General features: G+C 40.5%; 1 protein-coding gene and 1 non-coding gene across 2 annotated transcripts; both read left to right on the top strand.

Moving 5' to 3' along the window:
* Nucleotides 1-26,884: 26,884 nt before the first annotated feature.
* On the top strand, nt 26,885-26,991 carry LOC122044743. The gene has a single exon (XR_006129755.1). It is a non-coding gene; the product is annotated as a small nucleolar RNA R71 (small nucleolar RNA).
* Nucleotides 26,992-36,976: 9,985 nt separating this feature from the next.
* On the top strand, nt 36,977-42,520 carry LOC122043855. The gene is made up of 3 exons (XM_042604425.1): nt 36,977-37,024; nt 37,081-37,263; nt 41,696-42,520. The coding sequence occupies exons 1-3, from the start codon at nt 36,977-36,979 to the stop codon at nt 42,518-42,520; spliced, it is 1,056 nt and encodes a 351-aa protein (XP_042460359.1).
* The last annotated feature ends 29,569 nt before the right edge of the window (nt 42,521-72,089 follow it).

Below are 72,089 nucleotides of genomic sequence, written 5' to 3'. Positions count from 1 at the left end.
CTTCCCAGAATATCAGATCAAGATCCAAGGGCCCCTAGACCAGACTTAGGCTGATGCCAGGGCTAAGGCGAATGCAATTCTGCCCAGGGAACTTGCTGATAGCTTTAGTCAGAAATCCACCGGGGTAACCTTTTTCTCCAATTCTTTATTCATTTTTCCTAGCCAACCGTAAGTTACTTCTTTAACTTGTTATTATGGGTGGAGAGCCTAGATATGTATCAGAGGTTGTCCTTGCTTGAATATGAAAATATTTGGGAGTCAACCAGGGAGTCGAGCGCCTCCAGGCCATGGTCGATCGTCTCACTGCTAAGGTAGCACAGTTGAAAAAAGATTTGGATGTATCCGCCGAGCAGCTCCTAGGGTCCGAGCGGGTGCTGATGGTTGAGAAGAACAAAAATCATGATTAGGCCCTCCAGCTCAACCGACTAACCAAGCAAGCTCATACCTTTGACGCCAAACTCAACTCTATGAATGCTAGGAAGCTTCGGACCATCAATAACTTAGATATTAAGAACAAAGAAGCTCAGGTCTTGACCAAGAAACTTGAGGAGTGGAGGCAGCTCTAGCTATAGAGCAAGTTAGCCAAACGACTGAACAGATGGCCAGCAAGCTCCAAAATTGAGGAGCACCAACAAGCCATCACTAGAAAGGACACCGAGCTGCAATCACTAAAGGCCAAGCTGGAGGCATCAAAGGCCCAACTCACCAAGTTCCAAGAAGATGAGCCCGCCCGGATGGAAACATTCAGAGTTGAGTATCTCCATTCTGAGGGCTTCAATCAAATTCTTACCGATCGATCCTTCCGACTGTTCAACTATAACATTGATGGGACCCTTTAGTAGCTGAAGGAGGGCAACTATCTTTCCCACGAGGTCTCAAACAAGATTATCCAGAGAGAGAAGATTATAGATTCTCTCCCAGATGATGTAACCGCCGATCTGGCCTAGCTTGATCTTGTATTTATCAACAACCTTTTGTGGCAACTCAGTAGCTTCTGTAAAAATTTTCTAAGTCTAATTCGATATGCATCCGTTTGGATTTTTAGAGTTCTCATTCTCTCTAACATTTATGTTTCGTTCTCAAAACTTACTTAATGTGAGCGTAACGTAGAGCGTGAGAGCTAAACTCACCTAGAATTTGGCCGAGTGGCATGATACTCTAGGAAACTTAGGTGCGAGGGCTTCGCTCGCTTATAACTTGCCAGAATTGGTCGAGAGTTTTTGGCACTTAGCACGAGGGCTTTGTGTTAGGACACTTGGCGGCCGGCTAGAGGGGGGCGTGAATAACCCCTGCACAAAAACAAACAAAAGTACCTTCCTCGGCTTATAACTTAAACAAGCACTTGCATAAGAAAAAATAAAAGATAAACTAGAAAGATGAGGCTCATAGATTTACTTGGTTACAACCTGGACGGTTGTTAATCCAAGACAATTGAATCGCATTAAGAATCTTCTTTAGGCGGAGAAGCCTCTTACAACAATGGACTCACAGAAAAAGAAAGCTAAACAAAATAGAAAGCGTCTACAAGTGTTGTTGCACTATTTCTTGTTGTTTTTTAGTTTTGGGACCAAGGTTGCTTATATAGCCTTGCTCGGGGGACCTCAAAGGGTTCCAAGCGCCTGGAGGGGGATAAAATTTTATCCCCCTCACAACAGATCACGATCAAACGTGATCCGGATAAACTTCGATTTTGTACTCTTGGAAGGGTTCTGGGCGCCCAGACCTGGAAAGTTAACTATGTTGACTTTTTCAGTCTAGGCCTTCCGCTCCAGTTTCGCTCGCCTCTGTCTGGGTCTTCCGCTCTGGTTCCTCTTGCTTAGGTAATCTCGGTCATTCGGAATAGGGCTCACCCGACCTCAACTTCTAGTCTTCTCCTTGAGCAAGCTTCCGCTCTGGCTTCTCATCCCTCGGAATCGCCGTGTTCTTCCTTCTCGTCCACCAGCGTACTCTTTTGCAGCTTTTTGTCCCTCGGACGCACCGAGCCCGTTGGCTCTCTCTCGTGCTGACCTTCTCGCTAGCTGTGTCTTTTGCTCCTTAAGCAATTTTCCGCTCCTGGCTTCTCATCCCTCAAAAACACCGCACACTCCCTTCTCGTTTACCGGTGTACTCTTTCGCAACACCTCGTCCCTCAGACGCACCGAGCCTATCAGCTCTCTCCCGTGTCGTCCTTCTCGCTAGCTATATCTTTTGCTCGACTTCCTATGCTCCTAAGTTCCTACACACTTAAACACAGGGTTAAACATAACAGGACCTAACTTAACTTATTTGATCATATCAAAACAACTTTGGGGTACCAACACTTTGCTCTCTTATAACTTGGTCGAATGACTCAAAAGTCTAAAGGCATGAAAGCTTAGCTTACTTATAACTCGCTTGAATAGGTCGAGAGTCTTTGACACTTAGCGCGAGGGCTTTGCTCACTTATAACTTGACCGAACGACTCAAAAGTCTAAAGGTGTGAGAGCTTAGCTCACTTATAACTCACCCGAACGACGCGAGAGTCTTTGACACTTAGCACAAGAACTTTTCTCACTTATAACTTGATTGAATGACACAAGAGTTTGGAGGTGTGAGAGCTTAGCTCACTTATAACTCATCTGAACGGCATGAGAGTCTTTGACACTTAGCACGAGGGCTTTGCTCACTTATAACTTGACCGAATGACATAAGATTCTAGAGGCATGAGAGCTTAGATCACTTATAACTCATCCGAACGGTGCTAGAGTCTTTGACAGTTAGTGTGAGGGGTTTGCTTACTTATAACTTGGCTGAACAACACAAGAGTCTAAAGGCGTGAGAGTTTGGCTCACTTATAACTAACCCAAACAGGTCAAGAGTCTTTAACACTTAGCGTGAAGGCTTTGCTCGTTTATAATTTGGTCGAACAATACAAGTGTCTGAAACACTTGATAACTTTTCATTCAAATTTGCATGCATTCATAGAATAAATATTTTTACAATTTACATGAATTCAATCACAAACTTACTATCCAACCCGATAGGGCTGTAGATGGTTTGTACTCCAGGGTCATTCCAGATTCCTCTCATTTTCATCTTTTAAATGATAAGATCTCAAACTGAGCTTCTGGATCACTTTATATGGTCCTCCCTAAGGAGCTTCTAGCTTACTGACGTCGCTGACTGACTTGACACTTTTCCAGACTAAGTCGTCGACATGAAAAAATTTGTGAATCACCCTTCTATTGTAGTTCTGCTTCATCCTCTGCTGGTATGCCATTAGCCGAATGACCACTTTTTTTCCTAATTTCGTCTATCAAATCTAATTCCATAAGGCGCCACTCAGAACTTTCTTCGTCGTAGAGTTGCATCCGATTAGACTCAATGCCTATCTCGATTGGCACCACTGCTCCCCCTCCCCCATATATCAAGTGGAACGGGGTTATGTCGATGGCTTCTCTAGGCATGGTACGATAGGCCCACAACACTCTTGGCAGCTCATCAACCCAACTTCCTCCAACGTGATTGAGTTAAGCTCTAAATCCTCTGAGGATTTCTCTGTTAGTGACTTCTACCTAAGATTGCTTTAGGGGTAAGATACTGAAGTGAAGGCTTGCATAATATCATAGTATAACACACCACTCTCTCAGCCTTCGTCTTTGAAATTACCCTCCATTGTTACAGACGAGCTTGTGAGGGATGCCGAACCAGCATACAATATTTTTTATAAAAAGTTGATAACCATATGCTCGGTTATTTTGGTAAGCGGTTCTACCTCCACACATTTAGAGAAGTAGTCGACAGCTATGAGAAGAAACTTCCTTTGACCGGTCACCATTGGGTAAGGTCCGACGATATCCATGCGCCACTGGTTGAACGGACATGACATGATGGATGTCTTTAGCTCTTCCATAGGTCGGTGGAGTATGTTCTAGTATCTATGATAAGATAGGCAAGTTGTCACTATCTGGGCGGCATTTGCTTGCAAAGTAGGCTAAAAATATCTAGCCAATAAGATTTTTTGAGCCAGTGACCGGCTGCCTAGATGACTGTCATGAGAGCCTTAGTGAACTTCTTGCAGAATGTATTGAATATTTTCTGATCCAATGCACTTGAGCAATTGCCTCAAGAAAGCCCTTTTGTATAAGTGGTCTCTAAATAATGTGAACCACCTGGCCCTCTTTTTTATCAACCGAGTCTTCTCCTGGTAGGTCGGCACGCTTCCCGATCGAAGGAACTTAGTAAAAGATGTCCTCCAATCGCTTGAGGCTCTCATTTCAATTGATCTCTCGATGTGAGCTACCAACATCACCTGCTCGATCAGCTTATCCAACACTATAAGGCTTAAGGAACTTGCTAACTTGGCCAGCTCGTCCGCATATTGGTTGTTTGCTAAGGAAATCTTTTGCAGACCACCTTTTGGAATCCCGCCTTCAACTCTACAAAAGCCGCAGCATATAATTTCAACATGACGTTATTTATTTTGAAAGTACCTGAGAGCGGCTGGGCTTCCAATTGGGAATCTGAGTGGATAAGGACCCGAGTGGTTCCCACATGCCTGGCTGCTTGTAGACTGACGATCAGTGCTTCATATTCTACCTCATTGTTTTTAGCTTGGTAGTCTAGTCAAACGAATATCTGCATTCAATCTTCGCGTGGTGATATCAAAAGTATGTCTACTCCGTTACCCTGCCGAGTGGATGATCCATCTACATATATTCTCCATGTTGCCTCTGGCTTGGCGTTTTGTATTTTAGTCACAAAATTGGCTAAGACTTGGCCTTGATTGCCGATCTATGCTGGTATTGTATATCGAACTCGCTCAACTCAGTGGTTCATTTGATTAGCTGCCCAGACGCCTCTGGGTTGAGGAGGACTCTCCCTAGTGTGTTGTTAGTTAACACAATTATGAGATGCAAGAGGAAATAAGGGCATAACCTCCAAGCAACGAGGACCAACCCATGTACCAACTTCTTAAGACAGGTGTAGCGACATTCAACATCTTTCAATAAATGACTTAAGAAGTACACCAGCTATTGTTCATTGTTGTTATATTGTACCAACACTGATTCAACCGCTCGCTCTATAGAAGACAATTATATCCAAGACAGCTTGCTGATGATGCGCTTTGCAAGTATATGTAAGGAAGACAAATAACTCTTGAGCTCCTCCAACGCTTTGTCGCACTTAGTGCCCCACTGAAATTTGGTAGCTTGGTGTAGAATTTTGAAGAATGGCTGGCTCCAATTGATGTGCATAAATATTATGATCATTTATGCATGTTTTAATGCACATTCACTTACTTTATACATATATATTCCTTGCATGATCGCCTCTTTTCTCATGTATTCATTATATATACTCTTTTGTTCGGATATATGCTCTTTGTTTAGTTTTGTGTTGACAGAGATAACTTTTGGAGTGAAAACGATGATTGTCGACGCACCGGAACAAAACAGAGAGCACGGCCATGTAACCTTGCACGGCCATGCAACCTTGCACGGCCGTATGGCCAATCCAGAGAGGGATCAGAGCACGTCCATGCAACCTTGCACGACCGTGCCTCACAACCAACAACCAAGCAAGGAACGACCGTGCAACCCTGCACGGTCATGCCCTCCCATGACCGCGACCATGCAGTACATGGTCGTTCAACCCTGCACGACCGTGTCCCAGGAGCCGAGCCCGGAGTTTTCACGGCCGTGCTAATTGACATGACCGTGCAGCGCAGCCAGAGATAAAGAAGGGCACGGTCATGCCATCCTTGAACGGTCGTGCCTCCACAGCCACGCCCTAGCCTATAAAAGGGTTTTAACCCTTTTCCTCAAAAGGGGGGAGCCGGGGGGAAGCGAGTCGTCAATAGGAGAATCACTTCGGTGTTGTTCCACGCCGTCCAGGATATCGGTCCAGCGATCTTTCATCACCACATCAACTCCAGAAGCAAATGATTGGATCCGAAGACCACTCGTCATCGTTGGATAAGCATACTTATTCTTTCTCTCTTCGCATTTGAGAATTATATGTTTAAATACACCATGTCTTTAGGTTTTTCTCCGACGTCTATGGAGTAGAGTCCTTGTTCTAGGATGAGGGAGTAATTGTGGATTGTTTTTGATGTAAGACTCGTATTATGCTTATATTCATTGGATGATTTCATTTGCTTTGTTTCAACTACTTGATCTCTATATCGTGTTGATTGATTGTGTAGGAGTTGCTAACCTCGTACGGGGAATATCTTAGATTGTACACCCAAGGGGCCCTAGTGATAGGGGTAACCCGTTCACGGACATCTAGGGTACTACTTTGAAAGGAGAGGTGATTCATCCACAAGGAAGTAAGAGACCAAACTAAGCTCCTTAATCCTGTCCTTGATAACATCAATTAGAGTTGTGTCCTTGTGATCTACCGAGGCATCCTAATGACAGGGGTTAACCGTGATAGGATTTCATAGGGATCGTCTTTGTTTGGTGCTTAAGGATATTTGCTTTAGCTTCCGGTGAATTCTTGCCGACGGACAATGAGTATAGGATAGTATGTGATACATCAATACCACCACAATGAAATCGAACTTCTAGAGCTCTTCATAAACCAAGTTGACCACTTCTCGTTGCTAGTTCTCGTTTCCGCTTCCCAATCTCTATTCTTAGATTACTTACAACCATCGATAGTGTAGCTAATCCTAAGTGTGCCATTACTAGTGCTTATAACCAGTCCTCGTGAGATCGATAATCTTTATTACTGACGATGAATCCATGCACTTGCGGAATCGTAACAAGTTTTTGATGCAATTGCTGGGGACTGTGTCTATAACATTAGTGATAATCATATTAGATTAGACTAAACTTTGCTTTCTTTTCCTTTATCTTTCCTTCTTCTAATATTTTGCATTTAAAGATATAAATTTTATTCTTGTTTTTCTTTACCTTCTGCATATTTATTAAAACGTCAAAAATAATATTATTTCATCTCTTCTTCTTTACTATATTTTATATTTTATTTTTTACATGCGAAGAGATAATCTTTCACGACGACTTCTACCGTTTGATCCAGAGATCAATAGACCTTCTTGAGAAGAAGAAACCTTCAAAAACCATTTCAAGCAGTACAAAAATCTTCAGAGATGACTGATAAATTGTTGAAGTATTACGCAGCACCTTATGCACAAGGGGTTCGATCTAGCATCACTCGACCACCAATCGAAGCTAACAATTTTGAAATCAAGTCTGCAGTAATTCACATGGTTCAGTAGAATCAATTTGGAGGAGGACCGCACGATGATCCAAACCACCACTTAGAGCTTTTCTACAAGATCTATGGTACCATGAAAGTGAATGGAGTCCCTCTAGAATCAGTAAGGTTATTGCTCTTCGGATTCTCCCTGAAAGGCAGAGCCAAGCAGTGGCTAAATTTCCTTCCAGCTAACAGCATTACATCCTGCGAGCAGTGTGAGCAGAAATTCCTGGACAAATTCTATCCACCAAGTAAAACTTCTCATATAAGAAATTTGATTGCAAGATTCAAACAGATAGACTCAGAATCATTATTTGAAGCCTGGGACAGGCTCAAAAGTATGTTGAGACAGTGCCCCTATCATGGCCTTGAAAAATGGTTGGTTCTACACACCTTTTACAATGGAATCAACAATCACACGAAGGTATCCCTCGATTCTGCAGCAGGAGGAGCACTAATGAACAAGAGCCTTGATGAAGCTAAAGAGATCATAGAGAATATGACACAGAATCACCATCAATGGCCATCAGAAAGATCTGGTGGTTCTTTCTCAAGGAATCCAATAATAGTGTCAGGAAAATTCGACGTAGATGTAGTCACTCTCATGTCTGCAAAGCTAGACGCTCTGACCAAGAAGTTTGAGGCCATGGGAAACAACAACAACACGGCCAATGTGATAGTTTGTGTTTGCGAAACTTGCGGAAGTATGTATCATGCTCAAGATACTTTCCCCCTAGGGCCAATACAAGCACAGATAAACCAACTTACGCAGTGTGATGCGATAGTCAGCTACAATTAAAGGAAAAATAATCCGTACTCCAACACATACAATCCAGGTTGGAGGAATCACCCAAACTTCTCATACCGGAACAATCAAGACCAAGGGCTAGCAAAAAAAAGCTATCAACCTAGACAATAGAGCTACTCACCTGGGCAGTAGGGCTACTCATCTGGACAACAGACTTTTCAACAACAACCTTCACAATTGTCTAGAGTTGAAAAGATGCTTGAAGAAGCTCTCTCAGAGCAAAAAGAAATGAAGAATGAGATCAAGCTGTTAACTCAAAGACTGGAAAATTCTGAGAAACATTAAAAGATGCAAGACATCCAAATAGTCCAGTCTATCTCAAGAGCACAGGAAACATTTATAGGGAAGCCAGATATAAACCCAGTGGAACACTACAACCGCATCGAGCTGAGGAGCGGACGAACTATGGGAGACCCCTAAATCATTACTCAGAAGGGACCCAACTCAGAGGAAGAGCCCTCTCCCCTAATGCCCAATCAGACCCAGAACAGGGATGGAGAGGAGATTACTAAGAAAGATGAAGGAACTCTTCAAATTCCCCCACAAAGTCAGACGATTCCTTTCCCTCAGAAACTGATAACATCCCAGAAGAATGAAGAGTTCAACTGATTTCTGAAGAAGATTAAGAAAATTTACGTAGAAGTACCACTGATAGATGCACTGCACCAAATGTCGAAGTTCGCAAAGTTCTTAAAGAGTATTTTATCTAACAGGAGGTAGAAGGGCGACTTTGAGACCCTAGCATTAACAGAGAATTGCAGCACTCTACTTATAGCAAATATTCCACCAAAACTTCAAGATCCAGGAAGTTTTTCCATACCGTGTAAAATTGGTTCTGAACTCATACAAAGAGCTTTCTGCGACTTGGGGGCCAGCGTTAGCCTACTTCCTACACTTTATGTAAGAAGCTGGGACTCCAGAATATTAAACTGACTACTATGGCACTGCAATTAGCTGACCATTCATGTAGATACCCAATGGGAATAGTGGAAGACATGCCAATAGAAGTGAGTGGATGTATCGTTCCCACATATTTCATCATCTTGGATATAGAGGAGGATCCCAAGATACTGATCATCCTTGGAAGACCATTCCTTGCCACAGCTAGAGCCATCATTGATGTGAAAAGTCACAAGTTATCCTTGGAGATCAGAAAAGAAAAGATTGAATTTGATTTATCTGATTCCTCCATCTGCAACCCCTCTTCTCAGGGAAATTCTAGCAAGATCAACTTACACAAAGTCGAGGAGTGCAACTTCCATGAGAGTTCCCCTCCAGCGAGCAGTAAGAAATACATTTGTCCTGCACTAGCAAAACTAAAGCTGCAGACTAGAGCACTAACCCTAGGAGGAGAGCCGTGCTTCCATGGGTTTAGTCCACATTAGTTGAAACGGGGTCGAGCTAAAGACCTAAAACAAGCGCTTCTTAGGAGGCAACCCAAGGGTTTTCTTTCATTTTAGTTCATCGTTCCTTTTGTCGTTTTATTTTTCTAGTAAGTTTAAGTTGAATACTTTTATTATTTCTTTTGGGCTTTCATTTTTAGGATGTACAGAGCCTCCACGAGCTGGTCGTGAGCATTTCATGGGCATGGGGGCGTCAGAGGAACTAAAATGGCGAAAGGCGAGTCATCGTGAGTCTAAAGGAGTCGGCCGTGTGACCCCACATGGCCATGCGAAGCCAACAGAGGGATAAAGGCCACGAGCTATACAACCTTGCACAGCCGTGTGGCCTATGCAGAGAAAAGAAAAACATGGGCCGTGCTAATCGGCACGGCCGTGCGAGATCGCCAGAGATGGAGACGACCTAGGCCGTGCCAATTGGCATGGCCGTGCGACATATGCAGAGAAGAAGGAGGAATGGGTCGTGCCAATTGGCACGGCCGTGCGACCTTGGTCAAGGGGAAAAAAGAGGAGGTCGTGCCAATCGACACGGCCGTGCAGAATCCCACCTAACCCGACCGTGTCTATAAGATACAGTCGTGCCCCTACCCGTGTGCGCCGCCTACTCCTCTAAAAGCCCTAATTTCCATCTTCTTCTCTTCCAAAAAGCCTTCTCCTCCCCACTGCACCTCATCAAACCCTAATTCCCACCTCTAGAGCTCATTTTTTCTTAGATCTACATCTAGATCTAACACTTCTTCAAGCCACAAATCTGAAAAGAGAGAAGAAACTTCCCTATTTTTTCTTCCTTCTCCTCCACTTCCATCCTCAAGACCTATCTCCACAAGAAATTCCTCCAAACCTTGCACGCTATGTCGCAGATCTTGAAGAGACTTCGTCGAGGAAGCGGTGGATCTGGCGAAGGAGATGCACCGGGAGGCGACAAAGGCAAAGGGAAGGCATCTTCTTCAAAAGACAAAGGAAAAAGGGTGGCACACGACGAAGGTAACGAAAATAAGTTCAATATTATTTTTAGAAATCATGAACAAAAAGCTAGATATGATATCTTTGTCGCTAGAAAAATTACATGCACTAAATATATAGATCCCATTACTATGGATATGCTAGGAATTAGGGATGTTATAGATTGAATGATTAGTTCTTTAGATTGGAATGATATTATGTACGCTCATATGCCGACTTACCCCCGCCTAGTCCTTGAATTTTTGAGCTCGATTAATGTTAAATTTTATTTTGAGGATGACTACGTAGGAGTCATAACCTTTAGGATGATGAATAAAGAAGTTCGGTAGACTTTTAGTGATTTCAATAATTATTTTGGTTTACCCATTGGTGGTGCCCATGGATTTGATGATGAAATAAGATGGAATGAATTTTGGACATCAATAATCGGATCAAAAGACCCTTATGAACCCTTTAGAGCCAAGATATCCCGTATGCAAAACCCGACCTTTAGATACCTTCACCGAGTGATGAGCAAAACGATCTTTGGTCGAGGAGAGAGTGATGAGGTGGTTAGAAAGATAGAACTCTATTCTCTTTGGGCGATGTTGAATAAAGTCAATTTTGATTCCGGATTTCACTTCTTGCAAACTTTGTTGAGGGCAGCTAAGGCATCTTCGGGGATGATAGTGTTTGGTGGATTGATCACCTAGATAGCATTCAATCTGAGTTGTGAGCTTGATGGATTAGAGGTGATTCATGGTAATGACAAGATCGATATCAATTCTTGTCTTGCTATGAAGATGATTTGTCGGGATGAGAATGGGTTTGCCTTCCCTAGGAACAATGGTTTTCCATTACCCCTTCCTTGTCCCGAGCGCACTTCAGTTCGCGACCTTGCAAACTGGGTGATTACTGATTTACACCCCGAGACTATACCCTCCATTATAGAAGAAATCGAGTACCACCAAGAGCCCTCATCATCAGGATTCCCGCAGCCTTCCGGACATCTGGAACCTCCTAGGCACTCTTTTGCATATGGCACGAGACCCTCTAGGTTTGATTTTTCTGACTTTCATACCTCTTTAGATTCCCTTCATGAGAAGCAAAATACCTAACAGCAATTATTGGAGGGTCACTTCAAGTTATCTGACGACCAATTTAGGGAGGTACAGGATCATTTTCAGTTTACTAGGGACTTCCATAGTCAGGTGACAGGGTTCGTTCAGGATTATGAGGTTGAACAGGAAAGAATGAGAAATTTTATAGATGATATGGATATCATGAGACAACAAGTAGATGCCCTTTATCAATATCATCAACACCTTGGACATCTTCTTAGTATGCCTAGATTTTCCCCTGGCATACATCGGAGACCCCCTTCTTGGTATGCCTAGATTTTCCCCTGGCATACATCGGGACGATGAAAAGTCTAAGTCTGGGGGGTGCTGTGTCTGTCTGCATAACCTGAGTCGAGTTGAGTTTTCTTTTCTTTTTGCATTTTATTTTGTTTTTCATATTTTGTTAGTCCGTTTTGTTTATTCGCATTTTCTAGCTTCATATTTTTATTTGCATCTCATTTTCACTTTGCTTTGTTTATTCGCATTTTATGAGATTCATATTTCTAGTGTTGAGGTATATTTGAGAACATCAAACCTTATACTTTTTCTACTACTTGTCCGATAGAAAAATGACTAGAATTTTCTTAGTTTATGTGTTGTCAAGATAGTGTTAGTATGTTTGGTGTATCTCCTCTCTCTATCTCTAGTAGCATGAAATAAGCTAAGTATTGTACGGAGTTTGGTATAAGTTTTGGCCTAACCTTAAGGACCTTATTTACACTACACTTAAGTATTTAAGCTTGAATAGTAGAAATATTTTGGAATAGTTGTGATTCATCCAAATTGTTTAGTACTTTTGTTCCCATGGTGATTTTTTATTTACATTTTGGTTACTAGATGACCTCAGATCATGGAAGCTTATTTGGAAAAATCTAAATCCCAACATATACATCCCGCATGTGTGATTATTGCTACACTATAGCACCAAAAATTTTTTTAAAAAAAAATGAATGAATAAGGGATAAAAAACAGTTGTCGTGAGTGGAAACTAACAATTTACCCCTTGAGACCGAGTTAGGTTACTGGAGAAATGAATGTTATGTTTCTCTTGATTCCGAGAAGTATCCTTTGAGACCTTGTGTAAATTAAGAAAAATGAACCAAGTGTGTGGTAGGTAAGTGCCTATCACCGGGAACATTAGGAACTCAATTGTATGATGACTTAACTACGACAAAGAATTGAAACTTGAAAAGTTTGAGCTACTTATTGCACCGAGTACAAAGGACTTATGCTTAGGTCATACTTAGGTAACTCCACAATCGTGCTTATTAATGAAACTAGTTGATAGAGTTAGGCGAATGCACTGGGATTATGAAACACTGCCAAGCGCTCATGAACATAGTTTGTAGTGTTTTGCTTGAGGACAAGCAAAAGTTCACGTCTGGGGGTGTGATGTGCGTAAATATTATGATCGTTTATGCATATTTTAACGCGCATTCACTTGCTTTATACGTATATATTCCTTGCATGATCGCCTCTTTTCTCATGTATTCATCATATATGCTCTTTTGTTCAGATATCTGCTCTTTGTTTGATTTTGTGTTGACAGGGACAACTTTTGGAGCGAAAACGATGATTATCGACGCACCAAAACAACGCAGAGAGCACGATCGTGCAACCTTGCACGACCGTGTGGCCAATCCAGAGAGGAATCAAAGAAAGACCATGCAACCTTGCACGGACGTGCCTCACAACCAACAACCAAGCAAGGAACGGCCGTGCAACCCTGCACGGTCATGCCCTCCCATGACCGCGACCATGCAGCACAGGTCGTGCAACCCTGCACGGCCGTGTCCCAGGAGTCGAGCCCGGAGTTCACACGGTCGTGCCAATTGGCATGGCCGTGCAGCGCAGCCAGAGACAAAGAAGGGCACGACCATCCTTGCATGATCGTGCCACCACAGCTGCGCCCTAGCCTATAAAAGGGTTTTAACCCTTTTCCTCAAAAGGAGGGAGCCGGGGGGAAGTGAGTCGTCAATAGGAGAATCACTTCGGTGTTGTTCCACTCCATCCAGGACATCGGTCCAGCGATTTTTCATCACCACATCAACTCTAGAAGCAAAGGATTGGATCCGAAGACCACTCGTCGTCGTTGGATAAGCATACTTCTTCTTTCTCTCTTCGCGTTTGAGAATTATATGTTTAAATACACCATGTCTTCAAGTTTTTCTTCGACGTCTATGGAGTAGAGTCCTTGTTCTAGGATGAGGGAGTAATTGTGGATTGGTTTTGATGTAAGACTCGTATTATGCTTATATTCATTGGATGATTTTTTTTGCTTTGTTTCAACTACTTGATCTCTATATCGTGTTGATTGATTGTGTAGGAGTTGCCAACCTCATAGGGGGAATATCTTAGATTGTACACCCGAGGGGCCCTAGTAACAGGGGTAACCCATTCACAGATATCTAGGGTACTACCTTGAAAGGAGAGGCGATTCATCCACAAGGAAGTAAGAGATCAAACTAAGTTCCTTAATCCTGTCCTTGATAACATCAATTAGAGTTGTGTCCTTGTGATCTACCGAGGTGCCATAGTGACAGGGGTTAACTGTGACAGAATTTCATAGGGATCGTCTTTGTTTGGTGCTTAAGGATAGTTGCTTTAGCTTCCGGTGAATGCATGCCGACGGACAATGAGTATAGGATAGTATGTGATACATCAATACTACCACAATGAAACCGAACTCCTAGAGCTCTTCATGAACCATGTTGATCACTTCTCATTGCTAGTTCTCATTTCCGCTTCCCAATCTCTGTTCTTAGATTACTTACAACCATCGATAGTGTAGCTAATCCTAAGTGTGCCATCACTAGTGCTTATAACCAATCCTCGTGGGATCGATAATCTTTATTACTGACGATGAATCCATGCACTTATGGAATCGTAACACCAATCAGACGACTTGAAGATGAATCTTGACAATGTTGTGATCCATTCAGTCAGTCGCTGGCCTTCCTTTAAATTGCATGGAGGGGGCATGTCCTGTAGTACCTTCACTTTGCTCGGAATAGCTTTGATTCCCTGCTCGATCATTTTATAACCGAGGAAGCATCCACTTCTCGCTCCAAATAGACACTTGTTGGAGTTGAGCTTAATTATGTACTTCCTCAAGGTCCGGCAGGTCTCTTCTATATTTGCAAATAGGTCAGTCACTCAGAGGGATTTAATTAATATGTCGTCAATTTATACATCCATATTTTGGCCGATTTGGCATCGGAACACCTTGTTCATCAACTTTGGTAAGTGGCTCCAGCATTCTTCAGTCGAACGACATGACGTTGTAGAAGAAGGTGTTGGACCCCGTGGTAGTTTTGATGTGATCAACCAAGTTGGTTAGGTCTTGCTGTGTTTGATCCATGTGTCTGAGTGTGCAGGAGCTTAGGAGCACAGGAAGTCGAGCGGAAGACGCAGCTAGCAAGAAGGACGGCACGGGAAGGGAGCCGACGGGCTCGGTGCGTCCGAAGGACGAGAGAGCTGCGAAGAGTACTCCGGTGGGCGTGAAGAGCGTGCGCGGCGTTCGAGGGACGTTAAGCCGTACGGAAGGCTGCTCGAGGAGAAGGCCGGGAATTGGGTTCGGGTGAGCCCTATTCCGGTTGGCCGCAATCACCCAAAAAGAACAGAGCGTCGGAAGCTGGAAAAACCAAGCTGGAAATTGTGCTGCCAGCTTGGAGGCGCCTCCAGTAGGCTTGGAGGCGCCTCCATCATGAAGGCGCCTTCAACCCTGTTGAAGGTGCCTTCAACAGGTCAAATTTGACCGTTTATGCTACGAATAAAGTTTTATCCGCTGACCGAGCTGGAGGCGCCTTGAACCTTGTTGGAGGCGCCTTGGACCCTCGGGATAGACTTTCCAGGAGCTATAAAGGCCCCTGGAGCTAAGAATTCAAGTACAACTCAAGCAATCAATCTGTAAGCAATTCCTAAGCAACTAGTGAGCTTCAAAAGTGTAAAAGGCTTCTCCGCCTTCAGAAAAGGAGATTTTTCTTACTGTGCTTTTTTCTACTGTCCTGGATTAACAACCTCCTTACTTGTAACCAGGTTAAATCCCTGAGTCTTTTCTGTTCCTATTTCTTTTTCTGTTTTATTAATTTAGTTGCTGTTATTTTATTGCTGATTTAAATTCTAAGTTGAAATCCGAGGAGGGTATAGTTTGTTTTTGTTTTCAGCAATTCACCCCCCTCTTGCCGGTCTCCGCTGCACTAACAAGTGGTATCAGATCCTGATCGCCTCAGAAGGACTAACTGCCAACTGAAGCACTACGATCAAGACGATGGCCGGAGCGAACATCCATCCCCCGAAGTTCGACGGAGACTTCGCCACATGGAAGCGAAAAATGGAGGTATTCTTTAAAACTGAGTTCGATATATTACTAACAATGAAATACGGTTTTACAGCTCCTAAAGACAAAGAAGAGTTCCAATGGACGAAGAAGGAGCAGGCAGATTTCGTGGCAAATGGAAAAGCTGAGTTTCACTTGCTCAGCATTCTTCCGCCCCAAGAGGTAAGTCGGATCAGAAGCTACGACTCCGCAAAAGATCTCTGGGAGAAATTCCTAGAGCTCCACGAAGGCACCTCGGAAGCAAAGCTAGCGAGGCGCGACATTCTTCGAACACAACTAACGAATCTCCGAATGAACACCGGTGAGAAGGTAGCGCAACTCCAAGCACGGATCAAGGAGCTGATAACGCAACTGACGAATCTCGGCGAAACGGTAATGAACCGAGACTCTATCCGATACGCGCTCAACGCCTTCCCGAGGACTCCGGAATGGGCGTCCTTAGTAGATGCTTACTACATCTCTAAGGACCTTGAGGTAAGTACCTTAGAAAGTTTGTTTTCTACCTTTGAACTTCACGAGTCTCGAATTGCAGAGCCTAAAGAAGTAGTGAAGTCAAATCTCGATGTCGCCCTACAAGCAAGGAGGGACGATCCCAATTCCGAAGCTTCGATCGACGAATCCGAAGCAGCACTACTGGTAAGACGGTTTAATAAATTTTTAAATTCTAACAAATTTAGATTGAAGTCGAAAAAGCTCCAGAGAAAGAAAAGGGTGGTTCGTTGCTACAATTATAACGAAGAAGGACATATCTGTTGGTGCAATATCCCACAGGTCAGGTTTGACCTGGTTAACCAAGCTTGAGTCTTGGTTTGGGTTTCAATGTTTGACAATACAAGACTTCGATGATATAGACAACTGCAGGTGCAGTTGTCATTCGGGGAGATTGTTTGGAGCAATTCCCCTCTGATCAGGATCTGATCAAGTTGATTGAAGAAGAGTCAAGTAGGTCAAGGTTGACTGGATACTTGACTGGGAAAGTCCTAACTGGGATGTTAGGCAGAAGGAAAATCCTGGTGAGTGAAGCCAGGTGAAAGACCTAGTGAGTGAAGCTAGGCAAAAGGAAAATCCTAGTGAGTGAAGCTAGGTGAAAGCCTGGTGAGTGAAGCCAGGCAGAAGAGAAGTCCTAGTGAGTGAAGCTAGGCAGAATGGAAGTCCTGGTGAGAGAAGCCAGGCATGGGAGAAATCCAAATGGGTCAAGGTTGACCAGACATCTGGTGAAAGTCCAAGTAGGTCAAGGGAGTGACCAGATACTTCCATGATGAAGAAAAGTCCAAGGAGGTCAAGGGAGTGACCGGATACTTGGCATGATGAAGAGAAGTCCAAGTAGGTCAAGGGTGTGACCGGATACTTGGCATGATGAAGAGAAGTCCAAGTGGGTCAAAGGGATTGACCGGACACTTGGTGAGGGAGTCCTAGCAGGTCAAGGGTGACCAGATGCTAGGCATAATGAACCAACAGGTCATGGATTGACCGGATGTTGGTTTGGGGGCTTTGGGACTTGGTTTTGGGCAAAAACCAGTAGCCGGATCGATCAGCCAAACGATTGGCTGGAGCCAAATCGATCGACCGATCGATTGGGGTGTCCCTGCGAGAAGCCTTTGTCCCAATCGATCAGTGGATCGATTGGGAGGAAGTCACGAACGCACAGAAGCCTGCTGGATCGATCAGTGGATCGATCTAGAGGTCCTAATCGATCAGTGGATCGATTGGGAGCTGCGATTTCGCGCGATAAGCCCTAGATCGATCAGCCGATCGATCCAGGCTATTCCAGAGAGCACAGAGGTGCTCTGGATCGATCCATTGATCGATCCAAAGCCTCCCCGATTCCAATCGATCGGGAGCATTCCAATCGATCGGGATCCGACCGTTGGCGTCGTATTTAGCTGTAGGCGCTCGATTCCTTCGGTAGAGATCATGAGAGCTTACCAGACTTGATAGCATTCATCTCAGATCCTCCACAGCCTCTCCACAGAGCTCTCTACGCCAGATCTTGAAGATTCTTGGAAGCTTGTCCAAGTCAAGAGGCGAAGAAGAGAAGTTAGGGTTAGGGCTTTTTACTGCACTTCATTGTAAGCTTTACTTATATTTTGTTACCTTTCCTTTCTTCTTATTTTGAGAGTCTTGTAGGGTTTCTCCGCCTTCGGTAGTTACCGAAAAGGAGTGTTTACATAGTGGAGGTGTGTGTGTGTGCATGGATCCTTGGATTAATCACCTCTTGTGAGGTGGATACCAAGTAAATCTACTTTGTTAGCATTGTTATAGTTTGTTTCTTGTAATTTCCGCTGCATCTCAGAAGAAACAAGCAACGCCAAGCACACGAGCATGCGACGAGCTATTCACCCCCCCCCCCCCTCTAGCTACTTTTCGGTCCCAACAAGTGGTATCAGAGCGAGGTCGCTCTTCACCGGAATCATCGCCGGAAGGGGCAAACAAAACAAGCAAAGCTAGAGGGTGAAGAAGTTGGAGCAAATTCATCAAAATCAAAGAATTCAAGAAGCTCAACTTCAAGATGCAATTCCAAGATGGACTTGGATTTGACACGAGGGTGGCTCCACCATTCACTTCAAAAAATTTCGATTCTTGGAAATTAAGAATCGAAAATTTTCTTATGATGGAGATAGAGCAATGGTTTGCTCTAATGGAAGGATTTCAAGCTCCAAAGAACTCCAAGGGCAAAGCTCTCAAGAAAAGCAAATGGAGCTCGGAGAAAATTCAAAGGAGCGAGGCAAATGATAAAGTGACCAAGCTTTTGGTCAATTTATTGCCAAGCAACATTTTGGCTCAAATTGGAGAGTTTGAAGATGCCAAGGAGCTTTGGAGCAAATTGGCAAGAATTCATGAGATCCCCTCCACTGTACCAAATCAAGAAGAATCCAAAGAGGGCGACTCAATGGATCAAGACCAAGAAGAGGAGGACTCCGAGGTTGAGAGACGCTCAACCTCCGAAGAGGAGGTCCAAAAGGCTTCATCCTCAAAGGAGAGCAATCAAAAGAACAAGGAAGGAGTATATTCCTTGTTTCATGTACAAGAGGATGAAGATGAAGAAGTAGGTGAAGCCTCCACCTCTAGGATTGAGGGGGAGCAATCTTCATTGACACCGGAACAAGAGCAAGAAGAATCCTCCACATCCGGGTCAAGAGAAGAAGAGGATGATGTAGCTTCCACCTCCATAAGTCAAGCAAAATCAAATGGAGGAGTATCATCTTCGGATCAAGAGGAAGTCTCCACATCCACATCACGTGGAGAAGATGCCACCCCTACAAGCAAAGGTATAAATATTTCAATAAATAATAAAAATCATATCATATGTTTTGAATATAGGGAACATGGGCATTACAAAAGTAAATGCCCTAAATTGGCCAAGAAAAAGGGTTAAGTGGCACAAAAGGGCAAAGTGAAGCCCAAGGAGACCGTCCCCGGAACAAAGAAGAGCAAGAGCACATTGTGTGTTTCTTGTGCCAACAAAAAGGACATTACCGGAGCCAATGTCCTAAGGGGAAGAAAGCGATCAAGACTTTTGGAGGAAGCACAAATCAAGGGGGAGCCTCCAAGGTAAAAAGAAAAGTATCATTTATTGAGCTTATCCCCGTAAATAATGGTAAAAAGCATGTTAGCTCCAATTTATACCATTTTAATGCTATTTACCAGGAAAAAAGGAGGCATGATAAAGTTAAGAAAAATCATGTAGCTTATCATGCTAAAACCTCCCAACCTAGGTTTAGAAATGTAGATAAGAATTTAGGCAAGAACGCTAAGGATTCTAGGTATTTGTCTAAGAAAAAGAAAAGTCATGATTTTAGTGAAAAATTTATGGTTGAGGGATTATGGAAGGAAAATCAAGTCTTGAGGTCAAGACTTGATAAATTAGAGAAGACCCTTAGAAAAATCAAAAATGAAACACAAGGGTCTAAGGGTAAAAATCTAGGGCTAGGAGTATCAAAGCCATCCAATGGCCATAGAGGTTTGGGATACAAACCAAAGGCTAAAAAGGATGTAGTCTCTTACCATAAGGTTCCATATAGCTATGGAACCAACCCTAGGCTTAGTGGGCAAGCCAAAAATACTAGGGAGGTCATCCCTAAGAGTATTTTTGCAACAAATGTGACTAAGACTTATAAGAAGTCTAATAAAGTCACTAAGGAGGTCACAAGGAAAGAAATCTCTAGGGTTGACCTAAAAAAGGTGACAAAGGCTTCTAAGAAGTCAAACAAGGTCACTAGGAAGGTATCTAGGGAAGTTATTCCTAGTGAGTACCTAGAGCATCCAAGGAGTACCAATAGGTTTTGGGTTCCTAGGAGCATTTTCTCTACCCCATAGATGGGTTAGAGAGTGTCAACTCTAAGAAGAAGGGTAGTGTTACGCTCCGCAAGTGTACGGAAATGTCGCAAGTAATATAAAAGATTATCGTATCCACAGGGACTGGAATAAGCACTAGAAATGTCTCAATGCGAATTAGCTAAACAACAATCCAATCGTTTCAAAAGCAAAGTAAAGGTAAACAAATCTAATCTTAAAGATCAACAAACAAGAGTCTAGTGTTTTGGGTTATGATAAAGGGAGATTCTAGGAGTTTCGGTTTCTTTGTAAGATTTCTTGAATGTAAATGGTTCACCAATTCTTATCCCTCAATTGCCAAATATGTAGAAAGTTGTCGGTTCTCTCTTGCAATAGACAACCGGCTAAGGACTGAGAAATGTATCTAAATAGGATTAATTAGACATGAACCTACGTTGTCCTTACACAGAAGAGCACCTATTACTATGCCTTCCTCGAATATCAACATAGAAGCCCACAACCTATTAATCTATTAAGATACAAGAAACTAATCACAAGATCCATCCTACTCTCTTGAAAATTCCCATTTCCTCTTCAAGATTATCTCTCAAACGTCCTTACACGGGCTTGCACCTGTCACGTGGATCCCTCGGATGATCGAGTGAGAGTTTATCTTTACAAAGTCCACAAGAAATTCAAACAATCAATCAAGAATGAGAATTAAGCACAAATCACCATTAATCATTCAAGATCTAATTGATACAAGCAAGACAATGTCATTGAAACAAGAAAATGGCAAATCCATAAGAGATTACATCAATCCACCATACAAATACTCCCTTAATCCTAGAATACAAGATCTACTCCATGAATCGAGGAAGAAAACCCGAAGAAATAGAGATTACAAGCATTTCTTAAATCCCCAATCCAAGAAATCAAGAAGAGGGGGAAAGAGAAAACTTATCTACGAAGAAGCCTCGTCTTCGGATCCAATCCTCGCTCCGGAGTCGAAATCGTCGAGATCTCCCTTAGAATCGCCCAGAAATCCTCCCAAGAATGGGAGGAAACCACCAAATCTTGCCTTCTCCCAAAGGGGGAGAGATCCCCTTTCAATTCATGAAGAAGGGTTTAAATAGAGGAGGGAATCGGGCGCCACACGGCCCCGTGACACGGCCGTGTGAGATTCACACGGCCATGTCCAGTTCCCTCTCTGCCAAAGCTGCACGGCCGTGTGACTCCACACGGCCAGAACCCTTCTGCTCTCTGGAAATGCTACACGGCCGTGTGGTGCACACGGCCACAGCCTGCTTAGTCTCTGGAAATGCTACACGGTCGTGTGGTGCACACGACCGCAGCCTGCTTGGTCTCTGGAAATCTCACACGGCCGTGTAGGCCATGTAAGGCTTCTGCTCTGGTTGGCTTCAAATCTTGACACGGCCGTGCGAGGTTCACACGGCCATGTCATCTTCCTCTTCTGTTGGTGCCAAACTCCACACGGCCCGAGCTCCATACCAGTGCAGGGCCGTGTGAGGTACACGGCCCGGTGCTTTCTCCCTTTGTTTCCTCCAATGCATGCCCAAAGATGTAGATTCTTCACCAAATCGACCCCTGCGTACAGAAAATGCACAAAAAGCATATCTCCGAACCAAAAGAGTAAATATGCTAAAAGGAAAGCTGGAAGTATAAAGATGCATAGATCAAGCATGCTCAAAATATGTAAATGTGCGTAAAAACATGCATAAAAGAGTATATAATCTACGCACATCACACCCCCAGACTTAAACCTTTGCTTGTCCTCAAGCAAAATGCTGCAGTCTAAATTCATATGTTCTACAACACATTCATAAAACCCAGTGCACTTTCCTAACTCTATCAAAAAGTTTCATTAACAAGCATGATCATGAAAACAAGTAAAGTATGGTTCAAGCATAAGAATCTTGTGCGCAGTGTAAAAGTAACTCAACACCCTTCAAGTTTCAATCCATGTCCTAGTCAAGTCGTCATCAAATTTGAATTCCTAGTGTTCCCAGTGAAAGACAAGTAACCAGTGATAGGCACTTACTCACCATTCACTTGGTTCATATTTCTCAACTAACCCAAGGTCTCAAAGGTGTGCTCAATCTCAAGAGAAGCTAAACAGTCATTTCCCTAGTAACCTAACTCGGTCTCAAAGGGGTGACTTGCTAGATTCCACTCATGACAACTGTTTTTTATATCCCTTATTATTCTTTTATTTATTTTTTTCTTTTTTTTTTTTATAAGTGTTTGCATTGTGCAAAACTTATTCGCAAATGTACTTTTAGCACACATGTTGGGATATTTTGATTTTTCCAAATGAGCTTTAATGATTTGAGCCTCATCCAGTAACCAGAATGAAAGTTGAGAAATTACCATGGAAACCAAGTACTAAGCAAACAAGATGAATCATGACTATTTCAATGACATCAACTATTCAAGCATCAAGCACAAGTGTAGTGAAGATAAAATCCTTAAGGTTGAACCAAAACTAAAACTCATCACCATAAGATTCTTAGCTTATTAATGCTTCCCAAGATAAAAAAAGAACTACACAAAGTTTACTACTAGCATCATTCGAACATCATGAATCAAGACAATAATCGTGCTAACATTTCACTTGAATCCAAGAAAGCATATAAGTGAAGATTTGATGTTCTCAAAAATTTTTTTGCCATGATTATTTCAAAAACAAGCACAAGCAAAATAAAGCAACAAGCAATGAAAATAAGAACCAACATGAAAAACTAAAAAAAACTAAAAACTGAAAACCAAACTAAACAATACATGACACCCCCCCCCCAGACTTAAACTTTTCATCGTCCCGATGAAATCAGTACGGTGGAGGAGGTGGAGGTGGACGAGGGAAAGGAGGTCTACGACGTGGTTGGCCAATAGGAAAACTAGGAAAACCTGGAATCTCACCCAAGGATCTATGATACTCATATAAAGCATCTACTTGTTGGCTAGTAAGCGTCATACTCTGCATAAAATCTCTCATCCAAGCCTGATCAGTATCATAATCCTGCACAAACTCAGCCACTTGACCTTGAAAATTCCTCGTAAACTGAAAATGATTTTGTACCTCCCTAAACTGATCATCAGATAAAGAGAAGCGCCCCTCCAACATTTTTCGTTGGGAATCTTGCTTCTCATGAAGTGATTCTAGAGACGTACGAAAATCTGAAAAATCAAATCTAGAAGATCCCGTGCCATATGCAAAAGAATGCCTAGCGGGCTCCATAAAGATAGAAGGCTGCGTGTGTCCAGATGACGAGGGCTCATGATGTGGCTCAGTATCTCCAGATATAGAAGGGTTATCCTCAAAATCTAACTCAGAAATCACCCCATTAGCCGGGTTACGAATAGTAGTTCGTTCAGGAAAAGGAAGGGGTAAAGGAGAACCACTCCTCCTAGGAAACGCGAAACCATTCTCATCCTGAACGATCATTTTCATAGCAAGACATGTATCAATGTCAATCATGTCATTACCATGAATTATTTCCAACCCATCAACATCAAGATTTAAATTATAAGCTATTCGGGTAATCAAACCACCAAAAACAATCGATCCCGATGATGCCCTAGCCGATCTCAATAAGGTTTGAACAAAATAAAAACCAGAGTCAAATTCAACCTTATAAAGCATAGCCCATAAAGCATAAAGCTCTATCTTTTTAACCACCCCATCACTCTCTCCCCTACCAAAAATAGTTTTACTCATGACTCTATGTAGATACCTAAAGATGGGGTTTTGCATATGGGAGGCCTTAGCTCTTGAAGGCTCATAAGGTTGATCTAACCCAGTTATTGCATTCCAAAAATGATTCCAATTAAACCTTGGATCAAACCTACGAGGGCTACCGGTGGTTATTCCGAAACAAGAATTAAAGTCACTAAATGCCCATAGAAATTCTTGATTCATTAATCTAAAAGAGATTTTTCCAGAATAATCATCTTCATTAGTAAAATGGACATCCAATGAACTTAAAAATTCCAAAACAAGACGAGGATATGTAGGCAAATGTGTGTACATAATATCACTCCAATCCAAAAACTCAATCATCAAATCTACATCTTCCCTAATTCCAAGCATATCAAGAACAGTTGGGTCCATATATCTAGTACACACTATCTTTCTATTGACAAGAATTGCAAATCTAGTTACTTGATCATCATTTCTAAACACAATATTGAATTCATTGTCATTACCTTCGTTGCGTGAAGTCCTTTTGCCTTTGCCCTTCACTGGTTGTTTTCCTTTGTCCCTTGACGGCTCCTTCTCTTTGTCTCCACTAGATCCACCACCTCCTTTGCGAAGTCTCTTCAAAATATTGGACATCTTGATGAGTTTAGATAGAGGAAGAATTATCTAGAGTTGTGGAACTCAAAGAACAAAACTTCAAAGAACAAAAGATCTTAGGTTAAGAGAACAAAAAGTCTAAGTCTTAGAGAGGAGGAGAATCGGATCTAAGAGATCTTGAGAGATTAGGGAGGGGTTTTTAAGAAATTGGGAGAGAAAGATATGTTTTGGAGAGTCGGGGGTGTGCGGAACACGGCCAAGATCTGGCCGTGTGAGGTAGGAAGAAGACTTTAATAGTTCTCCTACACGGGCCGTGTAGATCTACACGGCCTCCCCATCTTTCCTCTCGGGATTCCTTGCACGGCCGTGTCTGGGACACGGCTTCTCCATCCTTCCTCTCGGGATTCTTTACACGGCCGTGTTTTAGACACGGCCTAGATCCTTTTCTCCTCGGAAGATGCTACACGGCCGTGTCTGGATGACACGGCCTGAGCACTTCCCTTCTCTGCAACTTTTGCCTGGCCGTGTATAGCACACGGCCAAGCTCCGTTTTGCACCTAACCTGAAAACAAAAATCAAAAGAATGCATCAAACTAAAAGAGATTTAGATGCGGATCAAAACTAACTAAAAGAACCCTTGGGTTGCCTCCCAAGAAGCGCTTGTTTAAGGTCTTTAGCTCGACCAAACTTTATCATTCGCTTCTTTTCCTCGCCCTTGGAGGACAGATATACTTTTCGTTTTTGTTGGGAGATCTTCTCCCAACATCTTCCATCACATTATCTCCTTCATTTGGTGGCCTTCCATGAGGATGGAAATTCCATTCCTCAAGTTTATAAATGCTTGACCTGCTACAAGCATTTAAAAGAGACGAGACATGGTTAGAGATATTAGATAAATCATATTCCAACTTTTCCTTACCAATTACCAAAGAAAGCTTATGATTTTTGACATCAATTATAGCTCCAGCTGTAGCAAGGAAAGGTCTTCCTAATATGATAGGAATCCTAGGGTCCTCTTCCATGTCCAACAAGACAAAATCTGTGGGAATAACATTCCCATCCACCTCTACTGGCACATCTTCTATAATACCCAAAGGGTACCTGCAGGAATGATCGGCAAGTTGAAGTGCCATAGTAGTAAGTTTAATGTTTTTGAGACCTAATTTATTACAAATTGAATAAGGAATGAGGCTAACACTCGCCCCCAAATCACAGAAAGCTTTTTCAAAAAATTCTTTTCCTATGTTGCAAGGGATATAAAAGCTCCCTGGGTCCTTCAGTTTTGGAGAAGTGTTCTTCTCAAAAATAGCACTACATTCCTCACTAAGCACAATGGTCTCGACCTCTCCTCTTCTTCTCTTGTTTGACATGAGATCCTTCAAGAATTTGGCAAATCTAGGCATTTGCATAATAGCATCGATAAGAGGTACCTCTACACAAACTTCCTTAACTTTTTCTAGAAACTTGCCAAATTCTTCATCTTTCTTGAGCATTGCAAGTCTTTGAGGAAAAGGGACAGCTTTGCTCTGATGGTTCAGTGGAAGAGTTTTTTCAACCTCAATGGTACTCTCCTCATTAGCTTGAATCTGATTTGATATAGGAGGAGAGAGCTCTTCTTCTTTTTGTATCCCTTTTGAAGCAGTCACTTGGGAGTCTCCCAAGGTCCGTCCGCTCCTAAGCTCAATCCTATTGCAATGCTCCATAGGATTCACATCAGGTTTTCCTGGAAGTTGTCCTGGTGCTCTGGATGATGAGGAAGCTAGTTGGGCAATTTGACTATCCTGGATCTTTTGATGCTTTTCAGAATTATCCATTCTCTGGATGAGCTTTGCTATATCTTGCTTCATTTCATTCTGACTTGAGATAATTTCTTCAAGCATCTTTTCAACATTTGACTTTGGTAAGCCTTGAGAAGATAGATGTTGAAAATTTTGTTGCCCAGTTTGAAAATTTGGTCTTGCCCCCATAGATGGTCCTTGATCTTGATTGTTTCTATAAGAAAAATTTGGATGACTCTTCCATCCCGGGTTATAAGTATTTGAGTATGGGTTGTTCTGCCTTTGATTGTAACTCATGATTGCATCACATTATTTAAGTTGATTGATTTGTGCAGTGATAGCTCCCAATGGACATGAGTCATTTGAATGCTCTGAACTCCCACATACTTCACAAGATGTACTAATAGCATTGACCATATTAGCACTAGTCCCCATATTCTCAAATTTCTTTGTAAGAGCATCTAATTTTGCAGACAAAAGAGTGACTGCATCTACATCAAACTTCCCTGATGCTTTAATTGTTGGGTTTACAGAGGAATAGCCTCCACTTCTTTCATTTGCCCATTGATGATGATTTTGTGCTACACTTTCAATGATTTCTTCGGCTTCATCTAAGCTTTTGTTCATAAGTGCCCCTCCAGTAGCTGAATCAAGGGACACTTTGGTATGATAATTGATACCATTATAAAAAGTATGCAACACTAACCATCTTTCCAATCCATGATGTGGGCATTGTCTGAGCATACTATTATATCTATCCCATGTTTCAAAAAGAGATTCTGAGTCAGTTTGCTTGAAGCTTGCAATTAAATTCCTCATATGAGCTGTTTTGCTTGGTGGATAGAACTTATCAAGAAACTGTTGCTCACATTGCTCCCAAGTGGTGATGCTATTAGGGGCCAAAGAATTCAGCCATTGCTTTGCCCTATCTCTTAGAGAAAACCCAAATAACAATAATCTAACTACATCTGAAGGAACTCCATTCATTTTCATGGTACCACATATTTCATAAAAGACCTCTAAGTGTTGATTAGGGTCCTCATGAGGTCCTCCACCGAATTGGTTCTGCTGCACCATAGATATGATTGCGAGTTTGATCTCAAAGTTATTAGCTTCCACTGAAGGTCTTGAAATACTAGATCGAAAACCTCTCGCATAGGGTGTTGCATAATCCTTAAGTGGTCTATTCGCCATGTTCAAATGTTCCTGTTCTTCAATTTGCCTTTGCAGAATTCTTCTTTTATGGAAAGTTCTATCAATCTCAGGGTCAAAAGGAAAGAATTCCCCTGCAAAGTTAGATCTTCGCATACACAAGAACAGGATAGCAGATGGCAATTCGACACAAAAAGAAAAATAGAAGGATCAAAAATGCAGAATTAAATTTGTACAAAAAGAATTAACAAGAAGTGAAAGTTATACAAGAAAGTAAAAACAGAAATCTACTGATTAGTTACAACTATGCAATATGAAAGGAAAACAAATGTTATGTTTAGTCTAACTCAATTGATAATTCCTAATGTTATAGCGCAGTCCCCGGCAACGGCGCCAAAAACTTGTTACGCTCCGCAAGTGTACGGAAATGTCGCAAGTAATATAAAAGATTATCGTATCCACAGGGACTGGAATAAGCACTAGAAATGTCTCAATGCGAATTAGCTAAACAACAATCCAATCGTTTCAAAAGCAAAGTAAAGGTAAACAAATCTAATCTTAAATATCAACAAACAAGAGTCTAGTGTTTTGGGTTATGATAAAGGGAGATTCTAGGAGTTTCGGTTTCTTTGTAAGATTTCTTGAATGTAAATGGTTCACCAATTCTTATCCCTCAATTGCCAAACATGTAGAAAGTTGCCGGTTCTCTCTTGCAATAGACAACCGGCTAAGGACTGAGAAATGTATCTAAATAGGATTAATTAGACATGAACCTACGTTGTCCTTACACAGAAGCGCACCTATTACTATGCCTTCCTCGGATATCAACATAGAAGCCCACAACCTATTAATCTATTAAAATACAAGAAACTAATCACAAGATCCATCCTACTCTCTTGAATATTCCCATTTCCTCTTCAAGATTATCTCTCAAACGTCCTTACACGGGCTTGCACCTGTCACGTGGATCCCTCGGATGATCGAGTGAGAGTTTATCTTTACAAAGTCCACAAGAAATCCAAACAATCAATCAAGAATGAGAATTAAGCACAAATCACCATTAATCATTCAAGATCTAATTGATACAAGCAAGACAATGTCATTGAAACAAGAAAATGGCAAATCCATAAGAGATTACATCAATCCACCATACAAATACTCCCTTAATCCTAGAATACAAGATCTACTCCATGAATCGAGGAAGAAACCCCGAAGAAATAGAGATTAAAAGCATTTCTTAAATCCCCAATCCAAGAAATCAAGAAGAGGGGGAAAGAGAAAACTTATCTACTAAGAAGCCTCGTCTTCGGATCCAATCCTCGCTCCGGAGTCGAAATCGTCGAGATCTCCCTTAGAATCACCCAGAAATCCTCCCAAGAATGGGAGGAAACCACCAAATCTTGCCTTCTCCCAAAGGGGGAGAGATCCCCTTTCAATTCATGAAGAAGGGTTTAAATAGAGGAGGGAATCGGGCGCCACACGGCCCCGTGACACGGCCGTGTGAGATTCACACGGCCATGTCCAGTTCCCTCTCTGCCAAAGCTGCACGGCCGTGTGACTCCACACGGCCAGAACCCTTCTGCTCTCTGGAAATGCTACACGACCATGTGGTGCACACGGCCACAGCCTGCTTAGTCTCTGGAAATGCTACACGGCCGTGTGGTGCACATGGCCACAGCCTGCTTAGTCTCTGGAAATGCTACACGGTCGTGTGGTGCACACGGCCACAGCCTGCTTAGTCTCTGGAAATCTCACACGGCCGTGTAGATCCACACGGCCGTGTAGATCCACACGGCCATGTAAGGCTTCTGCTCTGGTTGGCTTCAAATCTTGACACGGCCGTGCGAGGTTCACACGGCCATGTCATCTTCCTCTTCTGTTGGTGCCAACTCCACACGGCCCGAGCTCCATACCAGTGCAGGGCCGTGTGAGGTACACGGCCCGGTGCTTTCTCCCTTTGTTTCCTCCAATGCATGCCCAAAGATGTAGATTCTTCACCAAATCGACCCCTGCGTACAAAAAATGCACAAAAAGCAGATCTCCGAACCAAAAGAGTAAATATGCTAAAAGGAAAGCTGGAAGTATAAAGATGCATAGATCAAGCATGCTCAAAATATGTAAATGTGCGTAAAAACATGCATAAAAGAGTATATAATCTACGCACATCAGGTAGTTAACCCAACTTTGAAGAAATTGACACTCAACGAGCATTTTCAAGGGTATTATTAACCTTTGAAAATGAAATGGATTTATGATTTACTCTTTGAAAGAGTAAAATGTGCCAAATTTGAGAAGTATTGAGTTTATTTTAAAATGACACATATTGGGAAAACATAAGGAAATACCAAGTTGGGATTGTGGTATTTTCTTAGTGATTACTCTCTTGGAATAATAGATATGCCAACATTTGAGGAATGTGCTTAATTTTAATTGGCATAAATTTAATCAAGAGAGATAGAAATGTCAATCTAGGTTCTTGGCATTTTCTTGAGGAAATTGGGCAATCTAGGGTTTAAGTTTTAGATTTAGCTATGTGCTTAAGGATACTTAGATAGATAATCTAGGTATATTTTATTTATGCTAAACCTTGCCATGTTTGCTTGCCCATTATATGCAATGACATCATGATTAGTTTTGCATTCATACCTTATGATGAAAAACACAAAAATATCATATCATGATATATATACATCATGTAGTTATAGAAAATTTTCTTTTGAAAAATAATTCTCTTTGATGTATGCCATAACATTATCATGCATTATGTTTATTTCCTTAAAATTAAGGACAAAAGGCATTTATCAACAAGTGGTACAAGTGTATCAACAAGTGACATCCTAGGTGGATGTCCAATATCAAAAAAAAAAATGCCTAGATAAATATGTATGATCCCTAGATTAGGGCAAAACCAAATTTTACATCTCACAAAGACCTATAAGATGACTTGTATATGTTTTGTGCACAATAGATACAAGTGAGATGTTAGGATGATGAACAAAACTCAACATGTTGATTTAGTGCATTTCTTTGAGTTTTAAGTTCATCAAAACACATAGTTCTGTGTTTTCCCATCATTGGGAAAGCTAATGTACAAGTCATGTGCATTAAGCCCAAGGAACATGGTGGGATATTGGTTTTGAAAATGTTTTTAAAATAATTTTGGAAAACCTTGGTGAAGGCTATCTTTTGATAGTAATCACCATTGAATAGTTAGACACAAACTTGAAGAAAACACTAAAGTTTTTGTAAGTTCTCAAGTTTGTGTCAATCTTTGAAAATATGATGTATTTTCATAGAAAACTATTTTTCCATAATAAATTATACCCTAAATAATGTCGGCACAAATTTTTACGATTTTTGAAATTTTGTAGAATTTTCTAGGAGTTTCTGAAATTGGCTGAAATTGAATTTCAGTAATTTCAGGCCTTCAATCGATCAGTGGATTGATTGGAGTACCTCAATCGATCAGCCGATCGATTGAGAAGACATTTCTCGCGAGCAGAAGCTCGTTGGATCGATCAGCCAATCGATCCAAGAAGACTAAATCGATCAGTGGATCGATTCAGCAGGGTTCAATCGATTGGAACCCAACTCCAATCGATCAAAGATGCTGATTTTGGCTGGGAAAGCTTATTTTCAGCATTTTGAATCTATTTTCGTCTAAGTAACCATTCCTAACCCCTCAAAATACATGTGTATACATAAAAAGGGTATTTTCATATTGAAAACAAAGATGAATTGGTTAAGGAAGACTAAATTGAAGTTTATGTTGAGGTTGGTTTCAATATTGAATTTTTGAACCTCAAAACTTCTAAATTTGGATTTCCTAAAGGTTTAAGGATTCCAAGTCATTGTTGGTGCAATGACAGAAGTTACCACTATGTCTTTAGGGGGAGGGACTCTTTAAAGACATGAACACTATTTTTTCATGAACCTTGGAAGGTGGTTAACCTTCTTGTCAGAAAATGCTCAAGGCTGAGCGTTTGAACTTTAATGGGGAGTGGATATCCTCATTGTTCAAGTGGTTTAAGTTAGAAATGCTCTAGGATGGGCATTTGACTACATTAATGGGAGACAGTAGGGTTAAGGATAATGAAGGGTATGGGACTTTCATTATCGTGTTGATCACAACGAGTGAAGTTGTGAACAACGATGAGCAACTCTTCAGGGGGAGAGTCTCAAACGGGAGAATTTATCAACAAGTAAATTTGTTGATGAGTGCCCAAGGATGGGGCATGTTGTTGATGTGTGCCAATAGGGGGAGAATGAAGGGTTTAAGTTAGGACTTCATTACCTAGAGGGAGTTTGCCCTCTGAGGAGGAGAATGAAGGGTTTAACTTATGCCTTCATTACCTAGTGGCATGAAGGAGGTTTAGGCTATGAGATTAGTCTAACTTATTTGTGGTATTGTCAAATATCAAAAAGGGAGAGATTGTTGGTGCAATATCCCACAGGTCAAGGTTGACCTGGTTGACCAAGCTTGAGTCTTGGTTTGGGTTTCAATGTTTGACAATACAAGACTTCGATGATATGGACAACTGCAGGTGCAGTTGTCATTCGGGGAGATTATTTGGAGCAATTCCCCTCTGATCAGGATCTGATCAGGTTGATTGAAGAAGAGTCAAGTAGGTCAAGGTTGACTGGATACTTGACTGGGAAAGTCCTAACTGGGATGTTAGGCAGAAGGAAAATCCTGGTGAGTGAAGCCAGGTGAAAGACCTAGTGAGTGAAGCTAGGCAAAAGGAAAATCCTAGTGAGTGAAGCTAGGTGAAAGCCCTGGTAAGTGAAGCCAGGCAGAAGAGAAGTCCTAGTGAGTGAAGCTAGGCAGAATGGAAGTCCTGGTGAGTGAAGCCAGGCATGGGAGAAATCCAAATGGGTCAAGGTTGACCAGACATCTGGTAAAAGTCCAAGTAGGTCAAGAGAGTGACCGAATACTTGGCATGATGAAGAAAAGTTCAAGGAGGTCAAAGGAGTGACCGGATACTTGGCATGATGAAGAGAAGTCCAAGTAGGTCAAGGGTGTGACCGGATACTTGGCATGATGAAGAGAAGTCCAAGTGGGTCAAAGGGATTGACCAGACACTTGGTGAGGGAGTCCTAGCAGGTTAAGGGTGACCGGATGCTAGGCATGATGAACCAACAGGTCATGGATTGACCGGATGCTGGTTTGAGGGCTTTGGGGCTTGGTTTTGGGCAAAAACCAGCAGCCGAATCGATCAGCCGATCGATTGGTTGGAGCCAAATCGATCGGTCGATCGATTGGGGTGTCCCTGCGAGAAGCCTTTGTCCCAATCGATCAGTGGATCGATTGGGAGGAAGTCGCGAACGCACAGAAGCCTGCTGGATCGATCAGTGGATCGATCCAGAGGTCCCAATCGATCAGTGGATCGATTGGGAGCTGCGATTTCGCACGATAAGCCCTAGATCGATCAGTCGATCGATCCAGGCTATTCCAGAGAGCACAGAGGCGCTCTGGATCGATCCATTGATCGATCCAAAGCCTCCCCGATCGATTGGGAGCATTCCAATCGATCGGGATCCGACCATTGGCGTCGTATTTAGCTGCAGGCGCTCGATTCCTTCGGTAGAGATCACGAGAGCTTACCAGACTTGATAACATTCATCTCAGATCCTCCACAGCCTCTCCACAGAGCTCTCCATGCAAGATCTTGAAGATTCTTGGAAGCTTGTCCAAGTCAAGAGGCGAAGAAGAGAAGTTAGGGTTAGGGATTTTTACTGCACTTCATTGTAAGCTTTACTTATATTTTGTTCCCTTTCCTTTCTTCTTGGTTTGAGAGTCTTGTAGGGCTTCTCCGCCTTCGGTAGTTACCGAAAAGGAGTGTTTACATAGTGGAGGTGTGTGTGTGTGTGTGCGTGGATCCTTGGATTAGTCACCTCTTATAAGGTGGATACCAAGTAAATCTACTTTGTTAGCATTGTTATAGTTTGTTTCTTGTAATTTCCGCTGCATCTCAGAAGAAACAAGCAACGCCAAGCACACGAGCACGCGACGAGCTATTCACCCCCCCCCCCCTCTAGCTACTTTTCGGTCCCAATAATATCAAAGATGACTGTCCAAAACTGAAGAGCAAAAACAAGGAAAGGAGCAAGAAGCCCACTCGACCCAAACACAATCTAAAGGCCACGTGGGATGATTCGTCGTCCTCCGACTCCGAAGTTGAAGAATTCTCGGGACTAGCACTGATGGCCAACCATCATCTAGAAGAAACGTCTAGCTCAGAAATGAACATAGATGAAGGGGGAGGAACATCAGAAGGAGAAAACAATGATGAAGGGGGAGCATCGCAAGATGAGGTAAGTAAGGTACGTGCCCTAAACTCTAAACAGTCTTTTGAGTTTATTAAAGCTTTTTCTAAAGAATTAGATCAATTAGAAAAAGAAAATGAAAATTTAAAATCTGAAAATAAAAATCTAAAATTAGAAATTGAGAAATTAAGAAATAATACATGTTTAAATAGATTTCCAAATTCAAAAATTAAAGTTTATGAAAAATTGAACTGGTACATTAGAAACCATCAGGGTCAACTTAGAAGAATACCCAAAAATTATGTGCCCCCTAAGTATCTGAATAACCCTCTAGGTAGGAACCTCTATTGGGTTCCAAAATCTGTGCTTAATTAATTTTTCACAAATTAAAAGCTTACAGTGAGAAAATTAAACATTGAAATTCTTTATGGAAGTTTTGTCTAAGGAAGTGGTTGTTGCTCCAATAACCAAGAAAGCCTAGTGCCTCGCTACGACCTGGAAGCTAAAATATTGAAAGAAAATGTTTAATTAACTTTCTGAAAAAGCATTAAACAAGAATAAATAATGCTTTGAAAGTTTATCAAATATTTGTTAAAATAAACAAAAATTCCTTAGAAATTTTTTTAAAAAAAAAATTCTAACTTATTTTTTTTGGGGTTAGAAATTTTCTTCTGGAAAATTCTAAAAGTTCATTCACTTGACTTAGAAATTTTTTGAAACATTTACTTAGGATTTTTTTTAGAAATTTTTTTTGGAAAATTTATGTTAACTTAGCAATTTTTTCAAAAAATCATTTTTAACTTAGAAAATTTTCAAAAACTTCAATCTTACTTGAAAATTCTTAAGACCCCATTTTTGCTGTGATCAAAGGGGGAGAGAGAAGTATAAGTTTAGGGGGAGTTAGAAAAAATTTAAAATTTCTGCTATTAATTTTATAAAAAGTGTTGCAATTTTACTAATTGCAAAAATTGTGTTTAACTTGTTAGTTTAGTAATTTTTCTTTAAAATTACTTTTTATATCTATTTTAACCCTAACTTGAACTTGGGTTGATGCACATCAAAAAGGGGGAGATTGTTGGACCCCGTGGTAGTTTTGATGTGATCAACCAAGTTGGTTAGGTCCTGCTGTGTTTGATCCCTGTGTCTGAGTGTGCAGGAGCTTAGGAGCACAGGAAGTTGAGCGGAAGACGCAGCTAGCGAGAAGGACGGCACGGGAAGGGAGCCAACGGGCTCGGTGCGTCCAAAGGACGAGAGAGCTGCGGAAGAATACTCCGGTGGGCGTGAAGAGCGTGCGCGGCGTTCGAGGGATGTTAAGCCGGGACGGAAGGCTGCTCGAGGAGAAGGCCGGGAATTGGGTTCGGGGTGAGCCCTATTCCGGTTGGCCGCAATCACCAAAAAAGAATGGAACGTCGGAAGCTGGAAAAACCAAGCTGGAAATTGTGCTGCCAGCTTGGAGGTACCTCCAGCAGGCTTGGAGGCGCCTCCATCATGAAGGCACCTTCAACAGGTCAAATTTGACCATTTATGCTACGGATAAAGTTTTATCCGCTGACCGAGCTAGAGGCGCCTTGAACCTTGTTGGAGGCGCCTTAGACCCTCGGGATAGACTTTCCAGGAGCTATATAAAGGCCCCTGGAGCTAGGAATTCAAGTACAACTCAAGCAATCAATCTGTAAACAATTCCTAAGCAACTAGTGAGCTTCAAAAGTGTAAAAGGCTTCTCCACCTTCAGAGAAGGAGATTTTTCTTACTGCGCTCTTTTCTACTGTCCTGGATTAACAACCTCCTTAGTTGTAACCAGGTTAAATCCCTGAGTTTTTTCTATTCCTATTTCTTTTTCTGTTTCATTAATTTAGTTACTGTTATTTTATTGCTGATTTAAATTCTGAGTTGAAATCCGATGAGGGTATAGTTTGTTTTTGTTTTCAGCAATTCATCCCCCTCTTGCCGGTCTCCGCTGCACTAACAGAAGGTCCCGTCTGCCATGATGAAGCTGACTTTTTCTTGATCCTCCTTGGTGAGCGGAACATAGTGGTAGCTCTAATATGCATTTAGCATGTAGATCAGCTCGCAGCCCACCGTGGAGTCTTACCATCTGATCGATGTGCGACAAAGAGTAGTATTCCTCGGGCAGGCTTTGTTCAAATCTCAGAAGTCAATGCATACTCGCTATTTATTACTCGGCTTAGAGATCAATACCACAATGTCTAGCCAGCTCAAGAATTGTACTTCACGGTTTTGTCTGGCCTCTAGTAGCTTCTCTACTTTCGCTCGGATAATTTGATTCTACTCCAAGCTGAAATCCATCTTTTTTTTTTTGCTTCACTGGCCTAGCGTTCGATCGGACATGTAGCTCGTGTTGTACAATTGTTGGTGAGATACTTGGGAGCTCATGAGTTGTCCATGTGAACACATCATGATTTTACCTTAGATAGGCAACCAGTTCAGCCTTCTTTTCTATGCTCAGATCGGTCGCGATAAAGGTAGTGGCCTCCGATCAGTTAGGATGCACTTGAACTTCTTCTTTTTCTTTGTAGACTAGCATGGGAGGCTCCTCCATAATTGCATTTACCTCCAGCCATTGGGACTTCCAAGTGGCTTGCAACTTAGTCTTTACCATTCTACGTAGCACCGACGAGTTGCTAGCTGGTCACCCTTAACTTCGTCGACCAAGTTATCCACTGGAAACTTGATCTTTTGATAGAACGTGGAGATGAGTACCGCTCGAAATTTGTTCAACACCAGTTGGCCCAGTATGAAATTATAAGATGACGGAGTATCTACTACAATGAAATTAGTCATCCTCATCCTCTTGAGCAGCTCTTCTCTGAGTAATATGACTAGTCGAGCCTAGTCGATTGGCAACACTTTGTTACCCGTGATGCCGTATAGGGGAGTCATCATGGGATGAAGCTCGCTTTGATCAATCTGGAGTTGATCAAACGCCTTCTTGAATATACCATTCACTGAGTTGCCTGTATCTACAAAAAGTTTGGTGAATATTGTAGTTAGCAATTACCGCCTTAATGATCAAGGCATCATCATGAGGGACTTCAACTCCCTCTAATCTTAAGGACCAAAACTGATCTCTTGCCCCTCTGCTCTTTTTTTGCTACATCCGATAGCATGAATTTCCAATCGCTGAGCATGTGACTTCTGAGCCAAGTTAGAATCACCATCGGTCAGACCTCCTGCATTATGTCGATGTCGCCCCGAGCGGCATTGCTATAATTTTCTTCTTCTCAGGCTGACGGGTGTGACCACTCGGCAGACGCTCGCGTAGGCCTTAGATAATCTCTTTATTGGGGCTGCGGTTGGTGATATTCACTTACCGGTCTGCCCTCCTTGTGTTGTCCTCCCGATTAGCGATGATGATGGCGATCAGGAGATGGGGATCGATGGTGGAATCTTGGAGGAGTCGATCGACATGACTGTGGTTTGAGATGATAACAATCTCTAGTGTTATGAGTTGCCGAGCGGTGATAACTGCAGAAGAGCGGTGATAACTGCAGAAGAGCGGTGATAATTGCAGAAGAGCGGTGTTCATGGTCGGGATTCAGTGAACTTCTCCCGCTCGACCTCTACATACTGGACTACATGGGTTCAGGGTTCATGGTGTTGTTGCACTGCTCCCACTCGAGGCTCGTTTGGCAGTTGATGGGTGTGAGCAACTCGGTGCTCCTAGATAGCTGTCGACTCAGGAATTACTTCCTTCTTCTGAGCTGATTGGGTCTCCTCGACGTTAATGTACTTAGTAACCAACCCGAGCAGATGGTCAAAATCCCTCGGGGCTTCCGAATGAGTGAGCGAAATAAGTTGTCATCTATAAGTCCTTGGGGAAAGGAACTTACCAAGATTTCAGGAGTGTCCGATGGAACATCCATGACCACTTTGGTTGAATCTCTTAATGTAGGTCTGCAATGCTTCCTTGGGCCCTTGCTTAACTGTGAACATGTTCACATTCGTCTTCTAGTAGCGGTAGTTGATAGTAAAATGTTGTAAGAAAGCTGTTTGGAAGTCTTTGAAGCTACTGATGGATCTAATCGGCAAGCGTTTGAACCATCTCTACTGTGATCCAAGGAACATGGTGAGGAATACTCGGTACTTGACTCTGTTGGTGTACTGGTGGAGTGTGGTCATATTATCAAACTTAGTTAGATGGTCTTCAGGTCGGTTGCCCCTGTGTAGTCTCCGATCATCAGAGGCCTATAGTGAGGTGGCAATTGATCATTGAGAATTTCTTGGGAGAACTACTTGTTGATCCTCTTCGGAGAGTCGTCGAGTCGGGGTGGTTTGCCTTTCCGCCATCTCAGACGAGTGTGTTTTCCAAAGAGGATCCCTGTGTCATGTTTGCTCTACCTTGTTCTTCTGAGGGCATGTAGAATAATGCTTAATGATATGGGATTGGCGCATTCGGTGCTTCCCGGAAGGTGCCAATTGGCTTATTGTTTGGCTTGCAACTGGTAGGGTCTTTTGTTCGGGCTCTTAGGTCGGCTCGTTGGCTTGTCGTCGACGTGGTCGGGTCATTCGGCCGAGCTGGCTGCTGTTTCTTGTTATTGTTGCACCATCTTTATAGTTCGGGAACTTATTAGCATCTCTAAATCTTCCTAGGTTAGCATCACAGTGGTGAGGTGTCCAACGTCTTTCATCTTCACTTTTCAACTACAGGTGAAGTTCCCATAGACGATGCCAAATATGATCCTATTCAAAAGCGGAGAAGATGGTGGGCTGGGGATGTGGCTCTGCAGTTGACTAGAAGTAGACTCCTCACTATCCTACAAAATCGGGAGCGTTAGTGTTGGGTCGGGAAGGGGTTCCCGGCATTGACCCTCCAACACTCAAGTCAGTCCCTAACTCAGTGGAGAAAAATAGCAGTAATGAACAGAAGAATGTGTAGAATCATAATATATCGCATACCTTCACCTATGGATGGAAACCCCCTTTTATAGTGTCACTGTAGAGTGTGTGCATGTGTTATGAACCGCAAGTGCATGATTACGTCTTCAGTAATACAAAAGATGTCAAATCTAAAGAGATTGTTGATTAAGAGTTAACTTTATACGGTGAATTATCTAGACAATCGAAAGGTGATTCACAGATGCTAGGAAAAGAAAGAGAAGAGAGGGGAGAGAGAGAGAGAGGAGAGAGAGAGAGCAAAGAGAGAGTAGAGAGAGAGAGAATGAGCGTAGTGAAGGAAGGATGATAGATTCTAGGATTTCATTTTTGTTATAATGCTAATTAATGTCCTTATGCATTGTTCATCAACCTAACTCTATGCTTAAACTCATGTAGGGCTTCTAACTAGAGCCTGGAACAACTCCGCGAAAGTCACACAGGAGAGTCTACCCAAGTTCTAATGTCATTAAGTAAAGAAGCAACTCTAGAAAGTCCAGTTAAAGGTTTACTCTCTGTCATAGGGGTTCCCAGTCATACAATCACTAGAGTTATCCAATATACTTCCTAACGGTAGCACTGGTGTATCCACTCCAATTAGAATACCCTAATAAGGATTAGTCCCTTTATTAAGATCTTTTCACTCTAGAAAGTGGGTAAGTATCGATGTCCTTTGTCACTAAGGGCATAAGATGTCCAGTTGAATGGGTATCCTCTGCCACTAAGGATCCCTCAGTTATCCAGTCTAGTAGCAACCTTAATATAGAGACAAATCCCTCACATCTATATGAATTGACCTCACACATATTTCGTCAAATACATACAAGGCACAACACACATAAAACATGATATAAACACTTCATTGCATAGAAAAATATCTGAATACATAGTTCATACATCACATCACAGCAAAAATATTTCCTACATCCTAGATCTAGAGATCTACTCCATCGCAAGAGATAACAATCCAAAGATGAAGAAAGAAACAAACTACAACTCAATACATGGAGATAGAGAGAAGAGATGTTTATCTTTGAAGCATAACATCCTTGGAAGCGATCCCTTGCTTCGGAGATGGGCATATTAGCGAAAATAGAAGATCTAGAGTTCCCCCAAGGGGGAGAACCCTTTCCCCAAGGAATGAGGGTGAATCTCAAGCCAAAGATGAGTCAAAGAATGAGGTTCTTGACCCTTTTATACCTCCTTCAAATTGCCCAGGAAAACTAGGATTACAAGGGTCTGGTAAACTGAGTTTTTCACCCATTAAACCCGATCTTATCATAATTCACCCTGAACCAAAGTTGTATGCCTTGAAATTATATACAATTTGATATTTGGATCGAGCATTTTATCAAACTGAGCCGAAAGTTATGGTAGTTCAAAGTTTGGTCTATAGTCTGGGTGGAGGTCCTAATGAAATCGATGTTTAGAGGCACGACCATGCCTTTTAACATAGGTAGACTCTTCAATCTCTCTATTGGAACTGAATAAAAGTTGTAGATCTTGAAGTTAGCTACGTTTCGGTATAAAGAATAGACTATAACTCCAATCAAGCTCAAAGTTATGGCTATTTTATGATTGGTCTGCAATCTGCCCAGAATTTAGCATGGCTTTATTTTGGCGTGACATAGTTTCGGCTTCTTCACCACACGACCGTGTCAAAAGACACGGTTGTGGCATACATGGTCTCGGCTAGATAGGCACGACTGTGTGGATTCACACGACCATGCTATTCTTGTTCTCTGGAATTCCACATGGCCGTGTGGATTCACACGGTTGTGATCTGCTTCTGCTTTGGAAAGTCCACACGGTCATGTGGATTCACATGACCGTGGTCTTCTTCTCTTATGGAGTGTGGCACGATCATGTGAACTCACACGACCGAAACTTGATTTTCCACAAGAAAGACCACACGACCATGTGGTTTCACATGGCCTGAGCTTGATCTTCTCTATGTTCGCTCCAGTGTGTATTTTTGTTTCATTTTTCCTCCAAACGACGTTCTATCAATCAAAATAAGCAAAGAACATATTTTTAAATAAAATATAATGGAAGTACGATATTATAATGAAATAAAGTACAATAAACATAGATTATACTAATGAAATACAAGTAGATGTACGTCAAAATATGCATAAAGGTGTATATAATCTACGTACATCAGCATACATCTCAAAGTGTATGCACGTTTTCCAAAGTGTCATAGGAAAAGACAAGTCAAAAAATGTCACTGACATCTTTCCTTAAGTGAGCACATAAATCTCTGATGTGACAAGCTGAAAACTTCTAAAGTACAATTTGCCTGCTGGACATGCTCTGTTATCAATGTCACAAACTTCCAAAAGGAGACGATAAGATATGTAGGGGGGTCCCATTGTAGGTTGACCGGAAGCCGCTCGGTAGGGACGCCCTCGCTTGATCATACTGAACAAAGCTATTTTTCTTCACTCGGTTGTCTCGTTATCAGAGGGCTACTTGTTGTCTGATCAGACCCATCGTCCGCTCGGCGAGGACGGTAGCATGAGGAATTTACGGTTTATCACTTAACTCCAATTGCAAGCTTTTAGAGGATGGCTGGTCGGATGGTCATATTCGCCCGATCAGCCAATTGGAGGCCCGTTCAGTTAACTTCGTCCGATCGACTTTAACCACTACGTCAACTGCTCTTCCCTGTTTTGATCCTTCTTTGGTGGACTCTTCTTCATTGCTGTATAAAGATAGTTAGGTGTCATCTTCTTCTATCTCAACATCTTCTCACGGTCAATAACAGAACTACCTATTCAGTAATCCATTTTCTTGGATTTAAGACCGAATCAATACGCAAGCTATAGAGATCACGCTGGAAGATGAAAGGCGACTGAGGGGGAGGAGCCGTTGCGGAGGCAAAAGTGCACATCAATTCTTATAAACAAGGACCTGTGAGTCACCTTCCAGTTCTGAATATTTTTTTGTTTATTTATTTTCAGGCATACAAGGCCACGCCTAAACAAGACGTCGAAGGATTTTTAGGTATGAATCAAATTTAATGCCCTTCCATTTAAAACAACTCGGAACATAAACTCTCTAATTAACCTTGTTTCACTCTCTTCCTTCCTTAAAACATGCACAGCCGTTTCTTTTCACTAACTAAACTTAACACGAAATAATCTCTTCTTTCTGATTCACAATTTTATTCTTATTCTAATTTGCAAACCTTCGTCTCGATTTTTACTAGCTAATTAGGATTCTCTGCCGCCGCCCGCCGTCGCTCGGCCGCTCCATGGCAGGCCCTCCGCCCTGCCCTCCTCCCCCTCCCGGCGAAGCCGCTGCGGCCGATCCCGACTCTCCGGAGCCGAGTGCGCTCCATCGCTTTCCAGTCACCCTCCTTCAGCCGTCGACGCAGCGGAAGCAGAACCGTTCGAAGCCGACGAAGATGCTCCACTCCTTCCGCTCCGCCTTCCGCGCCCTACCCATCATCGCCGTCCCGCCTGGGTGCCACATCCCGACCGCCGCCCTCAGCCGGGGAAGCAGCTCCAACGCCCACCGCGACGGGCGCGTGCACGGCACCCGAACCACCGGCACCCTGTTCGGCCACCGAAAGGCCCGCATCACCCTGGCGTTCCAGGAGAACCCCCGCAGCGTGCCGCACCTCCTCCTCGAGGTGGCCGTCCCCACCGCCCGGTTCATGCAGGACATGGGCTCCTCCGGCCTCGTCCGTGTCGCCCTCGAGTGCGAGAAGAAGGTGGCCACCGGCAGGAAGAGCCGCCGCGTCCTCGACGAGCCCATGTGGACGGCCTACGTCAACGGTCGCAGCGTGGGCTACGCCGCGCGCAGGGACCCTACGGAGCTGGACCTCGGCGTGATGCAACTGCTCCACGCGGTGTCGATGGGCGCCGGCGTGCTCCCCGCCGACAAGACCGACCCTGTCGACGGCGAGCTCACCTACATGCGGGCCTACTTCGACCGGGTGATCGGGTCCAAGGATTCCGAGACGTTCTACATGCTCAACCCCGACGGCAACGCCGGCCCGGAGCTCAGCATCTTCTTCGTCAGGATCTAACGCGATTAATTAATACGATCGAGCGGCAATAGACGCAGAGCATGTAAACTTAAACAAGTAATTATTAGCGCATAGGAATTGGTAGACGCAAGTCAATTCATGATCTTGATAGTTGATCCTCTCCTCTTGTCAACGATCTTCTAATTTTTTTTGTTATATAATCTAGATATTTAACTTTTCTAACCTATTATTCCTAGATGGGAGCGATTTGAATTTATAAAAAAAAAAATTTACCCACCATTAGGGTGAATTAGAATAGATCGAAAAGTGCCTTTTAGATTTATCTTCTCAGTAAACAAAAATACACTACAATGCACTGTAACTAAACTGCGGGACAACCAACTATCTTCTGTGTACCATGATTCACAGTCAACTAGCTACCATCAAAATAATTCACTTAGATATTGATACGGTGCATAAAAATAGGACCTGATAAGATCAGTCAATCAAAAATCAAAAGAGCATGACAGTCAAAAGTTAAGGGGATGTGTCAGTCAACAGTCAGGAGAAAGAGAGAGTAATTGGACCGCCTCACGTCATCAACCACATATTTCCTGGATGGTCACAGCCAGGGCAGGTTCCACAGATCTGAAACATAAGAGGGAGCTCGTACTAGTTCCCGACCTGCCCCCAACTGATCGGACTTCTCCAGCTCGGGTCGGGTAGACAGACCTGGTATTTTTACTAAGACACCTCCCGACCGACCTTTCAGCAATCAAGGCGTAAAATATGGGTCCCTCGCCACAATCTCAGATAAAATCCGGGCAGGTCGTCACGACTCATCCTCCTCATCAAGACTCAAGTCGGGTGGTACATCTGAAAGATCATCCCGAACTGTCTGTAGCTAAACCTGGGCGGGACAGAAAACACTAAGCAACAGCAATGTCAGGGAATCGTAACCTCCTGTCAGAGAATAACTGACATACATCAGGGAATATTCTCATGATCTGCTATCACTTGCGAATGAAACTTTCCTTCCACCAAGAGGAGGCCACCGTACATCCTCTCTCACCCGACAGACCTTGACATCTGACTTTCTCTGACAACAGGCAGACTCTGAAGGTATACAGCGTCATATAAAAAGGAATGTCCTCTTCCTTAACCAGGTACGCGCATATACGCACTCGTCTTTAACAATTTTTTTTCCATCGTACACTGTTCTTCTGAGAAAAATGACTTGACTTAAATGTCGGAGGGCCTGCACTGGGACTTTTTCTCTGGTTTCTGGTCTCTAACATTCTGGGTGCTTGTCTAAGTGTGTGCAGAATTCACTTACCACCAATTCTCGTACTATAGATCAGGGAGTTCCACGTAGGGGTGGCTTTTTCAGGCGTGTATACACCGGGTGCATCAAAGTCGCCTCTCCGTCAACACCAACGTCATCTTCGCCAGCCTCCATCTGACTCAGATTACGGACAGGATCAGACATTAACAAATATATATTAATGATTAAAAATTTTGTTTTTCAGTAAATTGTTTACAAGATCATTAAATATCATGGGTTTGCCCTGAGCAATGGTGCAACGTTAAGACGTTCAAATAATTTCTTAAATATTTATAGTTTGAATTTTAGCTACGATGCATTGTAGAACATTTTTCTCTAAAAAGATAAAAAAATCTGGGACATTAGTTGTTAGGCGAGGAACTACTTGTGCTTCCAGATTTACATCATGGTTGGTGTGGCATCGAGCCGTCCACCTCCAAGACTAATTGAACTAAAAGCTCAACTAGACAAGGAGCTGCTCACACTTCCGAATTTACTTGGTAGTCAATCTATGGGGTCGGATCATTTACTTTTAGGATTAATTAGATCGAACGCACAGACACCTTAATTATTGATATGGTGATAAAGAGGAGCCCCCAAAAAGTGGGTCAAAATAGGGAGGGCCAGCTAACGTGGAGGTCAAAGTCAAGCGGTCAAAATTACATGGTCAGATAGACCTAGAACTGCTGAGCTAGCTATGTCAGCCCATCAGGCCTTACATCGCCAGTCGGACATGAAGTGCTAATTGACCATCCTTCACAACTCGCAGACCAGGTTTGATACTGAGTACTAATTTACCCGACCCACCATCCTAGCCGATCGAACCTAAGGGTCGATCGGACACAATGTGGATACCCGACAACATGAAGGATCGAGCAAAGAACAAGGCGGTAGCTACATTCTGTAAGGCTGAGCTGGCGATCGACTGGCTGAGTGGCGGTCGGTTAGCCTATGGCGAGACCCAGATATCTGTCATATCGTACTCATTTGGAAGTTTGTGCCAAAAAAGACAGAGAATATCCTACCGATAAATCGTCATTTAGAAGTTTCCAGTCTATCAAATCACAGAGCTTTGTGTCCGTTAAAGGAAAGGTGTCAAGAGCACTTTATAACTTGTCCCTTCTTAGGAAAGCTTTGGAAAACATTTTAATACTTTGAGATACGTGTATAATACAACAATGATACTATAAAAGGGGTCTCCATCTACAAGCGAAGATATGCGATGCTACATTTTTATACACACTTTTTGCTACAGTGTTCTTTGTTTGTTCTCTTCTCTTCACAGGATCACTAACTTGAGTGTCAGAGGGCCAATGTTGAGGACCCCTTCCCTGACCCGTTACTAACACTCCTTGTATTACAGAACAGCGTAGAGTCTTCTTCCAGTCAACAGCAGAGCCACGTCCCTAGTTCACCGCTTTCACTGACTTTGGACAAAATCATATTTGGAACCATCTGTGGGAATCTCACCTGCATCCAAGATATGAAGATGGAGGACACTGGACAGCTCACTACAATGACGTTAACCCCAGAAGAGTTATAGATGCTGATAAATGTCTGAGCTATAAAGATAGTGCAACAACAACAACAAATAATAGCTGAGTGTCAAACACTGAACGACCCAACCATATCCGCTGCGAGCCAACATGCTGAGCATGAGACCTAAGTGGAGGATCCCGTCGGTTGTTAGTCGGGCTAATGCGTCGATCCCATGCCATAGAGCGTTATTCAAAATGCCTTTAGAAGAGCATGGTCGAGTAAAGAGGACACAAGGATCGTCCTCCGAAAATTCTCCCACCCGGGATGTTCATAAGGGCAAAGCACCTCGAACTAACAATTCTCCTAAGTGGATAAACTTGCAGTTCTCCTAAGAAATCCTTGATGACCAACTACTAGCTCACTTATGACCTTTGTCTTTTGGAGAGTATGGAGGATCGACTGATCCTGATGATCACCTACTCAAGTTTGACAATATCGCCACAATCTACTAGTACATCGATAGAGTTAAATACTGAGTGTTTCTCACTATATTGTTCGGTTCGGCATAGAGATGGTTCCAATGGCTGTCGATTGGATCCATCTGTAGCTTCAAGTATTTTCGAGTGGCCTTCCTCCAACACTTGAACAATAGTCATCGCTATCAAAAAATGACTATAAATTTGTTCTCACTTAAGCAAGGACCCAAGGAGACATTATGAGCCTTCATCAAAAGATTCAACCAAGTGATAATGGGCGTTCCATCGACTACTCAGGAAATTTTGGTAAGTATCTTTTCATAAGAACTTACAGATAATGACTTCTTTCAATTTTTTATCAGGAAGCCTCTGAGGGACTTCGATCATCTGCTTGTATGGGCTATAAAATACATCAACGTTGAGGAAGTCTAGTCAACCTGAAAGAAAGACGTGATCCCCGAGCCGTTGTTGTTTACGAGTGCCAATCAGCCAACAGCAATGTGCCCCTAAAAGGGCCCCGAGCAAACCCTTAACAACAACATTAGGAGTCTCGACCGCATGTAGTCCAGCATGTGGAAGTTGAACGTATGAGATCCATCGAGCTCCGACCATGGACCCCCGATGTTCTGCTCTTACCATCGCTCGACAACTCACAACACAAAGGACTACTACCACTTGAGTCCAAGGCCTCACTGATTGGCTCCTCAAGGATATCGTTGACGATCTCCCTCTCCAACTTGTCAACATCATCGCCGATTGGGAGCCCAAGGTCAAGACAACACACCGGCTATGCCGAACTGGCAACAACTCTAATAGAGGGGCATCTAAAGGCCCGCTTGAGCATTGGCAGAGCGGCCAACACGCCGGTCGGATTGGGAGGAAGAAAATCATGGTAATGCCGCCCAAGGAAACATTAGCATGATAGCAGGTGACCCGACTGACAGTGACTCCAACGGGGCCAAGAAATCACATGCGTAGAGATTAGAGATCCATGCGGTCAGTTGCATCAAGGAGAAGACACAAGGATCCGAAATCATTTTCAGTCCTCGAGACTTGGCAGGAGTAGAAATCCCTCATAATGACACCTTAATTATTAAGATAGTAATCGGACCTTTGTTGACACAGGAAGCTCGGTCAACATAATATTCAAGAAGGCGTTCGATCAGCTGTAAATAGAAAAAAAAAATGAGCTTCAACCCATGACGACTCCATTATATGGTTTCACTAGAAATGAGGTGCTACCGATCGACCAAGTTCAGTTGGTTATATCTCCCGAGGAAGAGCCGCTCAAGAGGACTCATCGGACGAATTTCATAATGGTGGGTGCACCTTCAGCCTACAACTGGATACTCGACCAGCCGACACTGAATGAATTCCTAACCGTTGGCGAGGTTCCAAGTGATCAACTTCCCGTAGATGACTCGGTCGGCAAGGTTAAAGGTGATCATCTTGCAGCACACAGATGCTACGTGGAGGTTGTCAGATCTGAGTCTCGAGCCGCTTGGAAGGCCCAACGATTGGACGTCAATGAAATTTAGGAGGTGCCTCCCACTCTGGATTATGAATAAAAAGAGGAGCTACAAATCCACCCTAGTCGACCAGAGGCCACCACATTCATCGAGGTCGATCTGAGCCCTGAGAAGAAAGATGAGTTGGTTGCTTGCTTGAAGCAAAATCATGATGTGCTTGCTAAACAACCCACGATGTCCCAGGCATCTCCCTAGCAATAATGCAATATGAGTTTCAAGTCCGACCGAATGCTCAATCGATGAAATAAAAGAAAAGGGATTTTAACTCAGAGCAAAATCAGATTATCTAAGTGGAGGCTGATAAGCTGCTTGAGGCAGGACACATCGGAGAAGTATAGTTCCCGAGTTGGCTTGCCAACGTGGTGTTAGTTTCCAAATCAGGAAACAAGTGGCGAATCTGTATCGATTTCATAGATCTAAACAAAGCTTGCTCGAAATATTATTACCCTCTGCCACACATTGACTAGGTGGTGGGCTCTACAGTCGAATGTGAGTTGATATGTATGTTGGATACATATCAAGGATATCACCAAGTCCCGCTCGTCAAGGAGGATCAAGAAAAAGTCAGATTCATCACGACAGATGGAACTTACTGCTACAATGTCATACCATTCGGTTTGAAGAATGTTGGGGCCACATATCAAAGACTTATGAACATGGTGTTCTAGCGGCAGATCGGTAAAAATATGAAGGTATATGTTGACAATATATTAATACAATTCCTTCGAACTATCGACTTGTGTGCAGATATCAAGGAAACATGCCAAACCCTGAGAAGATATGGAGTCAAACTTAACCACAACAAATGTTTATTTGTGGCTAAGAGTGGACATTTTCTAGGCTATATAGTGACCGAGTAGGGAATAGAGGTCAATCTGTAGGTCCCGTGTGGCCAACAAGAAGGGGGTGAATTATCCTGAAAAGACAAAAATACCCATTCGCGAAGCTTTTAACTTAAGTAAGACGAGCACTTTAAAAAGCAAGACTAGATAGCATAAAGAGAGTACGAGACAAAAGACTTTACTTGATTTACAACTGGGGAGGTTGCTAATCCAAGGTAAATAAAGTTCAATTAGTAATCTCCTTCGTCAACACAAATCAGAGACGGAGAAAGCTCATACAAGATGTTGAAAGCACAAAAATTGAAAGCAGGGTAAAGAATTCAAAGTACTAAAGTGTTGTATTAAATCTCGAGCAGTAGGGCTCCTTTTATAAGCTCACTGGTTGAAGTGACCGTTTGCTGATGTGGCACGATCCAGAAGCCCAGACCCAATCCAAGCACCCCCAGCTGGTCGCCTAGCTGGTCCCTTCAATCCACTTCGTAACGGTAAATGATAAGTATTTATCCACTCCCGAGTGCCTAGACTCGCTCCGAGCGCTCGGACCACAGTAGACGTGGACCTAAAGTTGATCCACTGCAACGCTGTGCCCTTTCGGCACCAAAGTGGTTTGGGCGCTTGGACATGTTGGTGCATTTTGTACTAACGGTCTAACTCAGGTTTTGATGAATGACAAATAAGTTAAGTTAGATATAATTATGATCTAACCACTTTACCAAGTGTGTAGATAGGTCAACGGGTCGATCGAATATCTAGTAAGAAGTCTAGATAGGTCAATGGGCCGACCGGATATTTGGCGGAAAGTCTAGATAGGTCGACCAGCCGACCGAGTATCTGGCAAGAAGTCCAGATAGGTCAACGAACTGACTAGATATCTGGCAAGAAGTCCAGATAGGTTGATGGACTGACTGAATATCTGGCAGGAAGTCCAAATAAGTCGACAAGTTGACTGGATATCTAACAAACTGGTAAGTAAAGGTAAGTCACTGGAGGAGAGTGACTAAGTGAGGGCACGTCCCGATTGAGGGGATAGTAGGTGTCGGTCCAATTTAGGTCTATTTCGGATCCCTAATCTGAGACCTTGGCTAGTTCCGGGTCCTGGTAGGACAGGAACTAATTACTACTACTTATTATTGTGCTAACAGTTGTCTTGCAGGCCATTATTTGATTTATTGGACTAACATTGTTATACAGGACAAAGGAGCAAATTTGCCTTCGGATGAACAGTGTCCGAAGGCGCCTTCAAGTAGATGAAGGCGCCTTCGTACTATTCATGGAAGGCGCCTTCCAAAGGATGAAGTTTGGCGATTGAAGCAGATAAGGCACAATATTTGCGGGATAAACTTTAACCCATTGGAGGTGCCTTCAATGCCTATGGAAGGCACCTTCCATGCTCTATTTAAGGCTGCTCGCCCAAGGCTTCTAACAACTCACATACAAGCTTCTATGCATTCGATTGAGGTTCTGACTACTCCGTCCTACTACTGTGACTCTACTACGACGCTGTTATGCCCGACTATTACCGAGGAACTAACCAACACCAAGCTTAAACTAACAATCTTCGAAGGTATTGGGTAACGAGCTGTAATTTGTGTATTTAACTATTTGAAATAGGACAAGTGCAGGGTGTTGCACTTGTTCCATCTTTTTGTATACTCGATTCCCTTTTTCGGAGGTACCAGAAAAGGTATTTTAGTGGATTACCCATCAATAGGTCTGCGAGACTTAGGTCATGGAGTAGGAGTCGCCAAAGGCTCCGAACCAAGTAAAACTAAACGTGTATTCTTTTACTTGCTTTTCTATTTCGATCTTTTTTCATAGTTTTCCGATGCACATACTTGTGTTTTTAAAACGATAAAACAAGTTTTTTTAAACCACGTGATTCATTCCCTCTCATGTGTGACTCAATCTAACAAGTGGTATCAGAGCAGGTTATGCTCTGAATTGGTGCAACCACCAATCAAGCCAGGGTGATTTGCCTTTTTTTATTTTAATTTTTTTTTTACTCAAATAATATTTTCTCGTTCAGTTTTAACTTGAAGCTGGTGCAACACCACTCAAGTTCTTCGGAATATTTTTTTCTTCTCAAACTCTGCTAATCCAAGACCAAGTCTTGGTACCTCTCTTTAGTTTTGTTTTACAGCTCTAAAATGGTACAAAATGAAGGATACATCACTATTCATCCCCCACTCTTTAACGGGGATGACTTTCCATACTGGAAGAAGCGTATGGAGGTATACCGGAAGACCGATTTCGACCAATGGTTCAGCGTCACCAAAGGATACAAGGCACCCGTCGATAACTCCGGAATTCCAATAGACCCAGAAAATTGGAATCTAGAAATGAAGAAGAAGGCCCAGATCAACTTCAAAGCCATCAACACAATCCAGTGTGAGCTAATAAAGGAGGAGTTGAACCGCGTCGACCCACATGAAAACGCAAAGGAACTATGGTGCAAGCTCATAGAACTGCACGAGGAACTAACGACACAAAGGTAACAAAGAGGGATTTGTTTTTAAATAAATTATTTAATGGTAAAATGCAGGAAGGTGAGACTGTCAGTCAGCTACATGCGAGGATAAAGGATATCCTCAACGGGCTTCACACAATCGACCATCAGATAGAAAATCGAGACTTGATTAGGTATGCCTTAAATGTCTTTCCTTGAAATGCACTGCGGGCATCCATCGTGGATGCCTATAAAATTTTGAGGAATTTATCTAAATTGAAATTGGATGAAATTTTCTGTGAATTAGAGCTACACGATCATACTAACGTCAAAACTGAGAAAGGTATTGCTCTTGTTGCAGAAATGTCAAAAGGAAAATCTAGAACTAAGCTAAAACAAAAAGTCGAGTCTGACCCAGACTTAGATGATGAAGAATACCTGGTGAACTTGATAAGAAAAATGTTCACGAAGAGAAAGAAGAACTTTACCAGCAAAGACTTGTAGAAGATCAACTCTACCTCCAACTCTAACAACAAGAATGTGGCGTGCTTTGGATGCAACAAGAAGAGGCACTACAAGAACGACTACTCGAGTCTGAAGAAGAAGAAAGCCCTTAAGGCGACTTGGGACGAATCGTCAGCGGAGGAATCGGACGGTGAAGAACCAAAGCACACCAACTACCATGCGTTGATAGCCTACGGACCAGAATTGGAGAGCGAATCGGAAGACGGGTCTGAACCCGAGTTGAGCCACGAGTTTGCACTCATTTTCGAAGGTTCCGATGAGGTACATTTTAATTTAAGCAGAAAGTTTTGTAAGATCATTGCATGCTAAATAGGAAATTAACTAACTCTAAAAATAAAATAAATGAACTAACAAAAGAAAATAAAATGCTTAATGAACAATTAAAATCAAATTTAATGACTGAGTTGATTCAACCTGAAATTCAAACTCAAGTTGCAAAACTTGAGGAGGACAATTTCATATTGAAAAGCGAAATAGTCGAACTAAAAGAATTACTAAAGAAATTCACAACTAGATCCAAGTGCCTCGACATAATACTTGGATCACAAAGAACTGTGTACAACAAGTCCAGACTCGGATACAAGTCCAACTCAACTAACAAAATCTTTATACCCTTAGTTAACCAAAGTAAAAAATCAAATTAAAGACTGGGTTCCAAAAGCGTGTCTAACCACGCAAGTAGGACTTAATCAATCTTACATACCTAAAGATAAAATACATTAACTAAAATTGAATAAACCAAATAACTCAAATTCAACTACTCCCTCTAAAATAAATCCAATAAAGCCACATAAAACAAATCGAACTGAGCCTAGATCAAGTAAAAACAAAATCAATCCAAACTCAAACTATAATCAAGTCTATTATAACTATAAAAATAAAACAACACAATCTAAGCCCAATAATTCAGGGAGAGACTCCAAAATAGTTGGCACCTCAAAAAATAATAACTTACCCATATGAGTAATTAGGATTAGTCTAAAAAGTGATAAAAGTTTAACTTGGTCAACGATACTGGTGAAGTTTTAGATAATAGTAGATTACGAAAACTCTATCTATGCATGTCTAGGAAGATGTGGCTTCGACCTAGTACATTTGGCTTAGTGGAACTAACTGAAGATACCATTTACGAATCCTAACTGGTTAGACTAGAATTTTGTTATTAAGTTCAGTGAATAGGACTATTTGAAAAACCTCGAAGGCATGATTACTCTAATGATGTCCAGGTGACTCACCATAACCCAGAAGTTTATCTAAATAATGTCTATTTATTGAGCCCAAAGCTAAACTTGAATCTAACACAGAGTTAAGCCCAAACCTAAAAATTTCATTTAACTCATCTCACAAAATTTAGGATTCCCTAATTGAAAACATAGAACTCATCTTACAAAATTATAAGATTCCCTGATCGCAAACATAGACCGGGGAAATGACTAAGGTTTTAACTTTAAAATTAAATTAAATTAAAATTCATTACATCAAAACAAATATTATATTAATTAAACACTAAAATCAAAATTAAATTAAACTTAGGTTAATTCTTTTAAGAATCTTTTAAAAATTCTTTTACAAATTATTTTAAAAATTATTTTTAATATTTTAAAAAATTATTTTAAAATCTTTTAAAAATTATTTTAAAAATATTTTTAAAAATATTTTAATTTTTAAAAAAATTATTTTAAAATCTTTTAAAAATAATTTTAAAAATTACTTTCAAAATGCATTAAATATTCTTTTAAAATATTTTTAAAATTATTTTAAAATCTCTTAAAAATTATTTTAAAAATCATTTTGAAAAATTATTTTTAAAATTCTTTTAAAAATCCTTTTAAAAATTATTTTAAAATCCTTTTAAAAATTATTTTAAAATCCTATTAAAATTATTTTAAAATTCTTTTAAAAAATATCTTTAAAATCTTTTACAAATTATTTTAAAAATATTTTAAAAATTATTTTTAAAATCTTTTAAAAATTATTATAAAAATCCTTTTAAAAAATATTTTCTTATCCTCTTAAAAATTATTTTCTTATTTTATAAATATTTAAAATTATTTAAAAACCCTTATTAAAATTATTTTTAAAATCCTTTTAAAAATCCATTTAAAAATTATTTTTAAATCCTTTTTAAAAAAATTTTGAAAAAACTTTTAAAATTATATTAAAAAATTTATAAAATCTTTTAAAAATTCTTTTTAAATTATTTTTAAAAAATATTCTTTAAAACTTATTTTTTTTACTTAATTTAACTTAAATCTTTATTTAAATTCAAACATAAATTGTATTTGAAATTCAATAATTATTCATCTTAGTTAATTCAAAATCTATTAACTATCCGAATTTTAAAAATTATTATAAAAATCCTTTTAAAAATTATTTTCGTATCCTCTTAAAAATTATTTTCCTATTTTATAAATATTTTAAATTATTTAAAAACCCTTATTAAAATTATTTTTAAAATCCTTTTAAAAATCCATTTAAAAATTATTTTTAAATCCTTTTAAAAAAAATTTGAAAAAACTTTTAAAATTATATTAAAAAATCCTTTTATAAAATCTTTTAAAAATTCTTTTAAAATTATTTTTAAAAAATATTCTTTAAAACTTTTTTTTTTTACTTAATTTAACTTAAATCTTTATTTAAATTCAAACATAAATTGTATTTGAAATTCAATAATTATTCATCTTAGTTAATTTAAAATCTATTAACTATCTGAATTAAGTTAACTAATAATCAATTAACTTTAATTTTAATTAGTTAGTCCAAATTTAATTATTCATTCAATAATATGAATTTTAATCATCAATTAATCAAACTTAATTACTATTATAAATTATTCAACTTAAATACTTTTAATAATTAATTCAATATTTACTATTAATCCAAAAATAATTGTAACTTATTCATTAATTCAAATTAATATTAAATTATATTAAACTATAGTTAATCCTAATTAATAAGTTAATCAAAAAAATTACTATAAACTCATTCTTCACTTAATACATTAACATCTGATTTATTACTTTAAAATTAATAGATCAGTTAATATGAAAACAATATTAGATTTTATTTAAATACAACTCAATCTAAAATTCTATTTCTAAATTCAGAATAACTAAAAAATCCATAATTAATTAATGATTCAAGACATTAATTAATCAAATTTAATTCATAATTAATTTTGGATTATTTAAGTTAGAATAAAAAAAATCAATTATGTCTGTCTTAGATAATACATATTAAGTATCTCTTTAAACATGTAAGATTACTATGTTTGAAAATCTAGAATAATTGAGATGCTAGGAAAAGAAAATTGAATCATGATTACAATTAGCCCCTAGACACATAGGTGGTTAATAAGGGTTTCCTAAGGAAATATCAAATTAAGGGGAAGACTTATTTGAAAGATAAATTTAATCACATACTTTTAAATTTTTTTGAATATTTTAATTATTTTTAAATATATTTAGGGGGAGGATATTTAACAATCATCTTCAAAATCTTCTTAACATATTTTGAAAAATCACATGTTTTGAAAAATTCTAATACTTATCAAATCATATGTGTTGAAAAATTATTTTAAAAACAGTTTCAATTTTTATAAACTACTTTTAAACCATCTTTAAAAGATATTTTTGAATAGTTTTTGAAAAAATTTTCATTCTTGCAAAACCTAGTCTTTTAAAAGTTTCATTCTTAAAAAAGTTTCACCCTTGAAAAATTTCATTCTTGCAAAACTTATTTTAAAATTTCCTTAAAACTTATTCATATTTTAAAGAATCTTACAAATATTTTCTAAGCTCAAAATTCTTGTTCAAAGTATTTCTTAACAGATATCTAAACTTTAAAGTTAGCTGTGTAAAGGTTAGCTTTCAAAACCTAGTATAAATCTTCAAAAGCTTTCCTTTAAAAAAAAATCTTTTTTTTTGGTTAAAAAATTACAAGTGTTTTGCAAACTTCGTTTTTCGATTAGTTTGAACAAGTTTTCTTTAAACTCCCCCAATAATTTTGAGTTTTTTTAATGTTGCCAACGTTTCACCACTTTCCCTCAATAATTTACTTAGCATTGTTTTAATCATGTTTCTTTTTGATGAATTCCAAAAGAGGTGGATTAGGGATTAAATTAGCAAACAAAAGAAAATCAAAAAAATCAGAATAACTTAACCCTAAAAAATGATCAAGAGAACAAAAGTAATTGTCTCAAACTTTTTGTTTCTCTTAAACCATTTTTTTTTTCTCTTTTTCAAGCTTATTTTGCATATTTTTTTTCCTAATTTAACTCAGGTTGTCATTACATCAAAAAGGGGGAGATTGCTGGTGTAGTTTGCACTAACGGTCTAACTCAGGTTTTGATGAATGACAAATAAGTTAAGTTAGGTATAATTGTGATCTAACCACTTTACCAAGTGTGCAGATAGGTCGATGGGTCGACCGAATATCTGGTAAGAAGTCTAGATAACTCAACGGGCCAATCGGATATCTGGCAGGAAGTCCAAATAGGTCTATGGGACAACAGGATATCTGACAAGAAGTCCAGATAGGTTAACGGGATGACCGGATATCTGGCAGAAAGTCTAGATAGGTCGACGGGCTGACTGGATATTTGGAAAACTGGTAAGCAAAGATAAATCACTGGAGGAGAGTGACTAAGTGACGATGCGTCCAAATTGAGGGGACAATAAACGTTGGTCCAGTTTAGATCTATTTTGGATCCCTAATCTGAGACCTTGAATAGTTCCGGGTCCTAGGTGAACAGAACTAATTACTACTGCTTATTATTATGCTAACACTTGTCTTGCATGTTATTATTTGATTTATTAGACTAACGTTGTTTTGTAGGACAAAGGAGCAAATTTGCCTTCGGATGAACAGTATCCGAAGGTGCCTTAATACTATTCATGGAAGGCGCCTTCCATGGCTATGGAAGGCGCCTTCCATGGCTATGGAAGGCGCCTTCCAAAGGATGAAGTTTAATGATCAAATTAGATAAGGCACAACATTTGCGGGATAAACTTTATCCCATTGGAGGCGCCTTCAATGCCTATGGAAGGTGTCTTCCATGCTCTATTTAAGGCTGCTCGCCCAAGGCTTCTACAACAACTCACATACAAGCTTCTACGCATCTGATTGAGCTTCCGACTATTCTAACCTACTGCTTTTAACTCTGCTACAACACTGTTGCACCCGACTACTGCCGAGGAACCGACCGACACCGAACCTAAACTAACAATCTTCGAAGGTGTTGGGTAACGAGCTGTAATTTGTGTATTTAACTATTTGAAATAGGACAAGTGTAGGGTGTTGCACTTGTTCCATCTTTTTGTGTACTTGATTTCCTAGACATGTTCAAAACCTTCAAAGCCGAAGTTGAAAATCAACTTGGCAAGAAGATTAAGGTCGTAAGATCAAATCGTGGTGGTAAATACTATAGTAGATCTAACGGATCAAATGAACAACGTCCTGGACCATATGTGGATTACCTTGCGGAGTACGAAATTATGGCGTAATACAACATGCCTATGACCCCTTAGATAAATGGTGTAATAGAGCGATGAAATCGAACCCTTAATGACACGATGAGAAGTATGATTGTATTTTTTTCTTTACGGGAGTCTTTATGGGGTGAGACACTCAAGACTGTAATTTACTTACTCAACAAAGTTCCTAGTAAGGCGGTGACAAAAATCTCATACGAGTTATGGACAGGTAGAGCACCCAGTTTGAGGCATCTATATGTCTAGGGTTGTCTAGCTGAAGTTAGGCCCTATTGGCCTAATGAAAGAAAATTGAACTCAAGAATCGTTAGCTGCAATTTTGTAGGATACTCTGAAAACTCAAGAGGTTTCAAGTTTTATAACCCTTTGAGTAGATCTTTTTTTGAGATGAGAAATACCAAATTTATTGAGGATAGTGGGAGCTATGAAATTAGGAAAATATCATTTGAGGAGAACATTGGTGATCCTAATATGATAACTACTGATGCAATTGATAGTGAAATGGTCACAATTCCACATACAATTGAAGCTGTACAATCAGAAGGGGTAGTTTGACCTCGATATTTCCATATTACCTCCAATTCAATTGGAAGGTACATCATCTCACTTAGTGGTATTCCCCCCTACGGTTGAAAATGACTCCCAACCACCTCAAGATCAAGTGTCACTAAGGAGATCCATTAGAGAAAGGAGATCCAAGATGTCTAATGATTATGTATATCTCCAAGAGCATGAGTTTGACATAGAGTTGGAAGATGATCCTACATCATTCCAAGAATTCAAAAAATGCCCTCATCCAAAAAAAAAAATGATTGAAGCCATGAAGGAAGAGATAAAGTCTATGGCGGACAATGATATTTGAAAACTTCTAGAATTGCCTGAAGGTGTGAAACTCGTTAGTTGTCAATGGATATTTAAAATCCAACGAGATTCATACAACAATGTCAAAAAGTATAAGACACGCTTAGTCACCAAAGGATTCTCTTAGAAGGAGGGCATTGATTACAATGAGACTTTTTTTTTTTTTTGCCAATTTTGATGAAAGACTCTTTTAAAGTAAGCATGACATTTGTAGCTCATTATAACCTAGAGGTACATCAAATGGACATTAAGGTTGCATGTCTCAATGGAAACATTGAGGAAACTATATACATGATACAACCAAAGAACTTTAAGTTAGGAGATTCAAAGCACCTAGTATGTAAACTAAGGAAGTTCATTTATTGTTTAAAGCAGGCATCCCGTTAATGGTACCAGAAGTTTGATCAAGTGATTTCTTCATACTGTTTCAAGAAGAATCCAATTGATCAATGTTTGTATATCAAGTTCAGTGGGAACAAGTTTATTATGCTTGTTTTGTATATGGATGATATATTGCTTGTAAGCAATGATATGAGTCTGCTGTTAGAAACCAAGTCATTTCTGTCCAGTGAATTTGAAATGAAGGAACTTGGTGATGCATCTTTTGTCTTTAGGCATACAAATTGTACGTAATCATTCAAGGTACACACTTGGACTATCAACAAAAGACCTATATACACTACAAGAAAAACCCTCATAGACATCGGTGGAACAACAACAGTTTTAAGCAAAAACCGATGTCTTTGAGTATTTTACACCGGGTTTTCCAAAAACCGGTGTCTATGAGCGCAGATTTTCGCTCATAGACATCGGTTTTTTAGCCGATGTCTATGAGCGCCTTTTTTTTTTGTTAATAGACACCGGTTTTAACAGCGATTTTTAAAACCTGGTGTTAATGAACCAAAAAAAATAATTTAGTTTTTCCACTAGCCAAAATTTACAACACTTCGTTCCCTCAAAACCTAAACTAATATCGCGCCGCTTCTCTCAGCCTAAACCTAAATCTAAACCTCCTGACCATCTCTCACCTCTTCCCCTTCCTGGATCTCTTCCCCTTCTTGGATCGATGCCCCCCTCAATCGGATCAAAACCACCTGCTTCTTCTCCACGCTCGCCGACACGATCTGGCCGGGCCAGTCCGGCGGCTCCGGCCTCACCGGCACGCACGGGGGCTCCGTTGAAGGCTCTTGCTTGCTCAACGACGGCGGCGAGCTCGTGTTGAGGCAAAAGGAAGCAGAGAACAGGGATGCGTCTCCTCCATTTCCTTGTTGCCGCTGAAGCTCGAGAATCGATTCCTCCAACCTCTGAGCAAACTCTTCCACATTATCCTCCTCCGCCCGACCATCATCGACGCCACCAGAAGGGAAGCACTCGGTCCTGGCGCCGAAGGCGGGGCGGCGTAAAAAGCCATGTCCAAGCGGCTGCCTTCCTCTGCCTCCCCCAATCTCCATCGACCGAGTCCGCAGTAGCCTGGCCGATTCGCCAGCCCTAAGGAACGTGCAGCCCACGATGCCCTTCCGCTTGCCGGACACAACGGTGGAGACAACGGCAGCGAAGACGACGGCCTGCGACGGCGTCGTGGAGGCGGACCACGTCCTAGCGACTTGAACACCCATCTCCTCTCGACGTCTCCTCCGCCTCTGTGCTTTCAATGAAGTCAAACCTTACCTTTTCGTGACTGAAAACGTAGGCCTCCTCTCACCCTACCCGCCCATGGAAAGTGTTCATCAAGAACAATACTAAAACCGGACACTATCGCACGGTCTGGCACCAAGGAGATCTAGTGAACAATTTGGGCACTATCGCACGGTCTGGCACCAAGGAGTTCATGGAGGCACTCCAAGCCGGCGTGGATGTGAGCATGATTGGTCAATTTGGTGTCGGTTTCTACTCCGATCTCGTGAGGTATCTCGCTTCGGGTTGCAAGCCCAAGGAGAAATGGAGGTATATACTCTTCATCTGGCTTTTCTGCTATGCCTGCTAGTCCTTCCTGGGATCGTTGGTGGATAAATATGGATTGCCTCTGATCATGCATTTGGTGTACAGAAGTTTATACAGGATCTCTATTGATGTGATTTTGTTTCTCCTTTCCAATTATTATGTTTTTTTTAAAGTTTTCTTTGAATGATTAGTATATGGAATTCTGTAGGAACTAAATACATATCCTGTAATTATCTAAGTCGAGGAAGACTTGGCTGGTTGTATTAGTTATTGTCCTAGTATCCTTGTGAAGTACAGGAACAAAGAAGATTTTTTTCCTTCATATTAATATTGCAAATTAATCTTGTCCATTTATTGTACCCTAAATAAACTGCTTTATTTCCTTATTTAAGGCTCCTTGTTTATGAATTTGTTTTTTTTTCCATTCATTTCCTTACATAGAGGTCAATGTTGAGAAAAGATCCATGGAGTTGGCCTCTAGGAATCAATAGTTTATCGATGTTGTTTCTTATGAAAATTAATTTCCTTGTACTTATTGAATTGTTTCATTTTTTCTATTCCATATGGAAGGGATGCCTCTTTGTTTATCTTTGAAGTTTAAAGAGACGTTTCACTGTCATTGGTCATATTGTTATGATGACTTGTATGTTTTTTTTGCTGAAACAGAATTGGTACTGAACATGAAAAGTTTGGTTTTGAAGTTGATACTTTGCGCCCAATGAATTATGAGCAGATCGCAGACTTGCTAAATGGTTTGGCAGAGAGGTTTGATTGGGATAAAGTCATGGAAGAGAATTACATTATTGGTCTCAAACAGGTGATAAAATGTTTCTCTTTTAAGTGTTTAAGATTGCATAGTATGGCTTTGGGTTACTTCTATGATCAGGTTCGGCTCTATATATTTATCATGTATGGCTTTGGGTTCCTTCCTCCTCGTGTTATAACATTTGAGCAACAACATCAACGTTTTAGTGAGTCATGATCCTGTGTATCTTGGGCATGTTCAATTATGCAACGATTTTATTATTACATGTATTTCTGCACATAACTATTTTTTTGCTTTACGTTTCATCTCACTTATTTTAACAACTAAATTGTGTACAACTTTGTTGGACCAGCATGTACCTTCTGCATCAGAAGTTTCATGATTTAAATCTATTCCTCATATGCTAGTCTTCCTAATCATTTGTGTTTTGGTGAACTTCTTGATGCTAATTATGAAGCCATTTCTGTTGGACTAACTACAATTTAACAACTTTCATTATGCACTTAGTATGTGTATGATATGAGTTACTTATGAAGTATACAATAGTCTTTTGTAGAGTATTTTGTTCTTCTTGAAAAACTTTAAGATACTGTAAAGTGCAATTGAATGTCTTTTCTGCATAATGCAGCAAGTTTTCTATAGTAAATCCAACATATATGAAAAGCTGATTAACTTATTTTAACCTTCCCGATCAACTTGTTTCAATTAGACATAATAGGGTTTAGTCTATAATGTTTCTAAACTATTGAAAAGTTATAACTGTTTTCAAAATTTTTATGCCTTGTGACTTTCTAGGATACTCTCTAGCTACCATTCCTTTGATGTTGAATTCTGAATGCTATATTCTCAACACACTTCATTTTGGCGAAGTTGAATTTGTAGACAAGCCTAGTACCTGGACTGATTTTGTTTCTTCTGCTTAATACAATGTTAAATCCGGTTGGATGATTATCTGCCCCATGAGCTTAAGCTGTCAGTAAATCACTTGATTTATGCTATTTTATGCAATATAATAAGTCATTCCCCCCCCTAATTTATATCGTTTAACTTGTGTGCCTGCAAACAATTGTGAATTTTCCTCCTTTATAGAGAATTATATATCTGCTTGCAGGAAAAGAACGATGTTAAGCTTGAGAAAGTTCTAAAGGAAGCAGCTATGGAAAACAAAACAGTAATATTAACAACTTTGAATGCTACCTGGGCTTCTCCTGGTTCTATTATAGATTTATTTTTTCAAAGTTTTCGGACAGGAGATGGAACACGCAGACTCCTGGACCATTTGGTAATCATTGCCTTGGACAAGAAAGCGTACATAAGGTGCATATCCTTGCATACTCACTGTTTTGCTCTTTATACTGAGGGAATGGATTTCTCAGATGAGAAGATTTACATGACTGTTGGATATTTGTCAATGATGTGGAGAAGGATAGAATTTCTGCGTGTTATTCTCGAAATGGGATACAACTTTATTTTCTCGGTAAAATTCTCCTTCCTATGATTGGCCTTTGTAATATTTTGTTTGTTAAAGTACTGATGTGTGAAAGTGACCATACATTCTGGATCTTCTTGTTCTCAAAGTATCTATTTCTATGTAGACTATCTTGCCTTTTTTTGTTCATAGCCAAGTTTGCAGGCAATGCTCTATTGTTAAACTTTGTTCCTTGTTTCTTGTTTGTGCAACATATTTTGTTACCCCTTCTTTCATCTGCTACAAACGCATATAAGATAGAATCATATATATCTACAAATTTATGCATGGAATGCATGCCTAGGATAATAGTTTGCTCGAGTGTATGAAAGTTTATCCAATGGGATAGGCATTAAGTTGTCCATATAAGCATCAGTATGTGACAGACTCATTATTATCCATGCTCTTACTGCCTAATATTCTTTATATAGCTTTGCATATAATTCTGTTAGCAGGAACTGCTAACATCTTGTACTACTGATACTCTGCATGCTGTATCCTTTTTAGTCTTGGTTTACTAATATATTATTTATGTGTTTTTACAGTTTACAAATCTCAAGTACTCCAGAGTTGAAATTGATGAAGTGCGATTCGAGTGGGCTGAATGCATGCTAGATTACATTTGAAGTGCGGTTCTACCTTGATGTGTTAAAAGAATGTTCTACCTTGATTTTGATATTTATTAGCTAGCTTTTGATGTAAAAAGAATGTTTGGGTATTTTATGGATATTGTTGTAAGAAGATTATTTATATAATTTGTGAATATTTGTGTATTTTATGGATATTATTAAATGAAGAATATTTGTATAATTTGTGAATATTTGTGTTTTTTTTTATTGTCGGTTTTTCATTGTTTCGGAAATCAAATTTGTGCTTTTAAAAAATATACATATTACATCGATTTTCCACCGCTGCAAAATCGGTGTTATCAACTAATATTACATCGGTCATTTACCGCTGCCAAAACTGGTGTTATTAACATACAATATTACATCGGTTTTACACCGTTGATGAAACGGTGTCGTTAAGTGATACTACACCGGTTAATAACCGATTCGAAGACCGGTGTCGTTAAGTGATACTACACCGGTTTTAACCCGATGTCTAAAATGGCAGACTTTTAACATCGGCTTCATAGACATCGGTCAAAAATGAAATAGACACCGGTGGAAAACCGATGTCTATGAGGGTTTTTGTTGTAGTGATAGAAAATGTGCTCATTTGATATAACATGCAAGATTGTGCTCCCAGCGACACTTCAGTGGAAAAGGGTGATAGACTTAGCTTGCAACAATGCCCACTTTATGAACTTGAGATTAAGGAAATGTAGCAATTCATCTATGCATCAGCAGTAGGGAGTTTGATGTATGCTCGAGTATGTACACATCTGGATCTTGCATACATTGTGGGGACGTTAGGCAAATATTTGAATAACCATGGACCAAAACATTAGAAAGTTGTAAAGAGGGTTATGCAGTATTTACAAATAATGAAAGATTATATGCTCACATATCGAAGATCAGGTTATCTAGAGATCATTGGATATTTAGATTCAAATTTTGCTGGATGTTTAGATAACAGGAAGTCCACCTTAGGTTTTGTCTTCATGATGGCAGGAGAGGCAGAATTTATAGCCTGCTATGGATATCATGGGATATGGATGGGGAATCTTATCACAGTTTTATAGATCATTGGGGACATTAATAGGCCATTGAGGATCAACTATGATAATTAAATTGTAGAATTGTATTCCAAGAATAATAGTAGTTCGTTGAAGTCTAAACACATCAACATAAAGTTTCTGACAGTTAAAGAAAGAGTTCAGAGTGGCAAAATCATGATAGAGCATATAAGAATAGATTCTATGTTAGCATATCTGCTCACTAAGGGCTTGTCACCTAAGGTATTTCATCAACATGTACTAAGTATGGGAGTTCTTCATTTAGATGAAGTACCCATTATGTAAGAATCTATATTTGTGTGATGCTATATTAATGAACATATATTTTTTTTGGCTTATTATACGCACTAAAGTTTTTTACATGCGTGTATGACCTTGACTCTTTGAACATATAGACATTATGATTTACTATTATAGTTTTGCATATGGTTTTGTAAATATGATGTAAGACTCTATTTACTATTACGGTTTTACATATAGTTATGTAAATATGAGTCATAAGGATGAATCATAATTTATCACTATAATTTAGCATAAAATTTTGGTAAATATGATTTGTATCCTGTTTGAGTCATAAGGAGGACTTATTGAGAATGAGCACTTATAGATCACATTTCATGTCATTCTTGTATTATACATCGACATTTGATCTATGTCTTTAATAATATTAATATTGTAATTATTGTAGGGTCTTGTTACAATTATAGCAGCTATGACTTCTTTAGTCTTGTACTAATTGATTTAATGAACTAGATTATTTAAAGGGGTATTTAACCCATAAAGTTTTTTTTTTTTGGTCATGTTGAGCTCAACTAAGGGATTGTGTGATGTATAAGAGATCTAGTATAGCCCAAGTGGGAGATTGAAGGATTAAGTTCACATGGGTGGACTCAATCCAATTAAGTCCACATGGGTGGACTTAATCTTCATAAGATGAGCTTACACTTGATTAAGACACACACAACTAATTGTCATTAAGGAACTGAATCCCAATTAAGTGATATAATGCTTTGTGCATGAGAGGGGGGTCTAAATTATTGGGCGTGGATTCAATGTGTAGATCCGTTAACATGATTTATTAACATTAATGGGATGTTAATGATGAATGAGTTTTATATGGATGGTCCCTATAAGATGAGTTTAGTATATAAGGAAAGAAGCTTACCTAATTAGGGTATATTCTTGGTATCAAGAGGGTTTTTGAGCTTCTCCTTCCTCCTCCTCTTTTCCCCATTGAGAAGGACTTCGGATTGTCGTCCATTCTTGTAGAAGATCATTCCTCACTTGCAGGAACTCCAGCGACAAGTAAAATCAATGACTAATGTGATGAATTCATGTTAGACCATTCATTTGTATTTGCTTTCAATTCCTATCTAAAAAGTAGCCTTATAGATGATGATAACGAGATCCTTAGACGCATCCTTTCATTTTTTTTTTTTTTTGATGTATCTATAATTCTTTTATAACCTTCGAAGTTCCCAACTTTCTAACTTCCTGGTATGTGAAGAGACATGGTGGTTATAATGATGTTCTTTAAGGAGGTGTGTCTTTTGGACTTCTCTCCATAAGGTGCAGACTTCTCTCCCTATATAAGGTAAGAGAAGGTTTAAGGGTATCTATGGTGATCCTATCTCATGTAGGGTTGTAAATGAGTCGAATCGAACCAAGGTTTGGGGTGTTCAAACTTATTTGATAAGGTAATCGAGCCGAGCCGAGCCAAACATAAAATGAACCAAGCTTTTGAAATAGTTGTTTAAGCTTGGCTTGGTTTACTTTTTATGAGCTTGAACTTGTTTGAAGTTTGGCTTAAGCTTAGTTCATTTAGATGCTATCGAGCTCTCAATTCAAATTTGGTTCGTTTAGATGTTATCGACATCTCAATTCAAGATTGTTTGATTGTTTAAAACTTTTAGTTATTTAATTGATTATTGAGCTTGATAATTCAAACTTATTTGTTTATTTTATTTTATTATTTATTTAGCATATTGATAAAAATTTTATTAATGAATATAGTTCGTGAATATTATTTATGAATATTGTTCACAAACGTTAACTAGCTGAACACATAAATGTTCAAATTTCTTTGTTTAGTTTAACGAGTTATTCAAGTTTATTTGTTTAATTGATCTTGTATATATTGAACGAACATAAATAAATCCTTATTAAGTTGAATATCAAACTTATTTATGAATATTTGATTCATTTATAGTCCTAATCTCATGTAATCTACTTTACTCAGTTTTACTCCCTCATGTCTCCACTTTATATTATTCACCGAGTAATTTCCGATGAGCCATGTGTGTTATTCTCCGTAGGATTAACTACACCATGCCACGAGAAAAAAGCGAAGAAAAGAATTCGACATCATCACTCTTTATTATAGGTTAAAATTCTACTGTCGAATCATCAGGGTAAAATTTCTTCATCGGAATTTAACTCACAAGAGAATTAACATTAAACAAATTGATTTGGCTTTCCACACAAGAATTTAGATGAGTTTTTTAAAATATACTTAATTAATACAAAAAAAGTCGATTTATATTAAATATAATATGCGAAATATGAAAATTTTATTGAAAAAAAAATTAAACATTGTCGAAGCCCCCAAACCTCCAGATAAATATTATATAATGTAAGTATCATCAAAAGAAACAAAATAAATTAAACAGAAAAAATCTCGAAAAAAGAATATGAATTGAATTTTAAGATTTGGATTCTTTAATTTATTTTTAAAATGAAATAATACGTTATAAGGAGTATTTTCTTCATTTAAAGTTTCGCATCTATTTTTTTTAACAAAAAAAAAAAATTACTCAACCAGATGGGGCCCGGAGGATGATGAATACATTGTTAGCGGGTGACGTCCCGCTGCGGCTGGCGTCCGTCGTCAACTCGTGGCTGTTTACTAGCGGAGATGCGTCTAGACGAAGCGGACCAGCGTTCGAGTTTAATTTTCTTTGCCATTTTTGGAAAAATAGTTTGATTCGGTTTCTCTTGTCTCTAGACGGCTAGACCCGGCGATCACGTGCCTCTTACCTTCAAAATCTCGTTCCTGTTTTCCGACCTTCCTGGAAATTAACCAGCTGGCGAATCTCGCCCATTATAAGTAATCAATCGTGCCTTCGATTACCTCCATCGCCGACAAGATGGGAAAGGAGAGCGCGAGGGTCCAGAAGAGGCCGCCCAATCAACTGCTGCAAGCCATCAGTGGCGAGGCGAAGAAGAAGGCTGCGGCGACGCCGGTGAAGGTGGTGCACATCGCCAACCCCATGAGGGTAACCACCAGCGCCGCCAAGTTCCGCGGCCTCGTGCAGAGGCTCACCGGCCGCCACTCCATCTTCTCCGACATAGTCTTCGACCACTCCTCCGTGTTCGCCGACTCCTCCGACGAAGACGCGGCCTGCGACTTCGGCTTGGAATCACAACGGCAAGAGGCGGCGGCCGCAGAGTTGATCGGTCCGTACGTGCTCGGCCTGTTCGATGATGGCTTAGCGCCGGCGCCTCAGTTGGGATCGGCGAATGAGATCTGTGACGGATGATTAAAGAGGGCGGCGGAAGTATATTTATTTTGATTTAAAATAATTCAGATTTCACAATTAAATTGATTGATCAATCTATATCATTAAAAAATTTAAAATTTTAACATTTTTTTAATAAGAAAATTCTTATGAATTATTCTTAATTTATATATATTAAACTTAAGTATGAGGGTATTGATATATTAAAAAAATAAAAAAATTTGATAAACCTATCATAGCTGCGATCGAAATAACTGCAGGACATATTAATATATTATAAAAAAATAATTAATCAGACGAGTAACGTCGAGTCTATCATATTTAGAGAAAAAATTTCTACGGATTCGAATCATGAGTATGTAGGAGATAACCTGAATATCTTTTTACTATACCATGGCCCCAAAGAAATAGTAATATATTAAAAAGATTTATAAAAGAGTGGTTTCAAATAAAATTGGCTAATAAATTTACACTAATAAAAAAAATCAAATATAGAGCCCTAAGAATCCATTAAGATGTTGACCCGTGAGTACCTTCCTAGGTTTTATAATGAATTTATGATAAATATTTGTTTAGTCTTTATAATTTTACAAATTTATCGTTTTGAATTTATACTTTTAAATTTAGATCTTAGAGTATGAATACATTAAAAAAAAAATTGATGGTATATATTAGTATAATTTACATTAATGATGTAACTCAGGTTTTGATAAATAATAAAGGGATTAAAGTTAGAGTATTTTATGATCTAATTACTTTATCAAGTGTGTAGGAGTTGACGGATCTGAAGGACCTGACACTAGGCTGAAATCCAGTTAGGTTCGCGGAACCCAATAACTGGTAGGAAGTCCAGATAGCTCCACGGAACCCGATATCTGGCGAGAAGTCCGGTTGGATCTACGGGATATAACAACCGACCAACTTAGGTTCATTTGGGAAACCTAAGTTGAGGCATTGATTAGATCCTAGTTTCGGGGAGACAGGATCTAATTACTACTTCTATCTTATTATGTTGTGCTAACTTTGTTTTGTAAGATAAAATATATTTTTATTTACCCAGGACTAACTCTTTTTTGCAAGAAAGAAAGCTGAAAAAAGGGGCGCCCCGAAGGGATCCGAGCGCCCGAACCTAGTTTGGGTACTTGGACCAGCCTCGCTTAGGCGGGCGTGAGGCACCTAGGTGGTCCGGGCGCCTGGAGCTGGTCCGAGCGCCCGGAGCTAGTCCCGGCATCCGGGCCAGAAAAATTATTCTGAAACTGAGTTGGAGCGCATCGACTGACCGAGCCTACACCAACAACCCAGACCCCTGGAAGTGGATAAGCTTCACGGACAAAGTTTTGATGAGAGATCGCCACGTCAACAATGGTCCAGGCACCCGGAGGGGTTCCAGGCGCCTGGAATGGACCTATATAAGAGTCTTCAACCAGCAGCTTCAAAATATCAACTACTATAAGTTTCATTCTTGTGTGTTGCTCTGAAAAGGTTCTGACAACACCGAAAGACTACTAAGAAGTTCGATGAACGAGTGATTCCAATTTCCTTTCTGTTTGTCCGTAATAACTAATTTTAGTTCTTGTACTCAATATTTGTAACTAATTATTCAAACTGATAGTTATTGCCCAACAAAAGCAATCGACGATCGCAGGCCTTAGAGTATGAGTCGTTACAGACTCTGAACCAAGTAAAACTATCTGTGTTAGTGTTGTTTTCTGTTTTCTTTATTCCACTGTGTAACTCATTTTAATTCGTAATATTCAAAAACTGCTATTCACCCTCCTCTAGCGACTTTACGGTCCTACAAGCAGTATCAGAGTAGGTACTATTCTAAATTGGTGCAACCACCAATCAGGTAAGGGGTGATTTTCAAAATCTCTTTCAACATTTCTTTTCAGTTTTTAAGCTTTTCAATTTAGTCCAAATTGGTGTAATTACCTCTTTAGACAAATTCTTTCATTGCAAAATACTCTGAATTAGTGCAACACCAACCAAGTTTTTATTTTTATTATTATCTTCCACACTGCTAATCTAAGACCTAGTCTTGGGTTTTCTTTCCTCCTCTTCCTTGTGTGCAAGGTTTCATTTCTCTAAATGGCCCAAACCGAAGGATACAACACTATTCGTCCCCCGCTCTTCAATGAGGACGATTTCCCATATTGGAAGAAGTAGATGAAGGTTTACTTGAAGACTGACATTGATCAATGGTTCACTATCTTACAAGGATATAGGGCGCCAATAGACGAAGCAACGAAAGTACCGATTGACCTAGAAAGATGGAATCCGGAAGACAAGAAAAAGGCCAAAATCTCCTATAAAGTTTTGAGGAACTTAAATAAATTAAAACTAGATGAGTTATTTTATGAACTTGAATTCTATGAACAAACTAACTCAAAGTCGGTCGAGAAAGGTATTGCACTTTTTGCAGGTTCTTCAAAAGAAGCCAAGAACAAAAACAAACTGGAGCCAGAATCTGAATTTGACTTAAAAGTTGACGAAGAACAACTAGTGAACATGGTCAGAAAAATGTTCACTAGAAGAAAGAACAACTTCACAAAAAAGGACCTACAAAAGGTAATCAAATCAAATGACGCAAAGGCAAAGGTCACCTACTATGGGTGCAACAAGAAAGGACACTACAAGCATGAGTGTCCAAAAATCAAAGAAGACCAACCCAAAAAAAATGGAAGAAAGAAGTGTTAGGACCAAAAGTAGCTAGAGGGGGGGGGGGGGGGGGGGGAATAGCTTGTCGCGCTCGCTCGTTGCTCGGCGTTGCTTGTTTCTTCAAAGATGTGCAGCGGAAAATACAGAAACAATCACACAACGCTAACACGGTTGATTTACTTGGTATCCACCTCACAAGAGGTGACTAGTCCAAGGATCCACACCACGCACGCACCCTCCACTATGAAAACACTCCTTTTCGGTAACTACCGAGGGTGGAGAAGTCCTACAGGACTCTCAGTACAAGAGGAAAGGAAAGGGAAACAAAATACAAGCGCAAAGCTTACAATGAGTACAGAAAACCCTAACCCTAGCTTCTCTTCTTGCCTTGATCCGCCTCTTGACTTGGAAAGCTTCCAAGATCCTTCAAGAACTGGCGATCTGATCTTTGAGAGCGCTGTGGAGGAGCTGGCGAAGATCTGAGATGAAATCGTGAAGAGATGCCGCAGCCATCACACGCCTGCAGCTATAAACGACGCCAACGGTCGGATCCCGATCGATTCGAATGTTCCCAATCGATCGGGGAGGCTTTGGATCGATCCACGGATCGATCCAGAGCGCCTCTGTGCTCTGGAAACGCGCCTGGATCGATCCACGGATCGATCCAGCGCTTATCGCGCGAAGCAGCCGCGTCCCAATCGATCCACTGATCGATTGGGACCTCTGGATCGATCCACGGATCGATCCAGAGGCTCTCTGTTCGCTGGGACAGGTCTGGATCGATCCACTGATCGATCCAGCACTTGATTTTTGTCCAAAACCAAGTCCCAAACCTCCCAAACCAACATCCGGTCAACCTTGACCTGTTGGTATGTCATGCCTAGCATCTAGTCACTCCCTTGACCTGCTAGGACTCCCTTACCAAGTGTCCGGTCAATCCCTTTGACCCACTTGGACTTTCTCTGTGCCAAGTATCCGGTCAATCCCTTTGACCTACTTGGACTTTTCTTTCATGCCAAGTATCCAGTCAATCCTTTGACCTACTTGGACTTCCCAGCACCAGATGTCCGATCATCCTTGATCCATCTGGATTTTCCCTTGCCTGGCTTCACTCACCAGGACTTTCACCTAGCTTCACTCACTAGGGTTTTCCATCTGCCTAGCTTCACTCACTAGGACTTTCACCTGGCTTCACTCACCAGGATTTCCATCTGCCTAGCTTCACTCACTAGGACTTCCTTCTGCCTGGCTTCACTCACCAGGACTTTTCTTCTGCCTAGCTTCACTCACTAGGACTTCCTTCTGCCTGGCTTCACTCACCAGGACTTTTCTTCTGCCTAGCTTCACTCACTAGGACTTCCTTCTGCCTGGCTTCACTCACCAGGACTTTTCTTACTGCCTGGCTTCACTCACTAGGTCTTTCATTTTGCCTAACATCCCAGTTAGGACTTCCCAGTCAAGTATCCGGTCAACCTTGACCTACTTGACTCTTCTTCAATCAATATCTTATTGTCAAACATCTAAACCCAAACCAAGACTCAGCTTGGTTACCCAGGTCAACCTTGACCTGAGGAATATTGCACCAACAATCTCCCCCTTTTTGATGTTTGACAATACCACAATAACACTTACAATCCCATATGTAAGTTAGGCTAATTCCATAGCCTCCTTCTTCATGCCACTAGGTAATGAAAGCATAAATTAAGCTCTTCATTCTCCCCCTAAGAGGGCAAACTCCCTCTAGGTAATGAAAGCCTAACTTACTCCCTTTCATGAGTCCTTTCATTCTCCCCCTATGACCTTCCCATAGGTAATGAAAGCCTAAACTTAACCATACATTCTCCCCCTATTGGCACACATCAACCCATCGTTGGACACACATCAACCTATGCTCCAATTCTGGGCACACTTCAACAAATCCATTTGTTGAAGACTCTCCCCCTGAAGAGTTGCTCATCGTTGTTCACAACATCACTCGTTGTGATCAACACGATAATGAAGGTCCCATACCCTTCATTTATCCTTAACTTCTCCCTCAATGTAGACAACTACCCAACCTTGAGCATTATCTACCACTTGAGTGTCCACTTGAAATAATGAGGATATCCACCCCCCATTTCTCCCCATTTCAAGTTTAAATGCTCAACCTTGAGCAAGTTCACAACAGAAGGTTAACCACCTTCCAAGGTTCATGAAAAATAATTTTCATGTCTTTAAAGAGTCCCTCCCCCTAAAGACATGGTGGTAACTTCTGTCATTGCACCAACAATGACTTGGAATCCCTAAAACATTAGGAAACCCAAATTTAGAAGTTTTGAGGTTCAAATATTCAAAATTTGAAACAACCTCAACCTAAACTTCTACTTAGTCTTCGTTAACCAATCCATCCTTGTTTTCAACATGAAAACACCCTTTGTATGTATACAAATGTATTTAAGGGTTTGGAATGGTTACCTAGACTCAAAGGGTTCAAAGATGCTGAAATCAAGCCTTCCCACCAAAATCAACTTGGATCGATTGAGTTGGGTTCCAATCGATTGAACCTTCTCGAATCGATCCACCGATCGATTCAGACTTGGATCGATCGGTGATCGATCCAGAGCTGGAATTGCCGTTTGAATCG

Source organism: Zingiber officinale, chromosome 2A (genome assembly GCF_018446385.1).
Source record: "Zingiber officinale cultivar Zhangliang chromosome 2A, Zo_v1.1, whole genome shotgun sequence".
NCBI classification, from domain to species: Eukaryota; Viridiplantae; Streptophyta; class Magnoliopsida; order Zingiberales; family Zingiberaceae; genus Zingiber; species Zingiber officinale.
Note: the sequence above shows the minus strand (reverse complement) of the source record. Positions and strands in the feature narration are given on the sequence as shown.

Bases quoted from the DNA above. Each gene is read 5' to 3' on its own strand.
- LOC122043855 (XM_042604425.1), top strand. From the start codon at position 36,977: ATGGGGATCGATGGTGGAATCTTGGAGGAGTCGATCGACATGACTGTG. The intron at 37,025-37,080 runs GTTTGAGATGAT...TGATAACTGCAG, and splicing joins AGTCGATCGACATGACTGTG to AAGAGCGGTGATAACTGCAG. The intron at 37,264-41,695 runs GTGCTCCTAGAT...GATTTTTACTAG, and splicing joins TGATGGGTGTGAGCAACTCG to CTAATTAGGATTCTCTGCCG.